The sequence below is a fragment of the Lepisosteus oculatus genome, chromosome 8 (genome assembly GCF_040954835.1).
Source record: "Lepisosteus oculatus isolate fLepOcu1 chromosome 8, fLepOcu1.hap2, whole genome shotgun sequence".
Lineage (NCBI taxonomy): Eukaryota > Metazoa > Chordata > Actinopteri > Semionotiformes > Lepisosteidae > Lepisosteus > Lepisosteus oculatus.
Genome location: NC_090703.1, coordinates 33,208,689 through 33,280,777, shown reverse-complemented (window position 1 = coordinate 33,280,777; position 72,089 = coordinate 33,208,689).

Genomic DNA, 72,089 nt, shown 5'->3' with positions numbered 1-72,089 from the left:
ACATTGTTACCATCCAGGATACAACGACGGATTGATATTACAGCCATATGATAACAAAATTGAACACATAGTAGGTAAAACCAATGTCACAGACCCATTGTCACATCTTCCTTTACCAGACGCAGAAGACAATGGTTATGTAAAAACCTATGTTGATAAAGTGCTTTCAATCATCACTTATGAACTGCATGCACTGAAACCTAAACAAGCAACCAACGAAGATGACACATTGAAATTATTGATGTCCATAGTGGAAAAAGGACAATGGCCTAATCCAATTCTAGATTAACTGCAGCAATACCACAGGTGTAGGTTGGAGTTATCTACATATGATGGACTGCTTTTAAGAGGACAGAGGATTGTGTTACTGAAAACAAAAATCAAGCAAGCACTGAAAATAGCATATGAAACACATCAGGGTGTGGTTCGTACAAAACAGTACCTGAGAAGCAAATTTAACTGGCCCAATATGGACATTGATGTTGAAAGACTAGTCAGGAATTGTTCCACTTGTGTGTTGAATCAAACATTGCAGGAGGATCAACCTCTCCAACCACTTGAATTACCACCAAGGTCTTAGACAAAATTGAACATTGACCTGGTAGGTCCCATTAAGAATGAGTACATATTGACTGTGATAGACTATTATACTTCATACCCTGAGGCTATTGTTCTATCAGACATATCTTCAGCCACAGTTATTAGAGAGCTGATGAACATCTTTGCACAATTTAGTTAGCAACTAGAGGTAGTAACAGATAATGGCAGACAATTCATAGGACAGCTGTTCAGAATCATTTCTGACTAATTGTGGAGTTAAACACATCCGTGCATCACCTTATTATCCGAGAAGTAATGGCAAAATTAAAGATTTCACAAATACCTGAAAAAGGCCTTAAGAGCAGTTGCGACAGAAGGAAAAAAAAATGGAGAGAGGAACTCCCTAAGATTCTTCTGGCATATAGATCAACACCTCACAGGGCATCTGGTGAAACCCCAGCTAATCTTATCTTTAAATGTGATATCCAGACTAAACTATCAAATGTGGAAAAGAAAAAAGAAGGGCCGATGGACGTTCAAACGACAAAAGATATCCATAGATATCATGAGGAGTACACACACAAAATGAAATGATATGCTGACCAGACACATCGAGCATGGGATCACAATTTCAAGGTCGGTGATGTAGTGTTTTTGGCTGGCCTAGACAATGCTAAATTGGATGCCAAGTTCAAAGACACTCGCTATGTGTTATTGAGGAACACCTCTTGTAGCTCTTTTGAGTTAGTGAATGTGGAAGATGGCTCAAAAATAATGAGAAGTGTGAAACATCTTCGACACGCTCCTCCATTGGATCTTGATTTTGAATCTGCAGAAACAGAAAATGCTGAGAATACTGGACTTTCTGACATGCAGAAAATGCAGAATCCTCAGACAGTGGAGAGTACATCCATAGGAGAGCCAGTTACAGTACCCAGAAGAGAAGTAACAACCATAAGTGGCAGGGTTCTCGGGAAACTGGCTCATTACAGAGACATTTAAAAATCTAGGGCTTACATAGCTCTCCAAATGTTAAATTGCCCTATTTTGTTTGTGTTATCCATGTAGACGTTGCTTAGACCACTAGAAATGAGGTGATATTTAGAAGTGACTTAAGTAGAAATTGAACTAAAATTTGAGTTGTTACACATAGAAATTGTTGTTAAAAAAAGTTGAATGTGTTGAATAGAAATGGAAGGTTTTACATACTATATATTTTGTTGTAATAGATAATAACAGTTTCCTGTGTGTTGATATAGAGTTGTTACAATTGTATGGTAAAGTTATGGACTTTAAAAATAACAAAGAAGGGGATGAAGTTTTGTGAGTAGACATCGCGAGACAACAGAACGAGAGAGTAGAAGGCGGAAATATATGGTGTAAGGGTGTGATTTGTGTTGTTAATAAAACAGTCAAAAGAATATAAGAAAGGCTCTTTATTAAGATACACAACACGTAACGTATATTATCAGGCTTAGAAAGATTACCTGTCTGAATATAAGGATATGATAGTCTGCTAGATCCACCTACGTCTCTCACATCATTGAAAATAACCATAACAACCCCAGGCGTCTTTCCTCCACCATCAACAGACTGCCCCACCACATTACCTGCCTCATCGCAACTTTGCAACACAGTCGTAGATTGCTTTGGCTCCGAGATCAACAATATTCGACATCACATTCTCACCACAGCGCATATCACTTCCACACCTCCTCCCTGCTTGCCCAACTTTTCTGGTTTACTTCAGCCTCTCTCTTCTTGACTCTGCATCCATCAGTAAACTGATTTCAAACATGAAACCCACCACCTGTATATTAGATCCCATCTCGATCAATATTTTTCAGTCCTGTTTCACTTCTCTTCACCCCGTTGTCCTCAATGTAACAAATGAATCCCTGAGCACTGGTGTTCTACCAGTGGTCCTCAAAACTTCTGCCTTTACCCCTGTGCCAAAGAAGCCTAACATGGCTCCGGACAATCTAATCAATTTTCGCACCATCTTCAACTTACCCTTTCTTGCAAAAATTCTAAAATGTGCTGTCACATTTCAGTTACATAACCACCTCATTGCATATAACCTTTGTGAATCCCTCTAATCCGGCTTCCGACAACTTCACAGCACAGAAACTGCCCTGGTCAAAGTCACTAACCATGTTCTAATAATTCATCTTTATCTCAGTGCAGCTTTCGACATTGTTAACCATGATTTCTTACTTTCTTGTCTTGAGACTGTTTGGAGTTTCTGATGCTGCTCTCAAATGATTCAAGCCTTACCTCGCTGATCACTGTCACTTTGTCTCTCTTGACGGTTTTAGGTCTGAAATTGGACTCGTTAAGTCTGGTGTTTCTCAGGGCTCAATACTGGGCTCCTTATTTTTCAGTATTTACGTTTCCACTTGGTCAGCTTTTTAGATCACATGACCTCAACTATCATTACTATGCTGATGATACTCAAATATACCAAATTTATACCAAACCTGACACTAATGTGACTGTCTCTAGTCTAACTAATTGCATCTCCGACATACAAACTTGGATAACTCAAAATTTCTTATTGGCACCCCCCATCAACTTTGTAAAGCCAATGCCGTGATCCTATCTGTGGATGGTACTGTAGCTTTAATCAAAATTGAAAAACCTTGGGATGATATTTGATTCAAGCTTGAGATTCAACCCACATGTGCAGCATAAGTTAAAACATCTTTCTTTCACCTCAGAAATATTGCTAGACTACGTCCTATGTTATCACTGTGGCTGAAACCCTGATCAACACATTTCTCTTCTTTCTAATTTACTGCTGTAACACTCTTCTCACTGGGGTTTCTAAATCCACTGAACTGAGTGGAACACAGGGAGGACTTTCATTACAGCCCAAACAGATGCTTGAAATTGGGGAAATTGGACTACGGGACATCCTTCTTCTTTGTATGGCTATGTACCATCATGTACTTTTGAAGACTAATTAGGACTTCCTAGTGCCATTCCCTCATTACCTAAATGGACTGCTGACCTTCTGGAATCTAGTGTAACCTTTGGAGTTACCTTTTGTTTCTACAGAAGCTGTTTTTTTTCTTCTTGGGGTAATAGTAAATGTTGATGTGCATGGAAAATATAAAAAGAGCACTCAAACAATATTACTGTTTGTTCCTGGTTTATGTGTGCATTTGTGATTCTGGGAGACAAACAGACCTTGTGGCAAAGTAGAGGGGCCCTAGCACCCGTTTGTATTTACTGGGTTGCGTAATCATACAAGGGGCAGGAATAATTCTTGTTTAAGGGGTCATTTTATTGTAACACAAGCTTTTGTGAAAAAGGAGAACTATCTGGCAAATTATTACAAGTTTACTGGTAATGCAACTTTAAAATAAATCGATGGATATATAGAGATGCAGCCATTCAAAGTGCACAGTACACACACGTACCGGAGGTAATTGGCTACGGCGTCGCGCATTGGGACGCACGATAACGCGCGTCACGTGCAAAGTGCTGAAAAAGCACTACAGAAACATTATCAACAGACAATTTGCAGCATGTACTATTCTTGTGTTGCTGCACATGAATATAATTATATCGTTATTAATTTCTTTAGATACGCGATTCCATATTATATTCCCTTTTAATCAAATTCTAAAAGTATGCTTGTTGACTACGGTATCATGTTAGTTAAAGACTTCGATGCTTAAAATGTTTAGGGAGAAATGGAATACTGGTGTGTATGTTTTCTTTAAAGTACCAAGACCAGCCATATACTGTATGTTTACGTTCCAAAATTAATATAGTTTATGGCCTTCACACGTGTTACAATGTGCTCCTATTCTTTTTATGCTCAGGTACTAAGATTTTCCTTCGGTGGTAAAATTCCATATAAATATTCAATACTTAAACGGGCACAGTAAAGACATTAAATAAACATATACATACTGTATACAATACAGTTTGCATATGGTAATATGTTTATGTTCCTAAATCAATCTCTTTTATGAGCATGTGAAATGCATGGTGAATCGATTCTCAAAAATTACTGTACTTTGCATGATTGGAAACAAATGCGTGATTGCGAAATGCTGTGGTGTTACTTTTACAAAGACGGTCAATGAAAAAAAGAATGTGGACCAGGGCAATACTTTGAGTTTACAGCTTGTCCAAGGTCATTCATTATGAATACTATTAGTAATATCTTCGTTAAAGGCTTTGATGGCGACAGCTCAAACATGAGAGGTTGAGCTTTATTAGCTCCACCTTGTAGATACTATTATTTTGCTTGCGGTATTATAGGAGAATTTACGGTAACTAGCGGTATTTATCGGTAACTCGTGGTAGACTGCGTAAAGCGCACCGGAAAATAATGCGGTATCGCCCACACATTTTGAATGGCTGCGTCTATGTAAAAGGTTGTTTATCTTATGAATATAAAATGTATATATCTTTGTACAATAAATGCAGTAAACATATTTCTGCTAATTTCTGGTCAGTATATAACACTGAACATTTTGCAGTATGTTGTTTATATATGCATAGTTTCACAAATAAATTTGACTTCTACATATTTGGCTAGATTGGTTTATGCAAAAACAGAAAATTTCTTCCATTCAAATTATTTTTTTTGCAATTGTTACAGACATTGAGACGGCCTGTTGCCAAAAGGTTGAAGATCTTTATAATAATTATGGAATGTCTGGTTTCACATTTGTAAATAAAAAGAGAAATAGAATGATTGTTTTTAACAAGTAGGCAGCATGAGGAATTGAAACTTGAATTTATCCACAAAATGTTTCCTTGTCATTTTATGATGCATAACTTTTTTAACTCCTTTACTTTTACCTTTGTTTTTTATGCTTCTTAATAAACTAATTTACTCTGCTATTTAGTATTTGTTTACACAACGTGGACTAAGTCACTGGTACATGGAAAATTTTAACTGAGGTTAATGGATTAGGTCAAAATTCTCTATGTCTAATTTTTCTAATCAACATCTGATCGGGTGTCATCATTCCTAATAAAATAAATATTACTTTTTCAGTAGTGTATGCACTTCTAGAAAATAATTGAGCAAATGAAAAAGCCTAAATATACAACTGAATGTTTACAATGAGAACAGACATGTTTTGTGAAACAGCTTTTAATATTTATGAAAAATAATCTATAAAATTTGCAATATTTGTATTATTCTTGTAAAAAGAAAATGATCAATAAAATATGACTGTGATTTTTTTTTTACTTAATTAGAAGTTAAACTAAATCTGTTTTGGCTTCCTTAAAATATTTCACTGTGTTATGAACATTTCCCTGAGCTGTTTAACATACCAGATGTAAGTGCTAATTACTACAACATTTCATATAAAGACCTTGAGTACTGAGAAGCCAATTTAAAGCCTCAGAAGTGTAATAACCCCCCAAATGCTGGTCCAGAAAGTTGTTGGAGAAATGCCTGATTTGGCATCAGAGGAATGAAGAAACTTGCCAACATGTCATCTCCAGCAGTGGGGGGAAAGCTTTTTCAACATTCTCTGATGAGACTTAATGTGCATTCATATTTCTTTTCTAAATGTGTCTTAATATATTCTTTAGAGTCAGACAAATATTATTTAATGTAGTAGATTCTGTACATCACAGTTAAAGTATTAATGTATTTTAAATATAGTGATTAATAAAATTTGCTAGCTTCCAATAATTGTGCAAATGTTACTATCCTAATTTCTTCATATGTTTAAATGAAGCCAAATGGTATTTAGCTGCTAGAAATTTCAGAAATAAAAGCTACTTATTTAAAGTAATGTTGTTCTATTGTTCAGCTTAGTTATAAGTACTCAGAAGAAAACATATGTTGTAGTGATAGTTTGTAGTACACAATCAAATTTAGCTAGTAATCATTTTTTCAAGTAAATGCTAAATTTTCAAAAAATCATAACATTATATAAAATAAATGAATGCCAAACTACATGCTTATTGTGGGTCATTGTATTATTGGCATACTATATATGTTAAAAGATACAACTGCAGCATACGTTGTTAAAAACATGTATTATTTTTAAACATACACAGTTTATTATTCTTAATTAAAGTAAATATACATATTTATTTATTATTATTGATATACAGGTACATTTTATATTAATCACATAGTTCAATTAAATGTAATTATCCCATTGAAATCAAACTTAGCAAGTTATGGTCACAGAACATGTGGACAACCAGAGATTTATCTTTAACTATTAGTTAACATTAAAGACAAAATTGACACATATTCTATAAGTCCAATGTATTGTTTCTTTGGTTTACTGAGGTCTTTGGAACCAATTGAAAATGTATACCGTTGGGCCACAAGTGCTTTATGCAGTCCAAACTGCTGGTCAACAACTTCTGACTGAGTCTGTCAGCAATTGCTCTATACACACTGAACTGAGAAGAGACATGTTACATGTTTACATGTTTTGATTTCTCTTGGCTTCTGATAAATGTAGCATTCCAGTGACAGCTAAACATTGGATTTTCTTTATTCATTATTTTATTCATTATAACAAGTCTATGTTCTTACTTTCACATCTTATGTGTCGCTAAATCAAAGAGGAATATTTAACCTCAAAGCTGCAGTCACAAAATGAAAGGTGAAGAATGAAGGGTGAGTAAATTCCATGTGTATGTGTTGTGTTGAGTGATTTATTATTATTAGAAAATAATTTTACATATTTACTGATACAGAACAAGTAAAGGTTAAGTCCATGCTGAAAAATAGAAAGGAGAAACACAAGCACAGCTTTGGTGAAAGGAGTAACAATTCAGGTACATTGGGTTAAACATATTTATTAACAATGACACACACTATGCACAACATAAATATACGATACACAAGTTATTGTATTTACAGGTTTCCAGACTAGGCGTTTCAGAGACCTACGTCTCTAAGTATTTGAGACCTAAGATCTACAGATGCAACCATTCAAACCAAGCGGGGTATGCTGCGGTACAACGCTGTGAACGTGTCACAGTAAAGGGTAACCTCTCCTGTACAGCATTTGAGCTGTCACCAGAAAACATCTGGTTTCAAATCCTGATCACTGCTGAGGGACAATCTTATTCAATTATGAATTTAAGTTGTATACTCTTTAGACTTAAAATTAAACTGTGTATTACAGCATGTTAATAATTATACATTAAAAGGTTGGTATATTTTATGAAAGCAAGGTTGCTCAGTTTGACAAAAGTACAAAACCTACCACCTTTATCATAAATATTTTAATTACGCAGAAATATTTTATGCATCAAAGTCTTTACCGAAGATATTACTAAAAGTATTAATAATGAATGACCTTGGACAAGCGGTAAACTCAAAGAATTATCCCCTGGTCCACATTCTTTGTAACCATCATTGTAAATGAAAAGACTTTATTTTGTCATTGTCAAAAAGTAACACCACAACACTTTGTTGATCCAATCATGCATTTGTTTCCAATCATACAAACTATGCCTTTCATATGCTCATAAAAGATATTAATTAAGGAACATAAACACATTACTGTATGTAAATTGTACTGTATATGGCTGGTCTTGGTGGTTTAAAGAATATACACACCAGTGTTCCATTTCTCCCTAAAAATTTAAACATCAAAGTCTTACATGTGGTTATTTTGGAAACATTTTAAGTGCTCCTTCTGGCCATATTACTGTACGTTTATATACTTTGTGAAAAGCTAGCCAATATGATAAAGGAATAAATGACTTATTTTTTGTTTATTTCTTTAGCACATTTATTTGAACATTTATTTGATTGTACAAGCACTGAAAAACTGTCCAGTCCCTAGTTCGCCAGGCATTTTCTTTTTCGCTGCAGGAGCGCTCCTACTGGTCCTGGTCTTGGTGCCTTCTAGGATATAACGTCAGCAATTTGTTGTTAAAATTGGGTTTCCTATAACACCACAGCGAACTCTCGTTTTTATGTCCACTATAACAGACATAATCTCCCTTGCTTTTAATCGAGCGTTTTATAATTCTAAGAATGAAAATGATTTAAACTATGCTACACTTATCATTCAATGAGAGATCAAACAAGGATCCTCAATTTCTAAAGAAATTAATAATGATATTAATTTAAGGATCATCTAAATATCTAAATATATTTATCTATATAGCAGGTAGAATTACTGTATTCCACTTTCTTTGTAAACACAGAAAAACAGATTCACAATGCGAAGCTGTGTCACTCTTCTGTGTAAAAAAACGGTTTGAACACCATGGCTGCTGTTTTTAATAAGCTGCTGAGTAAAGAATAGGAATGTTCTGGCTGTCAGCAGTATTGTGTATATAGTTTTATGTACAGGCTGCAAAAACTTTCATAAGTAGAGGTCTTTAAAATTAGTTTTTATTTCAATTCTTAAAAAATAAAGCAAAAACAAGATATAATGATGTGTTCCTGCTTAGACATGGCACAACTTAAAAATCTATAAAAACAGGTTTCGATAGTAATAACCACTTTTTATGCACGAAAAATTGGTAATTTTTCTTCCTCCTGATCCTCATTAGAATCTCTGTGTATGCTGTAAGGCTTTTACTTCTTAATTAAACATTTAATTAAACAAATATATATTTCGAATAGAAAAAATAATATTCTGTTGTCTTCCTGGTATGTAGAAAAGATCAGCAGGTCTTTTTTCCTCAATCACAGGCTCTGAAAACAGCGTGCTGCCAACTGCACTGCGTCAGAGGGGAGGCGGCACCGAGAGAGGGAGGAAGCGCTGAGCTCAGTATTGCACAATGGCCGTAAAGCACTAATTGCATCTGAATTCATTCAAATCAAACAACGTAGATCATTTTCTTTGACTTCTAAGTCCCTGATTATCATTAAGCACAGGTTTCTCAGCACTCAGACTACTTTTTGACACCATTGTTAGACAAAGCAGGAACTTATTGTACTTTCTAATGACATTACAGGTGGAAAGATTACAGATTTTAATCATCTTTAATTTTGTTATACATTTTAGAAAAGTTTCATCTATACATATACCATGAAACTATTCTCGATTGTATTTCTGAATCCTATGTTACACTAAGTTCATTGTTTTAAATACATCTTATTAAGAAAGTTAGGTGTTAGCATAAACTATCAGTAATCAATAATATTAAATTAAGCACTGTAATAAATTGTGCTAATAAAAAATTCTATTCTACTCTGAGAATGTAGGGGGGAGGAAAAATGCCCCTGGTCTTTTCACTGATAAACATGTGTTAACAAATACTACAGTATTCTCAAGAGTTGTTAAACTGGTTTTTATTTATTTTTTCAGCCTGCTAGAGCACCACAATACACACTCAACCACATCAGAGGTCACAAATCAGTCCCAGTGTGTGAAATCTTGCTGTTTGACCTCAGTTTGATCTTTGATCTGAGTTTTAATAGATTATAGATTAAGATTATCTCTATTAATATATTAATATCGAGTGGTATTGAATTCAATTTTTTTTGTATAGATGACACTTTTCTAAAATGTATTTAAAAATAAAAACGATTACAATTAGCACACCTGTAGCTTTTTTACAAAACCTCCAATAGAGTTACAAAAACACTTGCTGTGTGTACAAAGTACATGTGGCTCTTTTCACAACCATTACTACAGATGCAGCCATTCAAAATGCACGGGCGATACCGCATTATTTTGCAGTGCGCTTTACGCAGTCTACCCCGAGTTACCGGTAAATACTGCGAGTTACCGGAAATTCTCCTATAATACCTCAAGCAAAATAATAGTATCTGGAATTTCAGCAAGGTGGAGCTAATAAAGCTCAATGTCTCATGTTTGAGCTGTCGCCATCAAAGTCTTTAACGAAGATATTACTAATAGTATTAATAATGAATGACCTTGGACAAGCTGTAAACTAAAAGTATTGCCCTGGTCCACATTGTTTTTTGTTATTGACCGTCTTTCTAAAAGTAACATCACAGCATTTTGCAATCATGCATTTGTTTCCAATCATGCAAAGTACAGTAATTTTTGAGAATCGATTCACCATGCCTTTCACATGCTCATAAAAGAGATTGATTTAGGAACATAAACATATTACTGTATGCAAACTGTAATGTATACAGTATGTATATGTATATTTAGTGTCTTAACTGTGCCCGTTTAAGTATTGAATATTTATATGGAATTTTACCACTGAAAGGAAATCTTAACGCGTGTGAAGGCCATAAACGATATTAATTTTGGAACTTATACAGTATATGGCTGGTCTCGGTAATTTAAAGAAAACATACACACCAGTATTCCATTTCTCCTTAAACATTTTAAGTATCGGAGTCTTAAACTAACGTGATACCGGAGTCAACAAGCATACTTTTAGAATTTGATTAAAAGGGAATATAATATGGAATCGCGTATCTAAAGAAATTCATAACAATATAATTATATTCATGTTGCAAAAAAACTGCAACGGACATAAAAACTCCCTTGCTTTTAACAGAGCATTCCATAATTTCTAACTACGAAAATTATTTAAACTGCGACACTTATCATTCAACCAGAGCTCGAAATATCACAAGAATCCCCAAGAGCACAGCAAAGACTCTATTAAAAGAATCGCGTATCTAAAGAAATTAATAAGATATAATTATATTCGTGTACTGCGACAGGGCAGTGTAGGGCTGTTTCACCTCTCTCTTCATGTGACTCTATTCAAAAGCCATTTAGCAAAGAGGGGATGAGAAGAGTGACAAACTAGTATACTTTAGATCTTTTTTTCTGAACCGGGGAAAATCTGATCATGTTTCTCTATAACAATAATAAAAAACATTGCCACACCCGGACTGTTAAACCAACGCATTAGCACGTGTAGGGAAAACCGGTTCAGGGACGCCAAATATGTAATCATAGTGGCTCTCTGAAGGCACCAGTTCTGTAGGGTTTGGGCATTTACTGAGACAATTATTAATTGTAGCAGTAAATCACAAAGTTGATTCTTTTGATGGCTTTAGAATCCAACCATGCGACATAACTCAGACAACGCACACACACACACAGGTACTAATACACGAGGATACATTTATTAATACATAGAATATGCATGTAAACCTAACAGATCTTATCGAGAGGGTTATCAGAATACAAAAGATATATATTCAGTCAGTTACGAAGTGTTACATATATCAAGAGGACATACGTTCAGTATATCATTCATTTAGACCGTTTCGTAAAGTGAACTTGGTTACAACTTCTACATTAGATACTCAAACAAGTACATAACTCTTAGGAATTAAATTGATATCAACTGGTTGGGATAACAATTGAATTCTCGAGCTGTAATGCATTGAAGTTGAATACTCATCCAATCTTTGGGGATTCAGATCTCCTGCGGGCACAAAGAAACAGTTGCAGGCTGTTGCTGTCCAATCCGCGCTCTCTGGCTCCGTGCCAGGCTGTGCTGTGCGGCTTGCGACGGTGCGCTGCTGATGCTCATTGTTGGCTTTAACTAGCAAAGTTTGTGCACAGGAGAAAAGATGACTGTGGGTCCCAGCAAGTCAGGAGGAGGACCGGTTCGTTCCTGATGAAGAGCTAGTTCTGAATAGTAATTCAGCTGTCCACAGTTCCGACCTGTTCACGAGGCCTGCTGCTGGTTACTCTCTGCCAACCTCCACTCTAGACTCTTAGAACAAAGGAAAGTTCTGGCACTCGGACACACTGGCCGTTCCGTGGTTGTCCGGGCTGAGTCTCAGGATGGTCAGGAGGCGCGCTGCGAGAATGTCCTGCCCTTGGGAGCCTTCTGCTCCTGGGCCGTCCTGCCCTGGAATTCTCCTTTGAATTCCCTTTAGAATTGTTGAATCTGAATCTGAAACTAAATCTTACAGGCTCTCTGTGTTGCCTGTTTTTACCTGGAGGAACTTCAGCTCATTGATTGGCTGAAAATTCCATGGGCATCAGAGTCCCACGTGGGTTACTCGGCCCTACCAGTTCCTGATTGGTTGATCAAGGTGAGATATGAGTCACTTAGTCCTGACACTTAGTAATGCAGTCCAGATGTCCAACTGGCACTCCCTAGACAGATAGGTGCCAATGGATGACCATTGATCATGATAGCCAGGCTTAGCTAAGTGCAGCCCCCTTTGGGAGCTGTCCTTATCAAAAGAAAACATCTTGCATGAATGGTTTCTCTGTGGCTGCACCACAGAGATGAACAGAGAAATGGGGCCTCATTTGGGAAGGCTCAGAACACTTAATTCTGCCTTATTATTAAGCCTCGCCGCTACATATCCCCCCTTTTTGAAGGTCACGAGGTCCTGAGGCGTTGTTCCCTTCAAAACAAAACAGAGTTAAGTGATGTCCCTTGTCATTAGAACATTAATCTTAAATGTCTACATTACTCCTCGAGAATTCATACCGGAACCAGCATTGGGAACAAACAGGATGAATAACATCTGGAGTATGTATAAACACGGTAAGAGACATTATCTCAGTCTAGGAATTACCCATCAGGAAGTTCACTGTCAATATCTGATACCTCTGTAGTAGATATTTGGGGAGAAGTCACTTCCTTTCTTTTGACATGCTACCTTTGACTCATTCATGCTACCCAGAGTACATGTTGATGCAAGAGTACAGCATTCAGAGTACACTGTCAGTCATGATCCAGCTTCCCAGCAGCAGTGTTACAATAACAACAGTTCCTATTCCCAGCCCCCCCGATAAACCACAACACCTGTGTTGGGTATCTGCTAGGGTGGTTTGGAGGTTTGTTCCATTAAAGCAAACTCAACTACCTGTACCTCTTCAGGGCTTACTGTTTCTTGGATTTCTATCCAAATCCTTAGTGTGGCATCTGAAGGCATCCACGACCTCAAGTTTGGTCTTATGTTGTCTGGTTCCAGACCGTACAGTGTTAAGTTACCATGCTGTACTATGGCCTCCTCGGAAACTTACAGGAAAACTATTGGTTAGGTAGCTGCATTGTGGTAGCTGTATCATACTTGTCACAAGTCACAGTGTCTGTTAAATGTGGTGTGCTGACTAGCCATTTACTTCCCACCTGCTCTTCGTGGGGTTCATTAACCTCCCTCTGCTCGTTAGTAGCTTTACACCCTTCATTGGTGAATCGTTTAGACACAGCCAATGGATAGCTTTGGTAGCCATACCCATCTCAAGATTTGGAACCAAATTCAATCTTGGATTGCCTTCTGGGTGAGCTATGAGCGATGGGGTTAATGTCACATACTCCTCTACTGAAAAGAGTGGAATCAGGTGGGTTGGGATTTGTGCCTTGGTTAGACTGGCTACAGTGGCACTAAACTCCCTTAACAGGTCTTGTGTCAACATTCTGGCCTGTTGCACACAAGCATAAACCCACTGTATAACACCGACAATCATGTCCACTGGTTGGGGAATAAGGTTTAAACCTGTTGCATAGGAATTTGCCTTTAGGGTTTTCCCTAAGCTTTCCAACTTTTGCTGCTGTTGATACAGTCTGTCACTACCCTCTGCCATCTCTGACACCTGCCTTCTTGGGGCAGTCAGGGGGAGAGTGCCAGTAGCACACAAACCTACCAGAAATAGCAAACGCACAACAGTGGTGGCAGCAATCAGTCCTCCCAAAAGTCTTTTCGGGTGGCTGATCCCAGTCATCTCCTTCTGAGTGACTGTTGCCTTTCTAAGCTGGCGCAGCGTGTACATGGTGTCTTTCTCAGTATGCCCTGTGGCATCTTGGGCACCAACATCCTGGAAATCTGGGGAGATCTGACGCAGCGGCTGATGCTGCTCCTCCGTTTCCAGGGCATCTGTTTTTTCGATTTGTTCATGCCTGTGCTCTAGGAACCCTGCAGGGAGCGGTGCAGCGGTGGAGCATGCCTGAGCCTCGGCTGAGTGGTCATCTGGAGCACCTCAGTGATCTGGGATTGTTACCCTATTCTCACTGTTCAGGTCCACCCTGCACACTTCCTGATTGAGGAATCCCTCTATCGGCATGTTTACAATCTTTCGCTGGGGGTAGGTGTAGGACACCTGCTCGCTCCCCCCTTCCCTCGCTAGGGGTTCAGGGAGCTGCCCCAGCAGTGGGATAGCTAGTTCACTATCTTTGAACTCACTATCACTCACCAGGCCCATGTCAGTGCAGGCGGGGATTCTGACACCTCTCTTTGCGATGTCCTACACTGGCAGGCGGGTGACTTGACCATCCAGCTCCAGTCTGGCTGAACCACTGTTGGTCAGACTCAGACTGACAGACTGAGCTGGTGGCTGTAAGAAAACCGTCTCGGCTTTCATTCCCTGTCCCTTCTGGGGGACTGGGTGTGTTGGCAACCCTGCCGTTGAGGCAGGAACAATCAGGTCAGTCTCACTCACTACCTGGTAGTTGTGAGAAATAATGTTACCTGACTGCAGGTTCCCTGGGTCAAAGCAGAGGGAATCGGCATCTGGGATCAGGTGTGTCCACAGCGCAGTAGTCTCAGCGTCCAGCTGGACCTCCTGTCTAACCTGTGAATGTTGCACTAGGGGCACCTGGCGGTGGCCCTGTGACAGCGCTCAAGCAGATCCTCACTAATAGAGGACCTCTCAGGGCTAAGGGTGAGGGCTACATCACCAACCTGCTCTCCTGCCATCTGGATCCCTTCCACCACTGCGGGGTGGTGGTCCTGACCCCTCTTGGGTGCCAGGGTGCACAGGGAAAGCTCCTTTTCATCGCCAGGTGGGGAGATCTGCTCCTCTTTAGGGATGTAAAAGGTGTGTGCTTTACCTGTTGGATCAGGCGGCTGCTTGGAGCACCGCTCCTGTGGCATGGAGGCTTTTGGGACCTCAGCCGGGACACGACTTCCCTGTATATCCGGGGAACAAGGAAATATTTTTATTTCTTGTCCAGATGGAACAGAAGGAATCTCCGCATAGGCTTCTGTGTTCGGTGGGCACTGTGTGAGCACAGTCTGCCTCTTGTCCCCCTTTCCTTCTGTACAGAAGGCTTAGGAGCCTTGACCTGTTTCCACACCTTGCCTTTCTGGTGATCCACCAAAGGTTCCTTTCTGAGTCGCATGCCCTTTTCTTTTTCTACCCGTTTGAGCTTGCCGTGTGACATCAAACACCTTTCAACCTCAGTGTCTTTCAGTGTCTCACTGTGTAAGAGTGCAGCGCACCGTCGCAAGCCGCACAGCACAGCCTGGCACCGAGCCAGAGAGCGCGGAGTGGACAGCAACAGCCTGCAACTGCTTCTTTGTGCCCGCAGGAGATCTGAATCCCCAGAGATTGGATGAGTATTCAACTTCAATGCATTACAGCTCAAGAATTCAATTGTTATCCCAACCAGTTGATATCAATTTAATTCCTAAGAGTTATGTACTTGTTTGAGTATCTAATGTAGAAGTTGTAACCAAGTTCATTTATGAAACGGTCTTAATGAATGATATACTGAACGTATGTCCTCTTGATATGTGTAACTCTTTGTAACTGACCGAATATACCTTTTGTATTCTGATAACCCTCTCGATAAGATCTGTTAGTTTTACATGCATATTCTATGTATTAATAAATGTATCCTCGTGTATTAGTACCTGTGTGTGCGCGTTGTTTGAGTTATGTCACATGGTTGGATTCTAAAGCCATCAAAAGAATCAACTTTGTGATTTACTGCTACAATTAATAATTGTCTCAGTAAATGCCCAAACCCTACAGAACTGGTGCCTTCAGAGAGCCACTATGATTACATATTTGGCGTCCCTGAACCGGTTTAATCTACATTATTTGGCGTCCCTGGGTGGGCGTGGCAAGACTGAAATGAGTCAACCAAGCGGAATAATTCAATATAAAACGCAGCGGGTTTCATACACGACAATACAGGGTGCTGAAAGCCGAAAGAAAAAAGTTCCCCTTGCTCTTTAAGCAGTGCTTGATTGTTTTGTGATCTTTTGCGATCTACCGGGTTGATTGCATACTTGATCTTGTGGTTTTCTGTGGTAAAACTGTGATTTCGTACTTAAAAGTAATACTCTTTAAGTTTAACGATGGTTGCTAAAAGGTCTGAATTCGAGTCGCTATTAAGCACTCTCTCTCGCAGCGACAGGTCTGACCACGATCTCTTCCATATCTCCGTCAGCGGAGAAGCTAGGAGAATAAATCTCCATTCTCTGAGAGAGCTAGCGAAGGACATTGAGAGATTTAACCCCGCAGTGTCAGAGAATAATATCGAGAGTTATATTCAGGACCTCAGGTATAACCTGCAGTACCTGCCAAACGCCACAGAAGAGGAGAAAGTGTTTCTGGTTAGAAAAACTACCAGCAGAGCTGTACATGAGTGGATGGCTAGGCAGATGAAAGAAGTCTGTAATGACTTTGAGCAGCTTTGTCAAGCACTTATCGAAGAATACAGTGCGTTTATTGACCCGACTGCTGCGATAGTAGCTGCTCTTAACATTAAGCACGAGAGAGCAGAGTCCCCCCGCGAATATTACGAGAGACTTAGACAAACTTATTTTGCAGGGCGAAATGATGAGGGTTGCGAAGAGAACACACATTTCAAGGGTTTATTCATTGTGAATCTCCACCCGTCAGTCAGAAAGATGATCTTAATGCATACAGATACACAGACCATGAAAATGACTGATATCAAGAGATTCGTGCAGAAAGCCTGGGAGTATGATGTCCAAAGTCGCTCTGAGCAAAAAGTTTCTAAAGTGACTGCGTTCGCCGTCAGAGCCAGCAGGGTTAATTCCCCCCTGCTCGAAGGAGCACAGGCTCCTGAGCTGGCTAAGCCCCGTTCCAAAGCACTCACACAGGACCGCACCCAGCGTCCTAAGTGCCATGAGAACACCGGGGGAGGGAAAGGGCTAGAAAAGGCTGAACAAAAGGATTCAGTAGCCGCCCGCCTGGCCACCCTTGAACAAGCTTTATTAGGACAGGGACAACCGCTCCCCAAGGCTGCCGGAAGCGTGAATGAGCTGATACTCTCCACTGGAGGAGGCGGAGACCTGCCCCCTCTCCCTCCCTCAGTCTATCTGATTGAGCGGAAGGGATCCTGCCAGGATGAGGTCAGCCACTCCCAAGTGAGTGCTGACTCCACCCCTGAAGTCACAGAGCAGGCAGTAAAACACAGAGGAAAAGCAGAAAGCTTTTACCTCAAGGCTGCCATGGGAGATGTCTTACACAGTGAGACACTGATTGACACTGAGGTTGAAAGGTGTTTGATGTCACACGGCAAGCTCAAACGGGTAGAAAAAGAAAAGGGTATGCGACTCAGAGAGGAACCTTTGGTGGATCACCAGAAAGGCAAGGTGTGGAAACAGGTCAAGGCTCCTAAGCCTTCTGTACAGAAGGAAAGGGGGACAAGAGGCAGACTGTGCTCACACAGTGCCCACCGAACACAGAAGCCTATGTGGAGATTCCTTCTGTTCCCTCTGGACAAGAAATAAAAATATTTCCTTGTTCCCTGGATATACAGGGAAGTCGTGTCCCGGCTGAGGTCACAACAGCCTCCATGCCACAGGAGTGGTGCTCCAAGCAGCCGCCTGATGCACCAGGTAAAGCACACACCTTTTACATCCCTAAAGAGGAGCAGATCTCCCCACCTGGCGATGAAAAGGAGCTTTCCCTGGCACCCTGGCACCCAAGAGGGGTCAGGACCACCACCCTGCAGTGGTGGAAGGGATCCAGATGGCAGGAGAGCAGGTTGGTGATGTAGCCCTCACCCTTAGCCCTGAGAGTTCCTCTATTAGTGATGATCTGCTTGAGCAGCTGTCACAGGGCCACCGCCAGGTGCCCCTGGTGCAACATTCACAGGTTAGACAGGAGTACCAGCTGGACGCTGAGACTACTGCGCTGTGGACAGACCTGATCCCAGATGCCGATTCCCTCTGCTTTGACCCAGGGAACCTGCAGTCAGGTAACATTATTTCTCACAACTACCAGGTAGTGAGTGAGACTGACCTGATTGTTCCTGCCTCAACGGCAGGGTTGCCAACACACCCAGTCCCCCAGAAGGGACAGGGAATGAAAGCCGAGACGGTTTTCTTACAGCCACCAGCTCAGTCTGTCAGTCTGAGTCTGGCCAACAGTGGTTCACCCAGACTGGAGCTGGATGGTCAAGTCACCCGCCTGCCAGTGTAGGACATCGCAAAGAGGGGTGTCAGAATCCCCGCCTGCACTGACATGGGCCTGGTGGGTGATAGTAAGTTCAAAGACAGTGAACTAGCTATCCCAGTGCTGGGGCAGCTCCCTGAACCCCTAGCGAGGGAGGGGGGGGGGGCGAGCAGGTGTCCTACACCTACCCCCAGCGAAAGATTGTAAACATGCCGATAGAGGGATTCCTCAATCAGGAAGTGTGCAGGGTCGACCTGAACAGTGAGAATAGGATAACAATCCCAGATCACTGAGGTGCTCCAGATGACCACTCAGCCGAGGGTCAGGCATGCTCCACCGCTGCACCGCCCCCTGCAGGGTTCCTAGAGCACAGGCATGAACAAATCGAAAAAGCAGATGCCCTGGAAAAGGAGGAGCAGCATCAGCAGCTGTGTCAGATCTCCCCAGGTTTCCAGGATGTTGGTGCCCAAGATGCCACAGGGCATACTGAGAAAGACACCATGTACACGCTGCGCCAGCTTAGAAAGGCAACAGTCACTCAGAAGGAGATGACTGGGATCAGCCACCCGAAAAGACTTTTGGGAGGACTGATTGCTGCCACCACTGTTGTGCATTTGCTATTTCTGGTAGGTTTGTGTGCTACTGGCACACTCACCCTGACTGCCCCAAGAAGGCAGGGGTCAGAGATGGCAGAGGGTAGTGACAGACTGTATCAACAGCAGCAAAAGTTGGAAAGCTTAGGGAAAACCCTAAAGGCAACTTCCTATGCAACAGGGTTAAACCTTATTCCCCAACCAGTGGACATGATTGTTGGTGTTATACAGTGGGTTTATGCTTGTGTGCAACAGGCCAGAATGTTGACACAAGACCTCTTAAGGGAGTTTAGTGCCACTGTAGCCAGTCTAACCAAGGCACAAATCCCAACCCACCTGATTCCACTCTTTTCAGTAGAGGAGTATGTGACATTAACCCCATCACTCATAGCTCACCCAGAAGGCAATCCAAGATTGAATTTGGTTCCAAATCTTGAGATGGGTATGGCTACCAAAGCTATCCATTGGCTGTGTCTAAACGATTCACCAATGAAGGGTGTAAAGCTACTAACGAGCAGAGGGAGGTTAATGAACCCCACGAAGAGCAGGTGGGAAGTAAATGGCTAGTCAGCACACCACATTTAACAGACACTGTGACTTGTGACAAGTATGATACAGCTACCACAATGCAGCTACCTAACCAATAGTTTTCCTGTAAGTTTCCGAGGAGGCCATAGTACAGCATGGTAACTTAACACTGTACGGTCTGGAACCAGACAACATAAGACCAAACTTGAGGTCGTGGATGCCTTCAGATGCCACACTAAGGATTTGGATAGAAATCCAAGAAACAGTAAGCCCTGAAAAGGTACAGGTAGTTGAGTTTGCTTTAATGGAACAAACCTCCAAACCACCCTAGCAGATACCCAACACAGGTGTTGTGGTTTATCGGGGGGGCTGGGAATAGGAACTGTTGTTATTGTAACACTGCTGCTGGGAAGCTGGATCATGACTGACAGTGTACTCTGAATGCTGTACTCTTGCATCAAGATGTACTCTGGGTAGCATGAATGAGTCAAAGGTAGCATGTCAAAGGAAAGGAAGTGACTTCTCCCCAAATATCTACTACAGAGGTATCAGATATTGACAGTGAACTTCCTGATGGGTAATTCCTAGACTGAGATAATGTCTCCTACCGTGTTTATACATACTCCAGATGTTATTCATCCTGTTTGTTCCCAATGCTGGTTCCGGTATGAATTCTCGAAGAGTAATGTAGACATTTAAGATTAATGTTCTAATGACAAGGGACATCACTTAACTCTGTTTTGTTTTGAAGGGAACAATGCCTCAGGACCTCGTGACCTTCAAAAAGGGGGGATATGTAGCGGCGAGGCTTAATAATAAGGCAGAATTAAGTGTTCTGAGCCTTCCCAAATGAGGCCCCATTTCTCTGTTCATCTCTGTGGTGCAGCCACAGAGAAACCATTCATGCAAGATGTTTTCTTTTGATAAGGACAGCTCCCAAAGGGGGCTGCACTTAGCTAAGCCTGGCTATCATGATCAATGGTCATCCATTGGCGCCTATCTGTCTAGGGAGTGCCAGTTGGACATCTGGACTGCATTACTAAGTGTCAGGACTAAGTGACTCATATCTCACCTTGATCAACCAATCAGGAACTGGTAGGGCCGAGTAACCCACGTGGGACTCTGATGCCCATGGAATTTTCAGCCAATCAATGAGCTGAAGTTCCTCCAGGTAAAAACAGGCAACACAGAGAGCCTGTAAGATTTAGTTTCAGATTCAGATTCAACAATTCTAAAGGGAATTCAAAGGAGAATTCCAGGGCAGGACGGCCCAGGAGCAGAAGGCTCCCAAGGGCAGGACATTCTCGCAGCGCGCCTCCTGACCATCCTGAGACTCAGCCCGGACAACCACGGAACGGCCAGTGTGTCCGAGTGCCAGAACTTTCCTTTGTTCTAAGAGTCTAGAGTGGAGGTTGCCAGAGAGTAACCAGCAGCAGGCCTCGTGAACCGGTCGGAACTGTGGACAGCTGAATTACTATTCAGAACTAGCTCTTCATCAGGAACGAACCGGTCCTCTTCCTGACTTGCTGGGACCCACAGTCATCTTTTCTCCTGTGCACAAACTTTGCTAGTTAAAGCCAACAATGAGCATCAGCAGCGCACCGTCGCAAGCCGCACAGCACAGCCTGGCACCGAGCCAGAGAGCGCGGATTGGACAGCAACAGCCTGCAACTGTTTCTTTGTGCCCGCAGGAGATCTGAATCCCCAGAGATTGGATGAGTATTCAACTTCAATGCATTACAGCTCGAGAATTCAATTGTTATCCCAACCAGTTGATATCAATTTAATTCCTAAGAGTTATGTACTTGTTTGAGTATCTAATGTAGAAGTTGTAACCAAGTTCATTTATGAAACGGTCTTAATGAATGATATACTGAACGTATGTCCTCTTGATATGTGTAACTCTTTGTAACTGACCGAATATACCTTTTGTATTCTGATAATCCTCTCGATAAGATCTGTTAGTTTTACATGCATATTCTATGTATTAATAAATGTATCCTCATGTATTAGTACCTGTGTGTGCGCGTTGTTTGAGTTATGTCGCATGGTTGGATTCTAAAGCCATCAAAAGAATCAACTTTGTGATTTACTGCTACAATTAATAATTTTCTCAGTAAAAGCCCAAACCCGAGCCACTATGATTACATATTTGGCGTCCCTGAACCGGTTTAATCTACAATATGATAGTTAGATTTAATGTATATTTGAACAATGAAAATATATGTTTACAAGATGTAGGGGAAAGTGCAACAACTTATTACAGTGCTAAATTCAATATTATTGATTACTAATAGTTTTTGCTTACACCTAACTTTCTTAATTAGATGTATTTAAAACAGTGAACTACTGTAAGTGTAACATAACATTCAGAAATACAATCGAGAATAGTTTTGTGGTGTTTGTATAGATGAAACGTTCCTAAAATTTTTAACGTAACAAAATTAAAGACGATTAAAATCTGTAATCTTTCCACTTGTATGTCATCGGAAAATACAAGAAGTTTCTGCTTTATCTAAGGACGGTATCAAAAAGTAATCTAAGTGGTGAGAAAGCTGTGCTTAATGATAATTAAGGGACTTAAAAGTTAAAAGAGATGCTTCATATTGCTTGACTAATTTTAAAAGCTAAGTTATAAATGCAGACGCTCTCTCGGTGCCACACCGGGTTTAAATATCTAAATATACATTCGCCCCGGGCAGAGGCTGAAGAGCGCCCGGCTGGGGTGCGCGGTGAGGGGCAGGACAGGAGTGAAAGTGGTCAGGGCGGGGTTTAGGAAGGCCGCTGACCAGTGCGGCTATCCCACAGTGAAGCGGGTATACAGTCTGGGGAGGTATCCATTTTCCTTGTAAATAGTTCCCTGCTTCTGCACCCCTGGGTCTTACTCTCTCTCTCTTTTCTCTCTCTCTCTCTCAGGCGCGCTAGCGGTGTGTTGACTCACGCTGTTGGCGGGCGGGGGCGCGGGAGAGCCGGGCTGGCAGGTGGTGACGGAGAAGAAAAATAAAGGCTTTCACTTCCTTTAACTCCGCAAGTCTGAGTTCTTGTGTCAATCCTATCCAAACCTGAGAGTATTACAATATGTACAGTGCCTTGCGAAAGTATTCGGCCCCCTTGAACTTTTCAACCTTTTGCCACATTTCAGGCTTCAAACATAAAGATATAATTTTTTTATTTTATGTGAAGAATCACCAACAAGTGGGACACAATTGTGAAGTGGAACGAAATCTATTGGATTTTTGAAACTTTTTTAACTAATAAAAAAATGAAAAGTGGGGCGTGCAAAATTATTCGGCCCCTTTACTTTCAGTGCAGCAAACTCACTCCAGAAGTTCAGCGAGGATCTCTGAATGATCCAATGTTGTCCTAAATGACTGATGGTGATAAATAGAATCCACCTGTGTGTAATCAAGTCTCTGTATAAATGCACCTGCTCTGTGATAGTCTCAAGGTTCTGTTGAAAGCGCAGAGAGCATCATGAAGACCAAGGAACACACCAGGCAGGTCCGTAATACTGTTGTGGAGAAGTTTAAAGCCGGATTTGGATACAAAAAGATTTCCCAAGCTTCAAACATCCCAAGGAGCACTGTGCAAGCGATCATCTTGAAATGGAAGGAGTATCAGACCACTGCAAATCTACCAAGACCTGGCCGTCCCTCTAAACTTTCAGCTCAGACAAGGAGAAGACTGATCAGAGATGCAGCCAAGAGGCCCATGATCACTCTGGATGAACTGCAGAGAACTACAGCTGAGGTGGGAGAGTCTGTCCATAGGACAACAATCAGTCTTACACTGCACAAATCTGGCCTTTATGGAAGAGTGGCAAGAAGAAAGCCATTTCTCAAAGATATCCATAAAAAGTCTCGTCTAAAGTTTGCCACAAGCCACCTGGGAGACACCCCAAACATGTGGAAGAAGGTGCTCTGGTCAGATGAAACCAAAATCGAACTTTTTGGCCACAATGCAAAACGATATGTTTGGCGTAAAAGCAACACAGCTCATCACCCTCAACACACCATCCCCACTGTCAAACATGGTGGTGGCAGCATCATGGTTTGGGCCTGCTTTTCTTCAGCAGGGACAGGGAAGGTGGTTAAAATTGAGGGGAAGATGGATGCAGCCAAATACAGGACCATTCTGGATGAAAACCTGTCGGAGTCTGCAAAAGACCTGAAACTGGGACAGAGATTTATCTTCCAACAAGACAATGATCCCAAACATACAGCAAAATCTACAAAGGAATGGTTCACAAATAAACTTATCCAGGTGTTTGAATGGCCAAGTCAAAGTCCAGACCTGAATCCAATCGAGAATCTGTGGAAAGAGCTGAAAACTGCGGTTCACAAACGCTCTCCATCCAACCTCACTGAGCTCGAGCTGTTTTGCAAGGAAGAATAGGCAAGAATTTCAGTCTCTCGATGTGCAAAACTGATAGAGACATACCCCAAGCGACTTGCAGCTGTAATCGCAGCAAAAGGTGGCTCTACAAAGTATTAACGCAAGGGGGCCGAATAATTTTGCACGCCCCACTTTTCATTTTTTTATTAGTTAAAAAAGTTTCAAAAATCCAATAGATTTCGTTCCACTTCACAATTGTGTCCCACTTGTTGGTGATTCTTCACATAAAATAAAAAAATTATATCTTTATGTTTGAAGCCTGAAATGTGGCAAAAGGTTGAAAAGTTCAAGGGGGCCGAATACTTTCGCAAGGCACTGTATCTATATAGCAGGTGGTGTACAGCTTTTTAGTATAGCTTACACTTTTCTAAAACGTATTTAAAAAATAAAAATGATTACAATCTAATCTTTCCACGTTTGATCCCAAATTCCCAAGAAAAATAAATCTAAATGGGGAGAAAGCTATGCTGAAAGTTTATTAAAATACTGTATCAATTTATATTGCATTTGTCTGATTATGATTAAAAAAACACATATAATTAAACACGTATTTGCGATTTAAATCAATATAAATGTTTACTGTACGCATACTGTACAGCCTCCATTTCTCTATAAAAAATTAAAAGATCGTCTGCGCAGCCTAGGAGGGGGGGTCTACTGTCAGTGACAGCTGACAATCCTCCATACACCCATGTGAAAAATTAATAATGCCAATGTAAACGTCGTATTTACAATTTGTTGATAATAGAAGTGTTAAGTTCTCTAAAGCTTTGTGATAGCTGACCCAGGCAGCAAAAGATCAGCTGCACTGCTAAGATGCAACACTGAAGATATGATTAATAACCTTTTAAATCTGAAGGGAGATCTAAAGGGATCCCCCCCCACACACACACAATAGAAGCAGGAAGCAGAAGCAGGGACCGTTGTCAGAAGGGAAGAAGTTGACTATTTATTGTTATTAAAAATGACTTAAATTCGATCATGTTGTGATATTTAGAAATATAAAAGTCAATTAATTATCCATAATCTTGCTATTCTATTTTTTCAAAGAAATGTTTGTTAAAAGAAAAGTCACAGCACCAGCTGGATTTGAACACACAACCTGTAGGTTAGCAATCAGGCACGTAGACCAGGGGGCTACTGGGGAAGTCACATGAAGGGAGAGGTGAAACAGCCCTACACAGCCCTGTCGCAGTACACAAATATAATTATATCGTTATTGTATCTTAAGATACGTGATTCCATATTATATTAGCAGAAAAGCTTAAAGCTACCACTTTTTTACACGCTATTTCACGTTAGTTAAAGACTTCGATGCTTAAAATGTTTAGGGAGAAATGGAATACCAGTGTGTATTTTTTGTTTAAAGTACCGATTCCTGGAATCTGACTGGCTGACGCCTTTCTGAAGTGGTTCCATAATATCTGATATATGGAAATGAAAGCGTAGATAAAAAAGCCTGGATTCTCATGTATCTGATACAAGTATCTTTTAATACAGTCTTTGATGTGCTCTTGAGGATCCTTGTGATATTTTGAGCTCTGTTAGAATGATAAGTGTCGCAGTTTACATAATTTTCATAGAAATTATGAAATACTCTGTTAAAAACAAGGGAGTTTTTATGTCCGTTGCAGTAAAAGAAAATGCCTGACAAAGTAGGGCTTGTACAGATTCCAAGTGCTTGTATAAATGTGCTAAAGAAATAAGTAAAAAAAGTAATTCCTTTATTTTATTAGCTAGCTAATGTCCTGTCCTCGTTAGTTAGATCAACGAAATGCTGTGGTGTTTGTCAAAGAAAAAACTAAAAGTATTTTCGTTTAAAATGACAGTTAGAAAGAATGTGGACCAGCGTAATACTTTGAGTTTGCTGCTTGTCCAAATTCATTCATTATTAATACTATTAGTAATATTTTCGGTAAAGGCTTTGATGCATAAAATATTTCTGCATATTTAAAATATTTCTGATAAAGGTAGGTTGTGTACTTTTGTCCAACTGAGCAATCTTGCTTTCATAAAATTTACCAACTTTTTAATGACTGATGATTAACATGCTGTAATACACAGTTTAAATTTAAAAGCTCAAATGCTGTACATGAAAGGTTAAGCTTTATTGGCTCCTCCTGGCGGTTTTACAAGGTGTTTCTGCATACTTTTTGGCATGACGTCAAATGACGCGATATACCGCGTGATACTGCGTTTTCATGCGACATGCCCACCGTAGTGTACCGCGAAATACCCCACGCGTTTTGAATGGCTGTATCTGTAGGAAGCAGAACAGCGCAGCCTGAAACAGCCGAAATGTTGTGTTGTCTTTCTTCTCTTTTCAGCATGGAATAAACCTATCACTTGCTCCTTTGCAGCCTACGCATGCTGTATACGGCTGCCCACCTGTATTAAACCTATTTCACTCAGTAGTTTAAACTAAGTGTAAAGTGCTATGAGGAAAAAAAGTATCCGCAGGAGCACATCTGCAATAGAAAGCAACCGGTTCCACGTGTACAGTAAAATGTGAGATCTCTGGAGCATCGTGTATATATCCAACAGTGTGAGCTCATTTGCAAGCCTATTAAAGTTGATTCAGTTACTGTAACAGTCTGGGTGTGGCGAGTTTCTAATGTCCCCTGTCTGTCTTGGCCGAAAGCAACCTGTCTTTCATTGGAAGACAAAGAACCTATTCTACTCGTACATGAGAATATAATATAAATAGACCAAGGGATTGGGCTGAGTTCACATTACAAAAAACTCAGTGAGCCTGGACTACAGTGGCCATAGAATGGAAGCAAAGACTTTTTACAGGAAGAGATGTGGTGCTTCAGCTGCCTGTGTGTGTTAAACAAGAGAGTGTGGCGTAAGTTTTTGTCAATGAAAAAGTGTGTGTGTGTCTCTCTTTACTCAGCTGTACTGAAAAATAAAGCCTGAGTCACTGTGTCCGTCCTATATTATAATGCTACAATATTATAAATGCCCTTTAGGCTGGGCAATCGATTTTTTTAATTTGAAAAAAAATAAAAAATTAGATGTAATGATGTGTTCCTGCTTAACTTAGAAATCGCATGACTTTAATAGCGATAAAAACAGGTGATTTTTTTTCCTCGTCATCAGATTGTAGCGGTGAGGCTTAATAATAAGGCAGAATTAAGTGTTTCTGAGCTTCCCAAATGAGGCCTCATTTCTCTGTTCATCTCTGTGGTGCAGCCACAGAGAAACCATTCATGCAAGGTGATTTAAGGTCCAAGGACAGCTCCCAAAGGGGGATGCACTTAGCTAAGCCTGGCTATCATGATCAATGGTCACCCATTGGCGCCTATCTGTCTAGGGAGTGCCAGTTGGACATCTGGACTGCATTACTAAGTGTCAGGACTAAGTGACTCATATCTCACCTTGATCAGCCAATCAGGGACTGGTAGGGCCGAGTAACCCACGTGGGACTCTGATGCCCATGGAACTTTCAGCCAATCAATGAGCTGAAGTTCCTCCAGGTAAAAACAGGCAACACAGAGAGCCTGGGAGATTCAACAAGATTCAGACAAGATTCAGATTCAGATTCAACAATTCTAAAGGGAATTCAAAGGAGAATTCCAGGGCAGGACGGCCCAAGAGCAGAAGGCTCCCAAGGGCAGGACATTCTCGCAGTGCGCCTCCTGACCATCCTGAGACTCAGCCCGGACAACCACGGAACGGCCAGTGTGTCCGAGTGCCAGAACTTTCCTTTGTTCTAAGAGTCTAGAGTGGAGGTTGCCAGAGAGTAACCAGCAGCAGGCCTCGTGAACAGGTCGGAACTGTGGACAGCTGAATCACTATTCAGAACTAGCTCTTCATCATAAACGAACTGGTCCTCTTCCTGACTTGCTGGGACCCACAGTCATCTTTTCTCCTGTGCACAAACTTTGCTAGTTAAAGCCAACAGTGAGCATCAGCAGCACACCGTCGCAAGCTGCACATCACAGCCTGGCACGGAGCCAGAGAGCGCGGATTGGACAGCAACAGCCTGCAACTGTTTCTTTGTGCCCGCAGGAGATCTGAATCCCCAGAGATTGGATGAGTATTCAACTTCAATGCATTACAGCTCAAGAATTCAATTGTTATCCCAACCAGTTGATATCAATTTAATTCCTAAGAGTTATGTACTTGTTTGAGTATCTAATGTAGAAGTTGTAACCAAGTCCACTTTACGAAACGGTCTTAATGAATGATATACTGAACGTATGTCCTCTTGATATGTGTAACTCTTTGTAACTGATTGAATATATATCTTTTGTATTCTGATAACCCTCTCGATAAGATCTGTTAGGTTTATATGCATATTCTATGTATTAATAAATGTATCCTCGTGTATTAGTACCTGTGTGTGCGTTGTGAGTTATGTCGCATGGTTGGATTCTAAAGCCATCAAAAGAATCAACTTTGTGATTTACTGCTACAATTAATAATTGTCTCAGTAAATGCCCAAACCCTACAGAACTGGTGCCTTCAGAGAGCCACTATGATTACATTATTTGGCGTCCCTGAACCGGCATAATCTACAAGATCTTTCTTGGAAAAATGTCTTACCCGCTGTGAGTCGGGCACAGAAGGGTTAAAAAGAAAGTCAGACAGGCAGGGGGAAGGGTGAGTTGTGAAACTGTTACGTGTCCTGGATAAAGCACTTAGGTGGATTTACACCTGTGAAAAGCTTTCCGATTTTAATGCGATACGGAAGACATTATTAATAAAAATTGATCTTGTATGGTATGTAAACTGAAAATGTAAGAAGGAGACATGTTGAGAATCACCTCTTTTAACACTTGGAAGAACATTCCAATGTTAATGCGACACTGAAGATATTCTTAATAACCTTTTAAATCTAAAGGGAGATCTAAAGGGATCTACACAGTACAGGTTCCTGCTACTGAAGTGATTCAGAGGGAAATACAGTGCCATCACAGCCCAGGCGAGCAGACACACCCTCTAATGTCAGGCGTATGCATTAAATATATTTAGATCTTTGAATTAATATTGTTATTGATTTCTTTAGCCTCACAACATTGTCCAATAATACTCTTCTTGTGTCTAATTTTTAGTTAAGCAGGATTTGAGCTACAGACCATAAAAAAACAGGATTAACTTTTTTCACATATTGATGATAATGATATCAGTAGCAGTTTGAAACTATTCGTTGTTATTAATACATTACTTAGATTCGAACATGTTGTGATATTTAGAAATATAAAAAGTCAAAAGAGTGTCCATAATATTGCTGTTTTGGTATTGCTATTTTAGTTTTTCAAATAAATGTTTATTTGTTAAAAGAAAACTCATGGCAATAGCTCATTTGAACACCCAACCTCAAGCTTATAAGTCAGTCCCTTAAGCCATAACGCCACTGATGCAGTTTACATAATATGTTTATGTTCCTAAGTTAATATTGTTCATGACCTTCAGCTGCGTTGCTACTAAAATGTCCCTTTAGTGGTAAAATTCCATATAAATATTCAATACTAAGCGGATTAAGATGTGCACAGTAAAGAGATTAAATTATTAAATCTTTTCACTACTGACCAATACACCATGAGTGCCCCTGTCGGTCATTTTGGCCAGTCAATCACATACCGCGGTATATACATACATATGGGTTTGTACCGCGAACTTTGAATGGCTGCATCTGTAAGTATTTGACTCTAAATAATGCCTACAGAGGCCAAATAAGAGATAAGCTTCCTTCTAGAGTAAATAGAATAAAACATATGATCAAATATCTTTCTCTCTAACCCGATGCCATAAAATAAATGGGAGCCTACCTCCCTATTCTAAAATGCAACCAAGGCAATTTTAATCTAGGGCAGTGTTCCTCACTATTTTTACCGCATTGGTGGGACACCATCAAGAGGAGAGCTACTACCTATGCATTTCCTTCCATGCCACTTAGTGTTTGACAGATATACAGATGCAGCTTTTCAAAATGCACGAAGTACACTGTGGTAAAACGCGTTAGGCATGGCAGATCACAACATGTCATACCGCAGTTATGCTAAAAGTATCCAGAATCACAATGTAAAACTGCCAAGCAGATCTAATAAAGCCTAACCTCCCATGTACAGCATTTGAGCTGTTGCCAGAAAACGCCTGGTTTCAAATTCTGGTCGCTGCTGAAAGACAATCTTTTTACAATTTTTCCATTAATTTAAGATCTATACTCTTTAGACTTAATAATTTTAAAATGTGTATTACAGCATGTTAATCATTTAACATTAAAAAGGCAGTATATTTTATAAAAGCAAGATTCCTCAGTTAGACAAAAGTACACAACCTACCACCTTGTAAACAAAGTTATAATGTTTTAACCTTTACTGCGAATACGCTTGATATCGCAGTAAACAAAAACACACTTTTTAGAATTTGATTAATAGGGAATATAATATGGAATAATGTATCTTAAGAAATTAATAACAATATAATTATATTAATATACTGTAGCTCAAATTATCACAGTAGTACTCTTTCTTTGGAAATGCCTACTTCAGTTTCACTCTCTCCCACAGGGTTATGTCTGTGGTGTAATAGGATAGTTGTGTGCCTTCTGAGTAGTAAGTTGGATGTTCAAACCCAGCTATCACTATGAGTTTTCTTTTAACAAATAACAATTTCTTTGAAAGACTAAAATAGCAAATATTATGGACACTATATTAACATTTTTAGAATTTGATTATAACGGAACCTAATATGGAATCACGTATCTAAAGAAATTAATAACAATATAACTATATTCATATACTGTAGCTGAAATCCTGCTAAACTAAGAATTAGACACAAGAAGAGTATTATTGGACAATATTGTGTGGATCTGTCAGAATTTCTCTATAAACTGAAGATTTATAGAGGAGACACATTGTGTATTTTTACACTTATAAAAAAGAACATTCCAAGGAAGATATTATTAATAATGTAGCACTTCCATGGGTATGTACCCTACCAGCTGGAGTATTGAACTAGCCAGTCGAGCTACAGTGAGATCTGCCCTGAGATCAGGTCCCTGCTATTCACATGAAAGGCAGTGACATCACTGCAGTGGCAAGTTGGCTCGCACAATACCAGTAATGTCGGCCATACAACGTACGCGTTACTGAAGCTGAAAGTTTAGCCTTTGTCACTAATGACACCACTAAATAAAGACATAAATATAGAAATTACGAACTCTAACCGTTTCATTTTGTCTATTGCTACAATATCGACAGCAGTGTAGTTACAAGGAACGCGTGTTTAATTAAATGCCTTTATTGATTCACAATCAGACAATGCAACGTAAATTGTTAATTGATAAGTCCCTTAATTAACTTAAGCATAGCTTTCTCACCATTTAGATTTATTTTTCATACCATCATTAAACAAAGCAGCAGCGTATTATACTTCCTCATGGGCTCACACAAGGAAAGATAAGATTGTAATTGTTTTTATTTAATACATTTTAGAAAAGTGTCATCTATACAATAAAGTTGTATTTATTTAAAACCACTTGATAGACATATTAATAGAGATAAGAATTCAAGTTGCATACTGTTTAGACTTTTAATCATTTTAAACTGTATTACAGCATGTTAAACATTGAACATGAAAAAGTCTGAATATTTTATAAAAGCAAGATAACCTTACATAACCTTCCACCTTCATCATAAATATTTTAATTATGCATGAATACTGAGAAAGATAGTGTAGACATTCTCTCACAAGGCACTAGTAAATGTAGGGGTTCTGTGCTTAACTGGGACAATTATTAATTGTAGCAGCAAGTCACAAAATTATTCTTCTGACTGTAATTAGAAGCCAACCTTGCGAGATAACTCAAACAACGCACACACATGGGTACTAATATAGGAGATACATTTATTAATACATAAAATGTGCATATAAACATAACAGATCTTATCGTGAGGGTTAGCAGAATACAAAAGGCTTATATTCAATCACAACGAGTTACAAATACCAAGAGGGACATAAATTCAGTATGTTGTAACAGAAAGAATAAGGTTCTGGATCCCGAGATGAAGTTAAACAAATGAGTTTATTGCATGCAAGGAACAATAAAGCTGAAGTCTTGTTTACCGCAAGAAACAACAAAACCGAAATATTCTTCCATGTGCCGGTACAAACTTTTAGTTTATATAGTCCTTCCTTGCTGCTTCGTACGTCATTCGGTGTTATGGTAAGGGGGGGTCATGGTATTTGGCCAGTTAAGAGACCCTGGCCAAATGATCAGTTCCTAGCTCGCATCTGGAATCCTTATTAGTTAACCTTTCCTGCCATAAACCCTGTTGCTTAGAAGTCTAATTCAGGCAGAACTGAGTTAAGTTAACCCTTTTTACATCTTGTGTCTTACTTATAAAATATGGCATATGTCAGGACTGCCTATTTTTACACATACAATGTCAGGGCAGATCATTCCTTTTTAGATGTACAGGCATGCATTACCATGACATTGTGTGTTCCAGGGTTACAACAAGATGTGATTGATGTTTTTGTACAAGTGATAGTAACTATTATACATATAAAACAATCCTAATCCTACAAATACATAAAGTCCTACCCCAGGACCCAAACGCAGACCTCAGCCATGTGGAGATCTATCGTCAGGATCTTGGAATAGCAATATTGACCCAACTCCGATTATCATGTTTTGGCTGATAGATATGCCAACACCCGGAATGTATTGATACCATATCCCCAGTAATACTCTTCAGGCCTAACAAGCACACTGTTGGTCTTAGGAAGCATCAGACACAGAAACGGTAACAACATCCTTTTTTCTGTTCATTCAGTCTCTGGTGCTGTGGGTCAGTGAAAGTGCGATGCGTGGATCCAGCGATCTCATCCTGTCACTTAGATGGCACAGTCAGTAGTTAGTGGCACTTGGTATGGTCCCTCCCAGCAGGATTGCAACGTCTGACAGGGTATCTCTTCTTCAGCTACACCCACTTGTCAGGTATCCGGTCATGTCTCCCCTCTACTGGAGGTCCCCAATTGTCCAGCACCTGTTCACGAGCCCTGTGCACCACTTCAGTTAACAAACCTACAATACTGTAGTAGAGAGTTAGTAAATTCAACAGTCCGTTAGCAAAACTTGGCCTCCAGGGAGTTTCTTTGGCTGCCTGTGATGATCTCAAATGGGATCAGTCTCACAGTTCCGTTTGCTCCAGCCCGCAAACTGCACAGGACCGGAGGTAGAGCATCTACCCACGGTGTTCCTTCAGTTGATTATTCCTTAGTTGGTCTTTCCGACTGTGGGTGATGGGGGCAATGTGATTTCCAACTTACCCCTAGTAAAGCAATTACAGCCTGGCACACCTTCCCAGTGTAGTATGCCCCTAGATCAGTATCCAAGGGGCAGGGCAGTCCGTACCACGGGATCATCTTTGTCATACACTTGGGTATGCGCCAGCCCATATCCCATCATCATACAACCCCACATTCTTTACACATTTTTTCTAACCAGTATTAAACATCTATTAAAGGCCTCAACCTGAATTCTCCCCTTTTCCCAATAGAGGATTCACAGGGGTCTCAGACTCCCGCTCTCCCAGTGCCGCTCATCTGGCATCTTCATCTGCATGGTTGTTACCTTGAGTTACTGGAATTCTTTAGTTATTGTGTTATTTACACCTTACTCCAGCTGCTTCCGTCAGCAGCTGTAAAACTACAAATCAGTTCAGAGACAAGCCCAGTATTCTTAACTGGAGTCCCTGCCGTTGTGAGAGAATCCTATTTCTCCACAGCCACCAGAATTGTGGCCTGCATGCAACAAATACATACATTATATACATATACAGTAACCCTTTAACATCTTTCTTTTTACAATCTTCCATCAGTGCTCTTAACTGGCTTGCTGCGCTGAGGCAGTAGAGGGGCATTTTTTTTATTGTAAGCATCTTGAATTCTGTTGTAATGGCTCGGCCTGTTCTCTGTTCTCCCTCATGCATCAGAGAGGACCCATCAGTAAACAGTATTACATTTTCTTAAATTTTCACAGTCCCAAACCTTTTGGCTACAGCATCTAATGGTATAATAGTGCCTACCTCCATGCTCCTGCATCAGCACAGCTGCCCAGAACGCTTTGTCCACACTTACTTACAAAGGAATGGTTGATCCATCTGAGGAAACCCCAGTCTCAATACCTGCAAGAGAGCTTGTTTCAAATTATTACGGGCGGCTTTTGCTGCTGGAACCAAACTACCCACATTCGCTTGATAAGTGCATGTGAATGTTAAAATCTGGTACTCAGCAAGTAAAACTTGCTGCCCCAATACTCCTGTGGCCTCCTGCCGTCTTCCCATATACATTACTCTATAGCACACTGTTGAAAAGAGGAGTGAAACAAGCATGACAGTAGTGCTCCAGTATCCCCTAACAGAGAAACCAACACCCCATTAACAGTACATTTTAGGTTTAACTCCTTTTTATGCACTGGACTGGGACAGACATAGGGAGGCTACAAGGAATTTACAGGATCTAATCGTTAGGTAAACAGATCTTCTCACAAGACAGTTTATTCTCCCCAGTCTCGATTCTATACCTACAGCGTTTCAGCATGTCTAGTTTTGAGACATTCGCATAAATCCAACTTGTTTCCACTATCACAACTAATTGTATATACATACAAAAACTGTTTATCTAACTCCTTTTATGTCCACCTGTACAGTACTTATACGTTTCAGACGCTCTTATATTTTCCAATCTCCTCAAGTTGATTTTCGTCAAGTCTCTTTAGTTACGTCTCTAGCCAGTCCCGCTGGCAAAACACACTCGCACCGTCATTTAGTATACCAAAACTCACAGTTACACACATACATGCTGGCACACAAATTGATAAAACACACATACACATCGAGAATATATTTTTCTCTTTGTACTACAATGTGCTGTATTCTTGATTCACTTCTACATGAATCCTTTTAATTCCTGAAGCGCACTCCAGATTTGCTGCATTACTAATTTCGGATGTGGTACTTTAGCCCACTGGTCAATATCTTCCGGTTTTGAATTTGATCGTATGGGGGAGTCAGGGAAGTTAGGTGCGAGTGCGGACCCCCTCGACGGGGTGCGAGACAGTTAGAGTGACGCTGTCATCAACAGCGCCAGCCCCCGCTACATCAAGTCCTTTCCCACTTCCGGTGAGAGTACAGGTCTGCGGGCGACCTCTGTTTAAGAAGGGAGTTCCTGTTCTGTCTCTATCACACTCGTACCAGGTGTCATCCCACTCAGACCCCCCGTCTCCATATGGTCACTGTGGGAATTGATCCCAATTATTTTCATTTCCTGCCTGTCTGTTCCCCTATGGGAGAGCAGGATATAATTTAGTTGACGGTTGTAACACATTAACTAGTGCAGTGCGACCAGGAACTAATTCTTCCTTTAGTTTCTGATTCTCCTGCACTGCCTCTTTACGCTTTTGTTCATACTCTTTCGTAGCGAGTAAAGTATCTTTTCTTTCAGGTTTTTGTTTTTTTCATAAACACACTTTTAAGATGTCACATCCCAATTTCTTTTTTTTTTCCTCATGTATCTGCCACCACTGGTGCCGGCCGTGCACCAGGGTGGCAGCTACATGCTTGTGCTTTTGCCAATCAATACTCATGCTTTCTTTACAGGCATCTTCGCCCCAAACTCCCTCTGACAAACTCAGCTTTTCCCATATTTTTCTCCTTCTTTTCCGTCAATTCACACTTTTCAGATATATAAACGGACCCTTCCACCACTTTCTCAAACCATCAGTTAGCACTGATGTTTGGTCTTAGAGTTTACTTTTGTCGTGTGTGAGGTAACAGCTCATACAGTAGGGGGATGCTTTTCCTTGAAAATCCTGTGCATTCCTGCACTCATTCAGCTAAGGGCGTCTGTTACCTCCAGATCTAAATGCCTCTTAGAGCCTTTAGAGAGGACTTACAGATGCAGCCATTCAAAGTGAGCAGTACAGACACGTACTGGAGGTAATTGGCTGCGGCATCACGCATCATGACGCAATATGATCCGGGGTACCGCGGTATGTGATTGGTTGACCGACAGGGGCACTCGTGGTCCGTTGGTCTGTCGTAGAAAGATTTACTGTACAGTACAGTAAACGTCTTTACTGTGCCCGTTGTAGATATTGAATTTTACCACTGAAGGGAAATCTTAGTAGCTGAGCATAAAAAGAATAGGAGCATACTATAACGAGTGTGAAGGCCATAAACGATATTAATTTTGGAAAATAAACATACAGTACTGTATATGGCTGGTCTTGGTACTTTAAAGTAAAAAATACACACCAGTATTCCATTTCTCCCTAAACATTTTAAGCATCGAAGTCTTTAACTAAAGAGATACCGGAGTCAACAAGCATACTTCTAGAAATTGATTAATAGGGAATATAATATGGAATCGTGTATCTAAAGAATTTAATAACGATATGATTATATTCGTGTACTGCGACAGGGCTGTGTAGGGCTGTTTCGCCTCCCTCTTCATGCAACTTCCCCTGTAGCCTACTGGTCTACGTGCCTGACTAACAACTCACAGGTTGTGTGTTCAAATCCAGCTGGTGCTGGTCTTGTTCCCTGCCTGTGAACAGTGCGGTGTACAAATGCAGCCATTCAAAATGGGTGGGGTATTTCGCAGCATACCCCGGAGGGCGTGTCGTGGAATCACGCGGTTAATCGCGCGTCATTTGACGTCATGCCGGAAACCATCCGGCGTCACCTTGTAAAACCGCCAGGGGGAGCTTAACCTCTCATGTACAGCATTTGAGCTTTTAATTTTGAACTGTGTATTACAGCATGTTAATCATCAGTCATTAAAATGTTGGTATATTTTATGAAAGCAAGATTGCTCAGCTGGACAAAAGTACACAACCTACCTTTATCAGAAATATTTATGCATCAAAGCCTTTACCGAAGATATTACTAATAGTATTAATAATGGATGACTTTGGACAAGCTGTATACTCAAAGTATAATTTCTTTGGCACATTTGTACAAGCACTTGGAATCTGTCCAAGCCATACTTTGTCAGGCATTTTGTTTTACTTCAACGGGCATAAAAACTTCCTTGCTTTTAACAGGGCGTTTCATAATTTCTAACTACGAAAATGATTTAAAATGCGACACTTTTCATTCAACTAGAGCTCAAAATATCACAAGGATCCTCAAGAGCACAGCAAAGACTGTATTAAAAGATACTTGTATCAGACACATGAGAATCCAGGCTTTTTTATCAATGCTTTCTTTTCCGTATACCAGATATTATGGAACCAGCAGGGACCGTTGTCAGAAGGGAAGAAGGTGACTATTCATTGTTATCAAAAATGACTTAGAATCGATCATGTTGTGATATTTTGAAATATAAAAGTCAATTGATTGTCCATAATATCGCTATTCTATTTTTTCGAAGAAATGTTTGTTAAAAGAAAAGTCCAGCACCAGCTGGATTTGAACACACAACCCGTGAGTTGGTAATCAGGCACGTAGACCAGTAGGCTACAGGGGAAATTGCACGAAGAGGGAGGCGAAACCGCCCTTCACAGCACACGAATATAATCATATCGTTATTAAATTCTTTAGATACGCGATTCCATATTATATTAGCAGAAAAGCTTAAAACTACCACTTTTTCACACGCTATTTCACATGCTAGTTAAATACTTCGATGCTTAAAATCGTTAGGGAGAAATGGAATACCGGTGTGTATTTTTCCTTTAAAGTACCGATTCCAGGAATCTGACTGGCTGACACCCTTCTGAAGTGGTTCCAAAAAATCTGGTATACGGAAAAGAAAGCGTTGATACATACAAGTATCTTTTAATACAGTCTTTGCTGTGCTCTTGAGGATCCTTGTGATATTTTGAGCTCTAGTTGAATGATAAGTGTCACATTTTAAATCATTTTCGTAGTTAGAAATTATGAAACGCCCTGTTAAAAGCAAGGAAGTTTTTATGCCCGTTGAAGTAAAACAAAATGCCTGACAAATTATGGCTTGGACAGATTCCAAATGCTTGTACAAATGTGCTAAAGAAATTATACTTTGAGTATACAGCTTGTCCAAAGTCATCCATTATTAATACTATTAGTAATATCTTCGGTAAAGGCTTTGATGCATAAATATTTCTGATAAAGGTAGGTTGTGTACTTTTGTCCAGCTGAGCAATCTTGCTTTCATAAAATATACCAACATTTTAATGACTGATGATTAACATGCTGTAATACACAGTTCAAAATTAAAAGCTCAAATGCTGTACATGAGAGGTTAAGCTCCCCCTGGCGGTTTTACAAGGTGACGCCGGATGGTTTCGTCAAATGACGCGAGATTAACCGCGTGATTCCGCGACACGCCCTCCGGGGTATGCCGCGAAATACCCCACCAATTTTGAATGGCTGCATCTGTACACCGCACTGTTCACAGGCAGGGAACGAGAACTCGAAAACCCCCTTCCTTGATCAGTAATTCACCATCCCCAGAAAGCCAGCCTCGCTGCTTTTGCCCCGGGGTGGACTGAGCTCAATCAGGGCGATTCTCAGATCTCAGCGTCCTTTAGATCCTGCTACTTAGTGCTTTGCTCTTTTATTATGAGGTGTGTTTATGTTAGTGTCGTGCGTGTGTATATGTATTCACAAACAAGGAAAAAACCAAAAACATACATTTATATCTTCTACTTCTCTCCTGTTCCCTTTAAAACAAAAAGCCACGCCATGCCAATCAGTGCACGATCAAGGCGTAGCTAATCTCAGGACCCCTGGCGCAATTAAGGCCCACACCAGCCCTGAATTACGTGCATTTACTGCACCACTCAGCTTCAGAACCCAGGGTACAATTAAAACCCACACCGATCCTGAGCCTCAGAACTCTGGGCGCAATTAAGGCCCACACCAGTCCTGAACTTCGTGATAAAGGTCCAAAACCCATTCAAAAACTCCACGTGCAATTAAGGCATACAACAGTTTCGAATGCATGTACACAATACCGCGAATTATTGCATGCCAGACCAAATTCTGGGCTTACAGCAAACTACCCATTACATACACCATTGTCTTCCCCGGGCCAGAGGAATTCAGGAACTTACGTTTACTCCGTCATCTCGGGCGATTCTCGCAGGGAGCAGAGATTTCCCAATCGGTCAGTTTTTTTTTAAAAAAGAGGAGTCCTTACCTCTTAGTAATGTGAGCGCTGATCGTCACTCCTGCCGATGGGAAGTTCTGCACCTTCTGGAGCATCCGCCTACTACGCCAAATTTTATGTAACAGAAAGAATAAGGTTCTGGATCCCGAGATGATGTAAAACAGATTAGTTTATTGCATGCAAGGAACAATAAAGCCGAAGTCTTGTTTCCTGCAAGAAACAACAAAACCGAAGTATTGTTCCATGTGCTGGTACAAACTTTTAGGTTATATAGTCCTTCCTTGCTGCTTCGTACGTCATTCGGTGTTATGGTAAGGGGGGTGGGTCATGGTATTTGGCCGGTTAAGAGACCCTGGCCAAATGGTCAGTTTAAGATTACGCCCCAGGGGGTTCCTAGCTCGCATCTGGAATCCTTATCAGTTAACCCCCTTTCCTGCCATAAACCCCTGTTGCTTAGAAGTCTAATTTTCAGGCAAAATCTGAAAGGGTTAAGTTAACCCTTTTTACATCTTAAAGTAAAACTTCAAGTATATCATTCATTTAGATCGTTTCGTAAATGAACTTGTTACAGCTTCTACACTAGATACTCAAAAGTACATCACTCATAGGAATTACATTGATATTGTAGCGTTTACAGGTTCTTTTCAGGACAAAGGACCAGTGGAGACGCGATAAACGAACCAAGCAAAAGCTTTATTCTTTATCAACCACACAAAACCAAACACAAGATATACAAACATGAGGAGACTGATGGAACACATACAGATGCAGCCATTCAAAATGCACGGTACAAACCTGGGTAAGGTAAACTACCCACAAGCCACGACAGGGCACCGCGGTAAGTGATTGGCTGGCCAAAATGACCGACAGGGGCACTTGTGGTGCATTGGTTGGTAGTGAAAAGATTTAATAATTTAATATCTTTACTGTGCACATTTTAATCCGCTTAGTTTTGAATATTTATATGGAATTTTACCACTAAAGGGAAATTTTAGTAGCTGAGCATAAAAAAAGAGGAGCATAACGCATCTGAAGGTCATAAACGATATTAATTTAGGAACATAAACATTACTGTATGTACGTAAACTGTACTGTGTATGGCTGGTCTTGGTAGTTTAAAGAAAAAATACACACCAGTCTTCCATTTCTCCCTAAACATTTTAAGCATGAAAGTTTTATGAAACGGTACCCAAATAGGCAATTGCTGTATAGAATGAACAGTCACCCGTTGCTACCAAACGCAGAAACACAGCCACTAACTAGCAAAGAGAGGACATTAGCTAGCCAATATGATAAAGAAATAAATGATTATTTTGTTTATTTCTTTTGCACATTTATTTGAACATTTCCATCGATTGTACAAGCACTTGGAAACTGTCCAATCCCTAGTTCATCAGGCATTTTCATTTACGCTGCGGGCATTCTCCCGGTCTGGCGCCGGTCTGTGTCTTCTAGGATATAATGCCAGCAAACTCTTGTTTTTATGTCCACTATAACAGACAATCTCCTTTGCTTTTAACCGAGCGTTTAATAATTTCCTAAAATGAAAATGATTTACTTTATTTCCCTCTCGGGATCAATAAAAGTATCTATCATCTATCTACATAAACTATCGGACAGAATTCTGGGGTCTCCCCATACCAGAGATTATGGTAGGGCTTCAGAATGGTGATTGGCTGACACCATCTGACACCCCTCTGATTGGAGAAAAAAGATGTGCTGGTTTGCTATACATACTGTACCAGGAAGAGGATTTCTTTCTATTCGAAACGTGTATTTTAAAAGTTTAATTAAGAAGTAAAGACCTTACAGTGTACACAGATTTCTAAACTGATCAGGATCGTTATGTTTGTCTTATGCATAATAATGTTCACCACTCTGTCCAGCAAATTAATAATAAACTTTATTTTATATAGCGTTTTAAACGAACAAGTAATTAGATTGCTCATAAACCTAATCACTTATTCTACATTAACACAGCGTAATTGCTCTCTGAAAATGCCTTTTCTTTTTATTTAGGCTCCGATTTCAACTATAGATCGTATTATTAATAACCATAATAACGACCAACCAACAAAAACAACCATATAAACATAATACCAACCAAAACATAGATAACAGCCGCAATACAAAATCAAACCATTAAACTCTCTCAAATTCCTCCAATTATCATAATCCTGCCCCTTATGCAAAACCAAACCCTCCTCCCATCCCAGTTTATCCTCTTTATTATAAACAAAATCCACCTCAATTTTCAACATAAAGCATTACACAAAATCAATACCTCAACACTCCATACTCAACAACGATAATTCACAAACAGCCAGAACATGTAACTCCACATTTCCAAATATACCTCATTTCCATAACCCCACCCCTTATGCAAAACCAACATCCCTCCCCTGTTCTCTCTCTCCGCTGGCATTTGTAATCATTTTTATATTTAAATAAATTTTAGCAAAGTCATGTATTTTAAAAATCTTACGATTTCTATATTTATGTCTTTATTTAGTGGTTTCATTAGTAACAAAGGCTAAACTTTCTTGGAAAAATGTATTTTATGTAAGCCATGTTTGTTATTAATTCATTTAGGGCTAGAATATGTTCATTGTCTTCCAATGAAAGAAGGGTTCCTTTCGCCGTAGTGGAGTTGACATTAGAAGCTTGCCACGCCCTGACTGTTACACCAACGCATTAGCATGTTAAAGCGATTTCATTGAGGAGCCTAGCTTTCTTAATTAGTAAGTATTGTACTTACTGGGTTTTGGAGGGGGGGAGGTGTCTTTTGCTGGAAATCTCACCTCCTTCTACTTTGAAAATACCTGTGAAACCGGCTTAATTTTTCACAGCCAGCACTCCCGCAGAGAGGGGGGTTGTATTTGCAGTGCATCGGTATACAGTAGATTGGAAAACCAGAGCCTGCCCACGTGTTATGCTCTTCGTTAATGTCTAAGCCGGAACACATCATTATATCTCATTTTGTATTTCTTAAAAAAAATCGTTTGCCCAGCCTAACAGTATTGTTGTTATTGTTTTTAACCTGTAAAGCGCTTTGAGGAGCCACCTTTAAAGGCGCCATACACAATTAAGTTATCTATTATTACTATTGTTAATTTGCTGGACAGAGAGGTGAACATTATTACACAGAAGACAAAGATAGCGATTTACATTGCATTGTGCATTGTGCTGCTTTAATACAGTTTTAAATAATTAAAAGTCTAAACAGTATCAGCTTTATTTATGGGTTTTAAATAAAGGCGATTTAAACGCGATTAAAATCAATATAAATGTTTATATTGTAACACACAGGTGACTATTCATTGTTATTAAAATGACTTAAATTCAATCATGTTGTGATATTTAGAAATATACATTTGTTTGGTGCGAGTAAAGTTTTAATTAATCTCTGAGCCATACTGATTCTTATGGAAACCAGTTTCCGCCAGGGTGTAAAAAAAAACACACTATGGTATTCTCTCCAATGCAGTGCAGTTAAAAACATATCTCTGATACTGTTCTTAAATGAATATCGCTTATGACCATCAGACGCTTTATGCCCCTTTTCTTTTTTCCAGTGGATTGAACAGGGAGAGGCATTTCATGATGTACTTTTCACTGATGAAACAACAGTGGCTCTGGAACAGTTTTCAATCATGTCGTTTTATTAAAAGGGGAGATATGTAAACCAGCAAAATACAAAACAAACATGTATGCCATATGGCTTACGCGTTACTAAAGCTAAAAGTTTAGCCTTTGTCATTAATGTAACCACTAAATAAAGACATATAGAAATCCCTACATTACAGACTGTGTATGGCTGGTATTGGTAATTTAAAGAAAAAATACACACCAGTATTCCACTTTCTCCCTAAACATTTTAAACATCAGAGTCTTACATGTGGTTACTTCGGAAACGTTTGTACGTGCTTCTTCTGACCATGTTACTGTTTACTGTTACTGATATATTAACTTACGTATTAAGTTTAAGTGCCTGTGGGCAATTTTCCTGTCCGTGGGGGGAGGTGGACCGTCTTTCATTAGAAGGTTAGTCTGTTCTACTCTGAGAATGTAGAGGGGGTGGAAAGTGCCCACGGTCATTTGATTAGTATTAAAATTCGCACTGATTCCCTTGCGAAGATACGGACATAGGAATATTCGTGCGTGGTAAAAGAAATGGCATAAAAACGACAAAGTGAAGGCTGTGAAAACATTCACAATGAACTTTATACACAAAGCAAGTGTTCTCACAACTCTAGGAGGTTTCGTGAAAATGCTACAGGCATGCCAAAATCCTTTTTTTTAATTCAAGGTGACTTTACTGCGGTTTTCATTTTCAGATTGTGAATCAAAAAAGGCATTTAATTAAACACGCGATTGCGATTTTAATCAATTACTGTTTTGATTGAAACACACATTCTGTACAGATACAGTACAGTCATATTCTCCTGTCGTCCAGTGGTGTAAAACGAATTAGCATGTGATTGAGATAACAATTCACCGCCCACTGAGTGGAATGTTCTCATTTGTTCTCAAGTGTAAAAAGAGGTGATAATTCTTAATAATTCCGTGTCGCATTAACTAACCTCTTCAGTTTATTCCGCCAGACAGTACATGAATATAATTTTATCAGTATTAATTTGTTTAGATACGCATCTCCATATTATATTCCCTGTTAATCAAATTCTAAAAGTATGAATTTGTTAGATAACAAGCGAATTCACAGAAAAGGTTAGAAGACTATCACTTTTCACAAAGTATATAATCCTAATATGGTCTGAAGGAGCACGTAAAAATGTTTCCCAAATAACAACATGTAAGACTTTGATGCTTAAAATGTTTAGGGAAAATGGAATACTGGTGTGTATTTTTTCTTTAAACTACCAAGACCAGCAATATACAGTACAGTTTACATACAGTAATATGTTGATGTTCCTAAATTAATATCGTTTATGAGCATGTGAAAGGGATGGTGAATCGGAGATTCTCAATAATTACTTTGTATGATTTGAAACGAATGCGTGATCGGACCAACTAAATGCTGTGGTGTTACTTTTTGTCAATGAAAAATTAAACTCTTTTCGCCTACAAAGGTGGTTACAAAGAATGTGGACCAGGGTAATACTTTGAGCTTACAGCTTGTCCAAGGTCATTCATTATTAATACTATTAGTAATATCTTCGGTAAAGACTTTGATGCATAAAATATTCCTGCATAATTAAAATATTTATGATAATGGTGGTAGGTTGTGTACTTTTGTCCAACAGAACAATCTTGCTTTTATAAAATATACCGCCTTTTTAATGTTTAATGATTAACATGCTGTAATACACTGTTTAAATTTAAAAGTCTAAAGAGTATACAACTTAAATTCTTAATTGAATAAAAATTGTCCCTCAGCAGTGATCAGGATTCGAAACTGACGTTTTCTGGTGACAGCTCAAATGCTGTACAGGAGAGGTTAACCTTTATTAGCTCCATCTGGCGGTTTTACAAGGTGATTCCGGATACTATTAACATAATCTAATTTGCATACAGTATGATGCAGTGTACTGCAACATGCCCACCATGGTATACTGCAGCATACCCCGCTTGTTTTGAATGGCTGCATCTGTACACATCTTTAGGGCGGTAATTACTTAACAACAAGCTATACACTTATAAGACTACACAGGACACTAGATCTACTATGACATTATTTACACAGGTAGGGTCAGCCGCTGGTCATCATGCTGACCCTCAGACTCTCCCCGGCTACAACTCCCAGCCTGCCCAGCGGTACTATGAGAGCCTAGGGGCGCTTCCTCCTCACCACCAGGTGAGGGCGTTACAATATCAACTCAGGTTGAGGTAACAATTGAATTCTCGAGCGGTAATGCAGAATGTTGAATACTCATCCAATCTCTGGGGATTCAGATCTCCTGCAGGCACAAAGAAGAAGTGGCAAGCTTGTTGCTGTCCAATCGGCGCTCTCTGACTCGGTGCCAAGCAGTGCTGTTGTGGCATGCGACGTGGTGGAAGAGATTCCTGTTGCGATGCACTGCTGATGCTCTGTGAAAACCAGCTAGTGTTGGCTGAACCTAGCAAAGTTTGTGCCTAGGAGAAAAGTGACTGCGGGTCCCAGCAGGTCAGGAAGAAGACCGGTTCGTCCCTGATGAAGCGCTAGTTCTGAATACTGATTCAGCTGTCCACAGATCCGACCTGTTCACGAGGCTTGCTGCTGGCTAACCATGGGTGGATCCTTTGGTTACTCGCTGGCAACCTCCGTTCTCGACTCTTAAAACAAAGTAAAGTCCTACTACTCGGACACACTGGCCATTACGAGGTGGTCCGGGCTGAGTCTGAGGATGTTCAGGAGGAGCCCTGAGGCTGAATGTCCAGCAGGTGTGCTGCGAGAATGTCCTGCTCCTGGGAACTGTTCTACAGGGGCTCTGTGTTGCCTGTTTTACCTGGAGGAAATGCAGGTTGTTCATTGGTTGAAAGTTTCATGGGTATCAGAGACCCACGTGGGGTTAACATGCCCTACCAGCTCCTGATTGGCTGATGATGAGTAACCATGCACTCTGACCTTAGAGTTGTAAACCAACTTTGAATAAGACTCCCTTGGAATCTCCCAGACATTAAGGCGCCAGATAACTACTTGTTAGGGTGGTTGATGTGTCCCAGCTTTGGGGAGTTGTTCCTTATCAGGACACTCTATCAGCTAGAAAAACACCTCAATTGTGAACCAAATGGAATGGCCTCTCTGTATCAAGCACCACAGAGATGAAGGAGAGAGGGACTGGCAAAGGAGCAGAAAACTTAATTCCTGTACTTTAATAAGCCTCGCCGCTACAATAGTTTTAGTAAATGTTGACAAATATCTGAATTTTTGCAAGATAAAATTGTATCCGGCTGTGAATCAGCTACGTGACCTTGCCCTTTGTGAAACTGTGGAAAAGAGGTTTAATAGGCAGCATTACTCTAAGTGTAGTGACCATAGAGTGTTTTTAAATACTGTAAAGTATAACAGTATAAAGGAAGTATGATTTTTAATTTTTGTAATAGCTATTTTTGCAAGTACATTTTGTATTTCTGTATTAAAAAAATTAAAAAGGTTTCACAACCCAAAGCGAGGCTTTGTGGGTGTTATGTTTTAAATGTTATTGGGTCGTGAACAGCATCCCCCTTTCCCAGTGCATTGTGCCACATTAAATAAAACCAGGAGAAAAGAGATTCACAATGCAAATCTGTGTCAGTCTTCTGTGTAAAAAATACTGCTCAATACGAATTTGTGTGAAGGTTTCGCATTAACATTAGAATGTTCTTTTTTAAGTGTAAAAAGAGGCGATTCACAACATGTCTCATCTATAACTCTTCAGTTTACAGAGAAATTCCATCAGAGCCTCACAACATTGTCCAATAATACTCTTCTTGTGCCTAATTTTTAGTTTATCAGAATTTGAGCTACAGTATATGAATATAATCATATCATTATTATTTCTTTAGATAGGCTATTCCATATTATATTCCATATTAATCAAATCTACAAATGTCAATATAGTGTCACAAATCCATGGTTTTCCTTGGTAGAGCACACTGCTAACTATGAAACCCCACTAAACAAAGAGAAACGATATTTGCTCGCCACCATACGGTGTTTTGGAATTCGTAATATAGTTTTCATATGCTGCCACCTACTGAAAAAGACACATATTATGCCGAATATATTGGCTGCTTCAAAAAAACCTTTTTTGCAAAGTGCACTGTGTTTGATGCAATATTTGGTTATAGACTATTGATGGACAGGAGCCTCCAATTGGCTCATGAGCCATGCGATGCATAACACAGATCTAGGGGATTCTTTACTCAGGAAATACAAGTTACAGAATTGGATTACAGAAGCTCTCTTAGCAAGATTCAGATACTTAGCTGCAATTGGGTTTTTAGGATGATCGCCTGGCACAAACTTCAAGTTCCCTCTCTTCACTCTCTTGTGGTCTGTTCTTTTCTCCTTTTTTCCCGTTCTGATCTTATATTGTGTGTTTCTGGACTGTTGATTAACACCTAATCATTTACCCAGAATGAAATTAACTATGGTGAATTTTAGGGTTGTTTTGATCACAGACTCTGAACAGCCCACATCTCAGCAAACATCCTGTTTTGAAGCTGAAAATGCTTATACCACCAGGTGTTACACACTTTAGATTGTTAAACACTTTAGATTGGTGAATGATTGTTATTTTAGGAGAAATTGATTATCAGAAGCATCTATTTGCTTTACATATGAGAAAGCATGCCTATAGGTTTTTTAATCTAGAAACTGCAAAGTGATTTTGGAATAATTTGTAAGCAGAAAACCCTCAGGAATGAATATGTAAGCTCATTTTGTTTTTAGTAATAATGGAGAAAAACCTGCACAGCTTGGTTATGATTATCAGAACATTCAATCAAAAGACAAACAGTGTGTTTTTAGTATGACAAACATGGATTGTGGATCTGGGATTTACCAGGTGCTCCAATTTCCTCCCACTGTCCAAAGGCATCCTTCAATTGTGGTTAATTTGTGATTTTGTGTCCCATTCTGGGTGTATTTTATCTAAAACCAACTGTCTTCCAAGTTTTTCTCAGGCTCACTGACTCTGTAATAGAAGAAATTATTGAAAATGGATGGTTGGATTCAATAAATCAAATAAGTTTAGATTTATAACTCCTACTACTGGTCTGTTGTCTACAGCACATTTAACATGTCAACATGATTTAGAAACATGGTTTAAATATTCAAAAAAAGGATAGCAGACAGCATGTGATACACTTTCTGTACTTTCAATACGTAATTATAAAAACAACTGATGTGATGATTGTTGTACACAAATGTAATGTACATATAGCTTCTATGAAAATTGTGAATTTAGTTACTGTATATCCATCAGGGTACACACATTAGCATTAAAGTTTCAAATATAGTTGTATTGTAAAACTGCACATTTTGAGGAATGTTAAATAATTGTTCATTAACACTCCTTGAAACAAATGTTGAAAAGAATGAAAATGTTTTTCCAGTCTACAGGAATTTTGCTAGACGAGTTCTTGAATGATAGACATTTATTCCAAAAAAGCTAGAAATCATTGGTTGTGTTTTTCTTTATATAAAGTATGTAGTAAATGTAATTCAAATTGCAACAAATATAAATCTATATACTTTTGAGCCTTTGTTGTATATGGAACATTGTGTTGGGTTACAATGAGATGTTAACTAATACATTACATTACTGTTAACTTCCATACCAGATATACAGTATAAATTAAATTAACTTTATAAGGGTGTATTAAAGGTGTTTGTCCTTGTAAGCTACAAGGTGCTATAGGTTATTTCTTCAACCTGTTTTACATACAAGGTGTAATTATCCAAAGAAAAGAAAGATTTAAAACCTATATCCAGGCTATATATTAATTACTGAAACATCAAAGACTATGAAACATATTAAACACTGGCCAATGCATTAGTATATGGACAATTATTATTTACTCACCTACCTATGGAGATTTATTTTCTGACAAAATGTGGTTTCTTTTTTTTGCTGTTTGTACCAAGATACACACCATACTTCACAAATTGCGTATTAGTAAAAACCTTTTGATAAAGCAGACCACATGGGTATTTTCTGGATACAACTGTGTTACAGATATTTTAATTTGTAATTAAATTAATGGATTTTAATTCAGCAACTAAATTTTAAAAAATCAATTCAGTCCCCAGATTGCTTTATCGAACACAGTGTGGAAATAAAGGCTGATAGTTAACCAGTGGGGAAAAGTAAACCATTCAATCTTAAAGATGAACTGCTCCGACAAAGACATGGTGAATGACTCAAAATAAAACTTTTGTTGGATTTACAGATGTTCCTTATGAGAAGTAAAATCAGTTTAGCTTGACTATAATATACCTGTTGCTGCACCACAGAGATGAAGAGAGAGTTGGGGCCTTATATGGGAAAGCACAGCAACGCTTAATTCTGTCTTATTAACAAGCAATGCCGCTACATGAGGCGTTGTTGCCTTCAAAACAAAAACAGAGTTAAGTGATGTCCCTTGTCATTAGAACATTAACCTTAAATGTCCACATTACTCCTCGAGAATTCATACAGGAACCAGCATTGGAAACAAACATGATGAACAACATCTGGTGTATGTATAAACAAGGTAGGAGACATCATCTCAGTCTAGGCATTACGCATCAGGAAGTTCACAGTCAGTATCTGATACCTCTGAAGTAGGCAGATATTTGGGGAGAAGTCACTTCCTTTCTTTTGACATACTACCTTTGACTCATTCATGCTACCTGGAGTATATCTTGATGTTAGAGTACAGCATCCAGAGTACATCCAGTCATGATCCAGCTACCCAGCAGCAGTGTTACAATAACACCGGTCGGTTCCTGTTCCCAGCCCCCCTGATGAACCACAACACCTGTGTTGGGCACCTGCTAGGGTGGTTTGGAGGTTTGTTCCATTAAAAGCAAACCCAACTATCTGTCCCTCTTCAGGGCTTACTGTTTCTTGGATTTCTATCCAATTCAATAGTGTGGCCCATGAAGGCATCCACGACCTCAAGTTTGGTCTTATATTGTCTGGTTACAGTGTTAAGTCTACAGTGTTAAGTCCAAGATGTACTATGGCCTCCTTGGGAACTGGCAGGAAAACTGTTTGATTAGGCAGCTGCATTGTGGTAGCTGTATCATGCCTGTCATAAGTCATAGTGACGGTTAAATGTGGTTTGCTGACCAGCCATTTACTTCCCACCTGCTCTCTGTGGGGTTTATTAACCTCCCTCTGCTCATTAGTAGCTTTACACCCTTCATTGGTTGATCATTTAGACACAGCCAATGGATAGCCTTGGTAGCCATACCCATCTCAAGATTTGGAACCAAATTCAATGTTGGATCACCTTCTGGGTGAGCTACGAGCGATGGGGTGGTTAATGTCACATGCTCCTCTACTGAGAGGAGTGGAATCAAGTGGGTTGGGAATTGTGCAATGGCTAGAGTGACACTAAGCTCCCTTACCAGGTCTTGCGTCAACATTCTGGCTTGTTGCACACAAGCTTAAACCCATTGTATAACAACGACAATAATGTCCACTTGTTGGGGAATAAGATTTAACCCTGTTGCATAAAAAGTTGCCTGTAGGGTTTTCCCTAGGCTTTCCAGCTTTTGCTGCTGTTGATACAGTCTGTCACTGCCCTCTGCTATTTCTGACACCTGTCTTCTTGGGGCAGTCAGGATGAGAGTGTCAGTAGCAAACAAACCTACCAAAAATAGCAAATGCACAACAGTGGAGGCAGCAATCAGTCCTCCCAATAGTCTTTTAGGGTGGCTGATCTCAGTCATCTCCTACTGAGTGACTGTCGCCTTTCTAAGCTGGCGCAGCATGTACATGGTGTCTTTCTCACTATGCCATGTGGCATCTTGGGCACCAATATCCTGGAAATCTGGGGAGATCTGATGCAGCTGCTGATGCTGCTCCTCCATTTCCAGGGCATCTGCTTTTTCAATTACGTCATGCCTGTTCTCTAGGAACCCCGTTGGGGGTGGTGAAGCAGTGGAGCATGCCTGACCCTCGGCTGAGTGGTCGTCTGGAGCACCTGAGTGATCTGAGATTGTTACCCCATTCTCACTGTTCAGGTCCACCCTGCACACCTCCTGATTGAGGAATCCCTCTATCAGCATGTTTATAATCGTTTGCTGGGCGTGGGTGTAGGACACCTGCTCGCTCCCCCTTTCCCTTGCTAGGGGTTCAGGGAGCTTCCCCAGCACTGGGATAGCTAGTTCACAGTCTTTGAACTCGCTATCACTCACCAGGCCCATGTCAGTGCAGGCGGGGATTCTGACACCCCCCTTTTCCATGTTCTGCACTAACAGGTGGGTGGCTTGACCATCCAGCTCCAGTCTGGGTGTACCATTGTTAGTCAGACTCAAACTGATAAACTGAGCTGGTGGCTGTAAGAAAACCTGCTCGGCTTTCATTCCCTGTCCTTTCCTGGGGACTGGGTGTGTTGGAAACCCTGCCGTTGAGGCAGGAACAATCAGGTCAATCTCACTCACTACCTGGTAGTTGTAAGAAATAATGTTACCTGACTGCAGGTTCCCTGGGTCACAGCAGAGGGAATCGGCATCTGGGATCAGCTGTGTCCACAGCGCAGTAGTCCCAATGTCCAGCTGGGCCTCCTGTCTAACCTGTGAATGTTGCACCAGTGACACCTGGCGGTGACCCTGGGACAGCTGCTCAAGTAGATCCTCACTAATAGAGGCCCTCTCAGGGCTAAGGGTGAGGACTACATCACCAACCTGCTCTCCTGCCATCTTGATCCCTTCCACCACTTTGGGGTGGTGGTCCTGACCCCTCTTGGGTGTCAGGGTACACAGGGAAAGCTCCTTTTCATCACCAGGTGGGGAGATCTTCTCTTCTTTAGGGCTGTACAGGGTTGTGCTTTACCTGGTAGATCAGGCGGCTGCTTGGAGCACCACTCCTGTGGCAAGGAGGCTGTTGGGATCTTGGCCGGGACATGACTTCCCTGTATATCCGGGGAACAAGAAAATATTTTTACTTCTTGTCCAGAGGGAACAGAAGGAATCTCCACATGGGCTTCTCTGTTCAGTGGGCACTGTGTGAGCACAGTATGCCTCTTGGCCCCCCTTTCCTTCTGTACAGAAAGCTTAGGGGCCTTGACCTGATCCCACAATTTACCCTGCTGGTGATCCACTAATGGTTCCTCTCCGTTGCACGCCCTTTTCTTTTTCTACCCGTTTGAGCTTGCCATGTGACATCAAACACCTTTCAACCTCAGTGTCAATCAGTGTCTCACTGTGTAAGACTTCTCCCATTGCAGACTATAGGTAAAAGCTTCTTGCTTTCCCTCTGTATTGTGCTGCCTGCTTTGTGACTTCAGGGGTGGAGACAGCACTCGCTTGGAAGAGGCTGACCTCATCCAGGCAGGAACCCTTCCGCTCAATCAGATAGACTGAGGGAGGGAGAGGGGGCGGGTCTCCACTGCCTCCAGTGGAGAGGGGTGTGGCCTGCTCTCCTGGGGTGGATTCTAGCTCATTCACCTTTCCGGCAGCCTTGAGGAACAGTTGTCTCTGTCCTAATAAAGCTTGTTCAAGCCTGGCCAGGCGGGCGGCTACTGAGCCCTTTTGATCAGCCTTTTCTAGCCTTTTCCCTCCCCCGGTGTTCTCACAGCATTTAGGACACTGGGTGCGGTCCTGTGTGCCTGCTGTGTGCTGGGGCTTAGCCAGCTCAAACCTGTGCTCCTTCGAGCAGGAGGGAATTAACCCTGCTGGCTCTGATGGCGAACAAAGGCGCTTTAACAGCTTTTTGCTCTGAATAACTTTGGACATCATACTCCCAGGCTTCTGCACCAATCTCCTAATATCAGTCATTTTCATGGTCTGTGCATCTGTATGCACTAAGATCATCTTTCTGACTGACAGGTGGAGATTTGCAATGAATAAACCCTTGAAATTTATGTTCTCTTCGCATCATGTTCTCATCATTTCGCCCTGCAAAATAAGTTTGTCTAAGTCTCTCATAATATTCGCTAGGGGACTCGGCTCTCTCGTGCTTAACGTTATGGGCAGCAGCTATGGCAGCAGTCGGATCAATAAACGCACTGTATTATTGGATAAGTGCTTGACACAGCTCCTCAAAGTCATTACAGACTTCCTTCATCTGCCTAGCCATCCACTCATGTACAGCTCTGCTATTAGCTTTTCTGACCAGAAACCCTTTCTCCTGTTCTGTGGCTTTTGGCATGAACGGCAGTGTGTGCCTTAGGTCCCGAATATAACTCTCGATATTATTCTTTGGCACTGCGGGGTCAAATCTCTCTATGTCCTTTGTGAGCTCTCTCAGAGAATAGAGGTATATTTTTCTAACTTCTCCGCTGACGGAGATATGGTGGAGATCGTGGTCTGGGGGCTCACGCCTTAATCAACTCAGCTTTGTACCCCACAATGACCCAGTTACAGATCCCGTCCGGGAGAGCTCTCGCACAGGCGGAACCTTTTTCTCCCGGCTAACTGAGCGCTCCGGACTGCTTGGCGGTGAGGACCATGTGGTGCGGCTGCTGTCTAAGCGAGTTGTTACCCTCGCTGACACTCAACCCACGGCGCCCATGCAGGCAGCAGCCCAATGATCTCTCTTAAACTGATCTTTATCATTGTTTTCTTTTTCTTTGTTCTTTCATTTGTTACTGTCTTAGTCCTCAGTTTCCCTCTCCACAATGTTCATGTACATAACTTATGATCCACAAACAGGTTTAAACATCGGGACAAGATCTGCAGGACTATCACTTAGTCTGGAAGATCTGGACTGCATCAGCTCGCACGGACTTCTCCGACAAGGCCTGGAAACAACGGTATCACCTGAACAAGGTAACCAAGCCAGGAAGCATCACAAACGAAAACTGAAACGCGGTAAGCGAGCTGGGCTACAAACAAGACTAAATACCAAACAGAACAAACATCATTTACCAACCATTTTACTCGCCAATGTCCAATCCCTCGACAACAAACTTGATCTCAGACTGAGGCTCTCCCGACAATGAAAAATTAAAGAATGCTGCACTTTTATTTTTACTGAAACATGGCTAACAGACAGTATTACAGACTCGGCGATACACCTAGACGGATTTTCTGCCTTCCGCGTGTACAGAACTACAGTCAAACCAGGGGTGGGGGGGTGTGCATTTTTATTAACAACGCGTGCAACAATGTATCTACCATCACGAAACACTGCTCACCTGGTCTGGAATTATTAATGATCAAGTGCCGCCCCTTCTATCTGCCGAGGGAATTTACATCTGTTATTATCACCACCGTCTACATCCCCAATGACGCTAATGTCAAATAAGCGCTAGAGGTACTGCACACTGCAATAAACAAACAGGAATCTGCACACCCTGACGCAACCTTTATCGGGTGAGTTCAATCAAACAAATCTCAAATCCATTCTCCAAAAATATCATCAGCATGTCTCCTTCCCAACGAGAGGAGAAAACACTCTGGACCATGTTTACACCAAGATTCAGAACGCTTACAAGGCAGTACCCCTCCCCCACTGTGGAAACTCAGACCACATCACTCTGTTTCTCCTCCAGGCATACAGACAGCTGCACAGGCGAGTGAAACCAGTGGTCAGTACGTGTGGCCTGAAGGAGCTGAATCAACCCTGCAGGACTGTTTTGAATGCACTGACTGGAATGTGTTTAAAGAGGCAGCCACACAGGGATCATACACCGACATACAGGAATATGCATCGTCAGTCGCTAGCTACATCAGGAAATGTGCTGACGATGTCACACTCACAAAAGAAATAAGAACTTTTCCTAACCAGAAACCATGGATGAACAGTGAGGTTCTCATCCTAATCAAAGCAAAGGATGCAGCATTCAAATCGGGCAATAAATCAGAACTAAAGGCAGCCAGGATCAATCTTAACAATGGTATTAAACATGCAAAAAACATGCTCAAACAGGAATTAGAGGAACACTTCACCACTAATGACCCAAGGCGTATGTGTATACAGGCCCTCACAGACTACAAGAGGAAGAAGATCTGTGCACCTGCCCATGATGCCTCCCTGCCTAACAAGCTCAGCACCTTCTATGTTCGGTTTGAAGCCAACAACACAGAATTGCACCCTCCGCAGCTGACCAGCTGCTCTCACTGTCTGCAGATGAGGTGAGGAGATCTCTGCTAAAAGTGAACACATGCAAGGCTGCAGGACCCAACGGCATACCCAGTCGTGTCCTCAGAGCCTGCGCCAATCAACTGGCGGGTATATTCACAGACATTTTCAACATGTCTCTGGCCCAAGCCGTAGTCACCACCCACTTCAAGACAACCACCAGCATCCCGATACCAAAGAAAACCACAGTGGCATGTCTTAATGACTACCGACTGGTGGCACTAACAACTGTCATCATGAAGTGCTTCGAAAGCCTGGTCATGAAGCACATTAAGGACACCATTCCAAATACACTGGACCCGTACCAGTCTACCTACCGGTCCAACAGATTCACGAATGACGCAATCTCCAGTGCCATACACACTGCCCTATCCCATCTGGACATAAAGAACACATACGCAATACTACTATTCATCGACTTCAGCTCAGCTTTTAACACTATCATCCCAGAGAAACTAGTCAAGAAACTCAGTGCAGTGGGTCTCAATACCACCCTCTGCAACTGGATTCGGGACTTTCTGACAGGCAGACCTCAGGCTGTCAGGCTTGGAAACCATACTAACTCTGAACACTGGGGTCCCCCAGGGGTTTGTGCTTAGTCCATTGCTCTACTCCCTCTAAACCCACAACTGTTAGGCCAAACACAACACCAACTCCATCATCAAGTTTGGCGATGACACCACAGTTGTAGGTCTGATCAGAAACAATGATGAGAGGGCCTACAGGGAGGAGGTCAATCTCCTTACAACGTGGTGTGATGACAACAACCTTACCCTCAACATCAGCAAAACCAAGGAGCTGATCGTTGATTTTTGGAAACTGCAAACCGGACATGCCCCTATCCACATCAATGGGACTGAAGTGGAAAGGGTCAGTAACTTTAAATTCCTTGGTGTCCATATCACCAAGGACCTCACATGGTCTCTCAACGCCACCTGATCAAGAAAGCACAACAGTGCCTGTACTTCCTAAGACGGTTGAAGGAGGCTAAGATATGTCCCCAGATCCTCACTAACTTTTACAGATGCACTACAGAAAGCACACTGACAGGCTGCATCACAGTGTGGTATGGCAACCGCAGTACTGCTGACCGCAAAGCCCTACAGCGGGTGGTGAAAACTGCCCAGTCCATCACTGGGGTTGCCCTCCCATCTATACAGGACATTTATGATAGACGGTGCTTGAGGAAAGCTCTAAGTATCATCAAAGACCCCACATACCCCAGCTACAGACTGTATGATCCGCTACCATCTAGAAAACGGTACCGGAGCATTCGGGTCTAGACTACCAGACCCGGAAACAGTTTTTACCCCAGCACTATCAAACTATTAAACTCCCAGCCTCTCTCACTTTCACCTCACCTCTTACCTATGATCTGAACCTCACAGTGCCTTCTTCCTTACCAAAAACCCAAACACACATTGAAAATCTACCTCTACCAACAAAAGCTCACTCCCCATAATTTCTATCCCTTTATTTCATTCTGTTGATGCATGTTTTTGCACATAACCTACCTTTTTGTTGTTTTTGCACATTGCCTGTTGTTGTTTTTGCACATCGCTTGTTGTTGCTCTTTGCACACTTCCTGTTGTCTCTGTCTTTCTTTTGTTATACAATTATATTGTTGTTGTTGTTGTTGTTTTTTCTTTGCACTACTTATGTCCGAGAGCTAGCTAAATAGCTTTTCGTTATACCATATACTTGTATATGAGTATAATGACAATAAACTTGAACTTTAACTTGAACAAGTCCTTGCTCGTAATATGGTTACGTTCGTATAAAGTCTCCAATTCCCTTCCTTTTTCATGCAGGCTAGCTTCTAGTCCTCTCTGAATACCACGCCAGTAGTCAGACTTGTCGCTGCTAGAGAGAGTGCTTAATAGTGACTCGAATTCAGACCTTTTAACAACAATCGTTAAACAGTATTACTTTTAAGTACAAAATCACAGTTCTACCACAGAAAACCACAAGATCAAGCATGCAATCAACCCGGTAGATTGCAAAAGATCACAAAACAATCAAGCACTGCTTAAAGAGCAAGGGGAACTTTTTTCTTTCGGCTTTCAGCACACTGCATTGTCGTGCATGAAACCCGCTGGGTTTTCTTTTTGAATTATTCCGCTTGGTTGACTCATTTCAGTCTTACCATGCCTACTCAGGGATGCCAATTTACTCTGTGGCTGCACCACAGAGATGAAGAGAGAGATGGGGCCTCATTTGGGAAAGCACAGCAACACTTAATTCTATCGTATTAACAAACATTGCCTCTACATACCTAATATGTTTGGAATAATTTCAACAGAATGTTCAACACAATGGGCAAAATTATTTTGTACTGTAATAAACAGTAGGGTTTAATTTGTGTTTTTAAAAGTAAGTGTTATGTTCGTGTGTGAAATTAGATCAATGTGCTTGAATGCACGTATAGGTAATTGCAGTGATTAATGCTGTATGTGTATAAACTAAATTGTACTGATTCTGATTTTCTTGCCAACCACTGTTTGGGAAAGACTTAGAAGGATACTGAAGAAATGACTGGTTGAGATCACATCGCTGCACAGCAATAAACCAGAAAACTCAAATGACACCATTTCCATGATGGAGAGGACCCAATTTTTCCAGTGCGTGAATTTGTTGAGTCACAATCAAAATTAGTATGCCAGTTTTCACTTTTGATATCAGCCAGCAGGGGCTATGGCCTTTTTGAACGAGTTAGTAGATGCCCTGGTAGGTTGGAGCAAAGGGAAAATTTACCAGATACAAGCTTACTGTTCATCAGTAAATGTTGGCAGAGAGCAAACTGAAAATAAAGAGTGCTGATGGTTGTGTTTCTGCTTCTCCCAAGAAAGATTTCTGAAGATGGAAAGAAATGTTTAAAAAAGGAAATTAAATATCTATATTTCTAAGGTATCATGAACATTAACAACAATCATTTTTTTTTATTTTCAACAATGTGTAGAATGTCATTGCCAAAACTTAACACTTCTATACAGTTGTGAGAAAAAGTTTGTGAACCTTTTCGTGTTCTTGCATTAATTGTGTGGTCTGACTTTCTACGTCATAATAATAGACGAAAACACACTTTGATTAAACAAATAACACACACAATTGTACTTTTTCTTGTCTCTATTGAACATCTTGTTTAAACATTCACTGTCTATGCTGGAAAAGTATGTGAACCTCTAGGAATAATGACCTCAATTATAGGGGGTAATTGAAGTAAATGGAGACATGAAAAAGTACAATAGTCTGTGTGTTATTTATTAATCTGATTGTGTTTATCTGTTTTAATTACGGAGATGAAGATCAGATCATGCTTTAGGAGCAATTTATACAGATTTTGGAATCATCTGTATTTGGAATACACGTGACCTATAATTCAGCCTTACCTGTTAGACTGGGTAGAGTATACTCATCCCGCAGTTTGCAAAAAAAGGTAGGTAAAAAGAAAAGTCTTTCACATTAATGATAGTTTCCTCTTAAAAATTCTTTCCATATCAAACAATCTCATTTGAGCATCTTTTCATGTCCAATGAGCTATTTTACCCTTTTCTGTTTTTAAACTGTAGAAATAGACAAATAAGTACCAGAACCCGAGAAGAAGTTTGAACAACTGAGTTTATTGCATGCAAGGAACAATAAGACCAAAGTATTGTTCAAAATATAGGTACAAAACTTTCAGTTTATATAGCAAATTTCACTCGCTTCTGATGCAAATTGTTACCATAGTAATGGGGGACCACCTATGTTTGGACATTCCTAAGACCTTGAACACTTTTAATGGTCGTTTTTATCTTTCCTTAGTTAAGGGGGTCTTTATCTTGCACTTGGAATTTCATATCAATTAACTCCCATCCTTGCCATAACTCAAAGGCGCCTAAGCATGGAATGTCTTGTGTTACAAGAAGTCTTAGTGCAGAAAGAAATCAGTTTACCCCTTTTTCACATCTTATATCTTTCTTTAATGCTATATTAATGGAAAAAAGAAATGCAACATTTTCTGGACTGAGAATACTATATTCATAGCTTATGTATTTTCACAAAAAGTTGTCAATTTGTTTTAAGCCTTTTGACCAATATAGCTTGTGCAGTGAGGTATTGCAACTTGCCGATCACACAAAACATTGTTGGTCCACTGTTACCCAACGAGGTAAAACCAGGTGAAACCATGCCTGATCAGGTCACCTTTAAAACGTTCCTAAATTCAAAGCTTAGGTCACTGCAAGAAAAATGCCTCACTTAGTTTTCTGTGCATTGCATAATGCCTTGAATGTCTCCAGAAGCAAGGGAGAGGGCCACTGGCATGCTGCAGGCAGGTAAGTTATGTGCCAGCGCTGCCAGACATTATGGAGTAAGCCGCTCCACTGTGTCCCTACTGCAGAGAAGGTTTCAGCAGACTGGCAGAACAGATAACCATCCAAGATCCGATCGCACTCGAGTGACCACATCAGAGCCGATCCGACACAAGGCGACCTGTCATAAGCCCTCTGCTCACAACCTCCTAGATGTCACACCCAACTGATGGACTCGCCAGCAGTGGCATCAGGTCCTCTTCATGAATAAGGCACTCTTCAGGCTGTTCCATATAGACGGGAGGGCCAGAGTGTGGAGGAGGAGGTGTTGCATTTCTTTTTTCTGTTAGTATATTTTTAGGCATATGCCTTGCATGTCAAAACACTTAAATCCTTAGATTATTAGACTATTCTTAAATCCAACTTTATTTTATTTTTCTTGCTGTTCGAAAAAAAAAAGATGTTTGCTGTCTTTTTCTTCCCTTGACATAGTTCTCTATGTGGCAGGAACCCTGCCGTGTGGGAAAGTTCCATGCCAGTAGGTGTAATATCCATCCTCAATTTTAAAGACTAGTGATGTTTGTAATCAATTAAACAGGTTATTTGCTGTTGTTGCTGTTAATTTGAAATTCATTTTAAGTTATATCTAATGCTCAGCAGATCTCAAGTCCTAATATTACCTAATTAAACAACTTATTTGCTCACTTGACAATAACTTTCAAGTATTCTGAATCAGATGATTTAAGGTGGTTTAAAAAACTGGTTTAGGAACCTCAAGCAAAGACTATGTTTATATAATGTTAATATATATTTAACATTTCAGATGATTTGTGTAACTCAGTTTATTGTATTTTTTTAAGATCTGTAAATGAATTATATGATATTTCCACACTGGAGACTTTCTTAAAAGCACTTAATTTTCATTATTCAAATCTCATTGATTTGAATAAGAAAAAGAGAAAGAACCCACTTTTTTGTATACAGTATGCTGGTATGACCAAATTGAGCTAAGTTCCTAGACTCCTCCAGATGCTGTTCTGCATCATCAAAATCAAGATATGTTCTGGCAAGAAAAGGAGTTCAAGTTAGAACCTCCAGAAGCACAAGCAGTAATAAAAAATGGGAAAGAGGAAAAAAAAACATTTGTCTTCTGCTTCAATCACTTTTAAGTGAACATCAACAATCAGACAATGCACTCAACAATCTTTGGAAGCACTCCCCTCTATACCATTACCCACATTAGAAAAAGGCCTCTGGTGACTTCCTCACTAGCCTCAGGTTGGATTTCATAATATTCTGTGCTTCTTTTACTAGCGTAAATTATTGTTTTTTTTTTTCAAAACTCCAACTGCATCATCTTTTTTTGTCCATACTGGCAGACAGATCAACCTGGTACTGTTCCTATGTTTTCAATGTCTGCCTGATGTGTGGTGTGAGTATTGGCTAAACTTTTTCTATTTCTGGAGTTCTCAAAAATGTATTATAGTTTATCATATGAAAATGAGTAACTTACACGTATTTACTGTAGTTACTTGGAATACTTTCATAATCATATGGCCTGCATACAAATGCTTCTGGATTTCTTCATTTTTTACCATCAGAATACAGTCCGCTTCTTAGGCTTCTTATCTGGTACAGATTGCTGTAAACTACAAACAAAGGTTAATTGCATGCTGAAAAGTCTGAATGTGCTCTTCTGTGTCAAGAATGATATCTATGAATATCTGACATGAAGTTGTATGGCTTTTGCTGTACTTTAACTTAATACACAAAAAGGGAATACTCTGATCTAACATTGTTCTTCCTGACATTTTAAAAAAAAGTTGACAGTTCATAATACATGTTTTCTATGTTTTCTTCTACTATTCCCGTGCTTAAGATGACAGTACATATACATATATGTGAAGGGAACCTTCCTGGAGAATTAATAGTAGTTAAAGTTAAAATAGAATATAATAAGATGATCAAATATATATATATATATTATTTTTGTCAAAAAAACACTGAATTAAGGACATCGAAACTCAAATGATCTTTCTGCTTTCACCAAAAGCCAGTGTTTTCAGTATGTGCTTTATAGCATGCTAATAATTAAGTATGAAACATTATTTCCCTCAAACACTACAAGTAATTATTACAATATTTCAATGACAAGACATTGCAAATTGACGCAGTGTTAAGCATTGCTGCTTCCAAGTGCTGGAGCCCTTGGTTCAGTCCCAGACCTTGGAATCTGCATGGAGATAGTACAGATGCAGCCATTCAAAATGCAGGGTACAAACCCATACAACGCAACTACCCACAAGCCACCGCATTGTACCACAGTACGTGACTGGCTGACCAAAATGACCAACAGGGGCACTCATGGTGCATTGGTTGGTAGTGAAAAGATTTAATCATTTAATCTCTTTACTGTGCACATTTTAATCCGCTTAGTATTGGATATTTATATGGAATTTTACCACTAAAGGGAAATTTTAGTAGCTGAGCCTAAAAAGAAGAGGAGCATAACACATCTGAAGGTCAGAAAACGATATTAATTTAGGAACATAAAGATATTACTGTATGTAAACTGTATTGTATATGGCTGGTCTTGGTAGTTTAAAGAAACAAATACACACCAGTCTTCCATTTCTCCCTAAGCATTTTAAGCATCAAGGTTTTATGAAATGGTCCCCAAATATGCGATTGCTGTATAGATTGAATTTTAATTAACACAAAAATTAAGCTGTTTACGTTCCTCCGCCTGAGAATATAGTCACTAGTTGCTATGCAACACAGAAACACAGCCACAGGTAACTAGCAAAGAGAGGACATTAGCTAGCCAATATGATAAAGGAATACATTTTTTTTATTTCTTTTGCACATTTATTTGAACATTTCCATTGATTGTACAAGCACTTGGAAACTGTCCAATCCCTAGTTCATCTGCATTTTCTTTCTGTGTCTTCTAGGATATGCCGGCGATTTGTGTTAAAATTGGTAAAATTGCCGCAGCAAACTCTTTTATGTCCAATATAACGGACAATCTCCCTTGCTTTTAACCGAGCGTTTCATAATTTCCTAAAATGAAAATGCGACAGAATTCTAGGCTACCCCTATACCAGAGATTACGGTAGGCTTCAGAATGGTGATTGGCTGACACCATCTGACACCCCTCTGATTGGAGAAAAAAAAAAAACTTGCTGATCTGTTCTACATAGCAGGAAGACATGAGCATATGCTGCTTCTATTCGAAACGTGTATTTTAAAAGTTTAATTAGGAAGTAAAAACCTTACAGCTTACACAGATTTCTAAACTGATCAGGAGGAAGAAGAATCACCCGTGTTTCAAACATAAAAAGTGGTTATTAACTATCGAAACCTGTTTTATTTATTTTATTTTTATTTAGATTAATAGTTCCCGTCACCCCCATTTCCATTTAAATCGCAAACCCGTGATTAATTTATTATTTTTATTGATTCACAATCTGGCAATGCAATGTAAATCGTTATCTTTGTCTTCTGCATAATAATGTTCACCTCTCTGTCCAGCAAATTAATAATAAACTTTATTTTCGTCATCTCCGCTTTAAAGGTACCTCCGTAATATTGTATTTCATTGCACTTTGACAGATTGTCTTTAAATCAATTGTTGTCAGAATATCCCCACCTCCAAATTGCAACAATTTTATTAACTGGCTGTTTCAGTAACTTAAAGTATATATTTAAAGTAATAATTTAACAATATGTAACTGGGTGGTTACGGAGTGGATATTTGAAATCTGACAGTGAAATTGGTAGCTTTAAGACACACACTTATGAGTGACGCCAGTGCGCCAGTAATTCTGAAAGTGGACATTGTAAAGTTGAGCTTGGTGTGTGGCTCTGTGTGATGTGAATGCAGAAAGCGTGTAAAAAGAAGACTGATATTCTGTGCGTCTTGGATTAGACGAGATTAAAGGAAATTGCCACTACTTTATTTTTTCCTTTGTCTTTGTTATTTTAGTAGCACTTTGTGCATCCTGGTGTGTGTATATCTCCATGTATATCGATGTGAATCTTTTGGGTTAAAGGTTATACTGCATCCAATCTAAGTTCTGTAACAGAAAATAATACAACCACTCATTTTTATGATTTCATTCAGATCCAGAATAAAAAGAATCCCCATTTAAGTTCATTGTAGTGTGGTGTGTTCTTTCCCGGGCTACAAATATATGTAAATGTTTTAAGATATGTTTATGTTGTGAATGTCTGTAGATTGTGTCTTATTTTTAGTTTTTGTTTTGTTTCACGTTAGTTGTATAAGGGAATCTTGATTAAAATACTTTTATTTTTTCAGACAGAATTCACATTCGCTGCAGCCAAATGGCCTTGCAGATCAGATATCAAGGAACCAAAAAATTATCGCTCCCAGCTCCACAATGGTATCGCTTTAACATGCTAACGCGTTAGTGTAACACTCTGTGTCTACAGTACATTGCAAACAAACCAGTTTCACAGGTATTTTCAATCCCCAGCCCCTGTTGTTTCATTGGTTGTTATCCTGTAAAGCGCTTTGAGCAGCCACCTTTAAAGGCGCTATATAAAATAAAGTTTATTATTATGATTATTTGTATTATTATTAATATTGATCATGTTTTTCCTCCCAGAACTTGTAAATTGTTGTTGTTATTGTTGTTGTTACCCTGTAAAGGGCTTTGAGAAGCATACTGTCCAGCTTGTCAGGTGCATTCTCTTGTAAAATAATAAATAAAGTAGAGCTTTGGGCTTATTAGTGCTCCACTTACAGCAACCCAATGTAAATACATTTTGTCTCCAAATCCACCACCACTTGTATGAATCATAGCCCTGCCAAACAAAGCAAATTCTGCTGCAATGGTTGTGTGCAGGAATTATTCAGTATGGCATCTCCATGTTCAAGTAAACACTGCTCTGTGTGCAAATGCAAATGCATTTAAAAAAATATTTTTTTAAAAAGCCACCTTTAAAGGTGCTATATAAAATAAAGTTTATTATTATTTTTATTGATGATATTCTTCCTCCCAGGACTTGAAAAATTGTTGTTGTTATTGTTGTTATCCCGTAAAGCACTTTGAGAAGCATACTGTCCAGCATATTGTACTTCATTGCAATTTGACAGATTGTCTTATAATCACTTGTTGTAAGAATATCCCCCAAGAGGATATTCCCCCCAAGAGGATATAGAGGATATCCCCCAAGAGGTATCCTGGTATCCAGGTATCCGTTTTCCATGTAAATAGCTCCCTGGTTCCGCACTCCTTGGTGTCTCTCTCTCTGTCTTTCTCTCCCTCTGTCTCTCTCTGTCTCTCTCTCTCTGTCTCTCTCTCTCTCGGGCCCACGCTCTTGGCGGGTTTGTCTTGTGTCTGTTTCTCGTCTGGGTCCGGGAGTGCTGCTGGCGGGTGGTGACAGAGAAGAAATAAAGCGCAGTTTTTAATTCCACAAGTTTGGGTCTCTGTGTTCATCCTCAACGAACGCAAATTCATTACATTGGTGTTAGAAGCAGGAGGATGGACAGTGAACGGCCGATGATGTCGGACTCAGAGAAGCGCCGGTTCCCCCAGCAGCCAAGTGACCCCCTAAAGCTCCTTTTGGGGGCGAGCAGCACCCCTGCTCCAGCCTGCGCCGGTGAGACCAAGCCGTTATACGGGGAGATCCCATGGCAGATGTTTGAGGCCCAGTTTCAGATGGTGGACTGGGCAAACGGCTGGTCTCAGGTTTAGATGGTGGGCCATCTCACCGCCGTCCTGGAGGGGAAGGCCTGCCAGGCATTGCTAGATGTACCCAGGAACCAGCGGTACAACTACGCGGCGTTGGTGTCGGCCATCCGGAGGCGTTTTGGCAGGAGAGGGGAGGCGCTGGGACTGCTGTTGGCAAGGCTGGCCCAACGCTGCTGCCTAGCGGGAGAGCCACTGGGTCCAGTCGCTGCAGACGTGGCCTACTTCGCCCGCCAGGGTTACCTTACTCTTCAGGAGGAGGCCCATCAGGAGATAGTGCTCCAGGCGTTCCTCTGGGCCCTGGCGCTGACTGAGGTGCAGCGCCACGTGATGCTGGCCGCACCGGTCCTCTTGGAGCAGGCCCTGGCTCTGGCTGAGCAGGCTGATGCTGTATTCGAGGAGACCTGTGGGCACCAACGAAGGGGCGCACGGGGAATCAGATGGGGAGGAGGAGACGGCCAGCACTGCGACACCGGGGGAGCGACGATGGCTAGTCATCTGCCACCGCTGTGGGGAGAGGGGGCACATTGCCCGGGAGTGCCTGGTGCCCTTGGGACACTGGAGGCCATCGGGAAACGGGAGCGGGGCGGCCTAAAGGGGGGAAAGCCGCCCTTGAGCGACGCTACCCCCGCTCCGGAAAGCCAGAAAGAGCGCTTCACCCTGCCTGCTATGGGAAGGGTTGGTCATAGCCAGGGCTTATTTCTTCACTGCCTCATCAAGGGCAGACCCTGCTAGGCCCTCGTCGACACCGGTTCGACCATCACCCTGCTGCGGCCTGGAGTCCTGCCGGGCACCGAGGCAGCCAGACCCCCAGGGCGCTCACCGTGCACTTTTGGGCTGCGAGGGTGAAACACTCCTTCTACCCTGCCCCAGTCCACGAGGACTGTATCCTTGGGTTGTACTGTTTGCAGCTGGTGGGTGGTTGCGCTTTATTTATTTTCCGTCACCACCCGCCAGCAGCACTCCCGCACCCAGATGAGAGAGAGACACAAGACAAGCCCTCCCAGAGCGCGGGCCCGAGACAGAGAGAGAGAAGAGAGAGACACCAAGGGGTGCGGAACCAGGGAACTATTTACATGGAAAACGGGCGATCTCCCCAGACTGTACACCTGTTTCACTGTTACCTGGATACCTCTTGGGGGATATCCTCTATATCCTCTTGGGGGGAATATCCTCTTAGGGGATATTCTAACAACAAGTGATTATAAGATGATCTGTCAAAGTGCAATGAAATACAATATGCTGGACAGTATGCTTCTCAAAGCGTTTTACAGGATAACAACAATAACAACAACAATTTTACAAGTCCTGGGAGGAAGAATATCATCAATATTAATAATAACAAACTTTATTTTATATAGTGCCTTTAAAGGTGGCTTTTTAAAAAAAAACTTTTTTTAAATGCATTTGCATTTGCACACAGAGCAGTGTTTACTTGAACATGGAGATGCCATACTGAATAATTCCTGCACACAACCATTGCAGCAGAATTTGCTTTGTTTGGCAGGGCTATGATTCATACAAGTGGTGGTGGATTTGGAGACAAAATGTATTTACATTACACAGAGACTCAGTAGCAATAGCAATTAGCAATATCAAAATAGCAATAATATGGACACATAATTGACTTTAAAAAAAAAACTTGTTTTTGACAGCTGTTTTTTGTTGACAACTTGACACAAGTTTATCAATGAAAAGACCACGGGCATTCTTCCTCCCCCCTACATCCTCAGAGTAGAATAGAATTTATTATTAGAACAATTTATTACAGTGCTAAATGTAATATTATTGATTATTAATAGTTTATGCTAACACCTAGGTTTCTTAACGAAAGAAGTAATACCGTAAGTACTGTACAGTAAGTACTTACTGTACTGTACTTAAGAACTACTAGTGTAAGCAAAAAAAGGGGGGTTTTGGAGGGGGGGGGTGTCTTTCGCTGGAAGACTCATCGCCTTCTACTTTGAAAATACCTGTGAAACCGGTTTAATGCGTCACAGCCAGCACTCCCGCAGAGAGTGATGAAAACCCTGCAGCGAATGCACATTAATATGTTGGGCTTTTGGGTTCGGGTGGATTTGTGCCCTACAGTTCAACCTGCGGTACCGCTGTGTACTGTACATACAGTAAAGTACGAACGTGTTATTTTGAAATATAAAAAATGTCAATATACTGTAGGAGAAATTGAGTATTGGTGTGTATTTTTTCTTTAAAATACCAATAACAGCAACATACAGTTTACATAATATGTTTATGTTCCTAAATAAATATCGTTTATGACCTTTATGACCGTTATGCTCCTCTGCGTTTTATGCTTAACTACTAAAATTTCCCTTCAGTGGTAAAATTCCATATAAATATTCAATACTAAGCGGATTAAAAGGTGCACAGTAAAGAGATTAAATGATAAAATCTTTTCACTAACGACCAGTACACCACATTATCTTCCGTGTCGCATTAACATTGGAATGTTTTTTTACAAGTATCAAAAGAAGTGATACACAACCTGTCTCCTCTATAACTCTTCAGTTAACAGAGAAATTCCGCCAGAGCCTCACAACATTGTCCAATAATACTCTTCTTGTGTCTAATTTTTAGTTAAGCAGGATTTGAGCTACAGACCATAACAGACCAAAAAACAGAATCCACCTGCGATTCGGGTGTTAACAAAACGTGTTTACAAAGAAAGTGAAATAAAGTAATACTACCAGCTATATAGATACATATATTTAGATATTTAGAGTCTTAAATTAATATCATTATTAATTTCTTTAGATACGTGATTACATATTCTCGATTATAAAACAAATAATTCCGGTCCTGGAATCTGACTAGCTGACACCCTTCTGAAGCGGTACCATAATCTCTGGTAAACTGACGCCCCAGAAATTTGACTTTTTACTGTGTGATAAATTTTAGACTAATTCTTAGCGTAGATAAGAAAGCATAAATAAAAGAGCTTGGATTCTTATGTATCTGATACAAGTATCTTTTGTTGTCTCTTGAGGATCCTTGTGATGTTTTGAGCTCTGGTTGAATGATAAGTGTCGCACTTTAAATAATATTAGTTGTTAGAAATTATGAAATGCTCTGCTAAAAGCAAGGGAGTTATTAGCAACCTAATTAGTGCAACTACACAGCTGTGTCGGCTTGTCATTGCTCTAGCACCGTCTGTACAAACTCCGACACATTTTATCCAGTCGATGCCATTCTCTTCGATAAATTCATTCAGAAGCTGAAATACATGCTCTCCTGTAGTTCCTGTTGGTAGCGGCTTACAGAACAGAAAGTCCTCACAGGACGTACCCTGAAACTCGTATCTAACGTAAACGAGCACATTGGCCAAATCGACTACAGACTCATCTAATTGCAGTGAAAAACATCTGCTCATCTTAACGCGCTCTGTCAGCGTACTTTTGATATCATCCTTAATTTCAATAATTCTATGAATGACTGTGTCTTTCTGGGGAGGCAGCGGGTCGAGCTGTTCAGCAGCTTTTTCTCCACACATAATAGTGTGGGGCTTACCTGCTTTAGCAATCCGCAAGCTTGCATTTTTCCATGTTTCCGTTTTTATTTCAGTGTTCATTTTAAGTATTTCATGCGCATGGGAGAGAAACACAGAGACGCTCGGTGTATTTTTCTCAAATTAACTTAGAAGAGTTCTTAAATATTTTTCTGTTATTTTTCACGCTTACCTGTGCTCACAAGATTACCAGCGTTCATAGCACGCATTTCTGTGCATTCCTGTGTTTACAACGTTGGCATTATTCCAAAATCACGCACATTCTCCTTTCTCCCTATTTGCTGGAGATACAGTAGATTTTTTTAAATACAATTGGTCACTTGCGTCCGTAGCACGCATTCCTATAGAGTGGTATAGAATTACAGAGTATCTCTTGTGTCCACTGAAGTATTAGCGCGCACTGTATCGTAGTGCGTAGGCTGAGTATTCAACACGTATAAAAATACAAAATATGAAAACCCGTCCCGATTTTTTCAGCGCACACAACACAGTTCCAGGGTCATTTGGCGTACCACCTGGCGGCATGCCACGTACCACTACAGGTACGCGTACCACAGTTTGAGAACCACTGAGTTAGATCAACGAAATGCTGTGGTGTTACCTTTTGTCGATGAAAAAATAAAGTCTTTTCATTTAAAATGATGGTTACAAATAATGTAGAAAAGCGTAATGCTTGTCCAAGGTCATTCATTATTAATACTATTAGTAATATCTTCGGTAAAGGCTTTGATGCATAAAATGTTTCTGCATAATTAAAATATTTATGATAAAGGTAGGTTGTGCACTTTTGCCCAACTGAGCAATAATGGTTTCATAAAATATACCAACTTCTTAATGACTGATGATTAACATGCTGTAATACACAGTTTAAATTTAAAAGCTCAAATACTGTACATGAGAGGTTAAGCTTTATTGGCTCCTCCTGGCGGGTGATTCTGGATAAAATCTGATATGACGTCATATGACGCGTGATACCGCGTCATGCCGCGAGTTTTGAATGGCTGCATCTCCATGTTCTTTCCATATTAATGTGGATTTTTTCTGGGTGCTTCAGTTTTCTCCCACAGTCCAAAACATTATGGTCAGTTAGTTGACTTCTGGAAAAATTGGTCCAATACTTGAATGTATGTATGTGTCTGTGTGTCCGCTCTGTCATTGTGGACCTCTCAACTCAGCTAACAAAAGGGTGAAATTGATATAAGAAATGAATTGGTATAAGAAATGTGGGATACCTCCATCTTGCAACCTAGTAAATATCAAAGAATGACAGACATAAGAAGTATCTTTAGCTTTTTCAGGTTTATAAGCCATTCAGTAGTACGGGGTTTCTAATCCTGTAGAAATGTGAGATGTTAAGACTTAATTGAAACAAACAACCATTTATACAGTTGTGTTACTTTATTTTTTGTTTCTTGTCACATAATCAGTTATAAACTCACCACAAATTCCATACGTTTAATTCCGGACTGAGATGAAAATGAGGTAGTTTATTTTAAATAGCTTGCTAAATGAATTCACGTGAATTCTTAAATAAATGCTGATGTTTTGTTTCTACTGTGAACATATTATTACATCCTCCACATCCTTCATCTGCTTTTTTAAAAAAAATAATGTTAATTAAAACAGGGATATCCAAGTTCCTGAGAGCCCCAGTCTGATAGGTCACCCCGAATTACCTGTTTTTCAAAATATTAGGAACACTTGTAAGTCATTGATCAATTATGCAAATTATTTGTTTAATAAAAGGAGCTTTGGTCAGGACTGTTTTTTTCCAAATTATGTCTAAATCAGTTAATTAAAATAGTTTAACTGGTTACAGTTAAATTGTTCCATGAAATTGATTATGTATTGTTTAATTATAAAACCTTATAGATTTAGGCATTCCCAGAGCTGGGTTTAAAACACAAATAATGTATTGCACTGGGACAGTGTTTGAATAAGGAATTGAATCTTGGTCGTTGACTTGCAAGGTAGGCATACTATTTCACTGCCAAAAGATGTAGTGGGCAAGACAGAATATCCAAGCTTTAGCCCCTGCCAACCTTAAGGGCATATCTATTAAGGGCATACCTCTTGCTATGAGGTGTGCTGCAAGAACATGCCACTGTATGTCTAAAGGTACTGCCCAATACATTTTTTATTTTTTCAAACAATCCTTAAGGTACCATGCATGTCATTTTATTTTTTTTATTATGGAGATATTAAATATTAAATAATTAATAATAACAATTTCAAACTGTATTTTGTTCAGGGTCATTTGTCATTGTATTCACAACCTTTGTTTTCTTATTAAAATGCCTATTTTTTTGGCAGGATGCTTCAGATGTCAATAACTTTGCCAACAAATGACACAGAGCCTTCACAGGCATTATAAAGATCACAATTTGTGAAAAAGCTCTTAATAAACAACATCTAGTACCTGGTTCCATTTTCAAAAACCTTATTTTGAATAAAGTGGATCACAGGTCTAAGTGAGTTCATAATGCAATAATTATTATTCCTACATATGCGAAACACCTGACAATATAAAGCTATAAAGTGATTTATTTCTGTATATCCTATAAGGGGGAAGGTTTGGGCTGATATTGAAAATTAGACTAAAATTCACTCCAGAAACATTGTGTTTTTCTTCCCTTTTCAGCATGGAATAAACCTTTAGTTGTTACTTTGCAACCTACACATCGCATGCTGATGCAGCTCCCTACTTGAACTCTCGGTTCTTGAATGAGGTTTTGGAGAACTTTACAACTTTTTTTATTCTCTTTGTGATCCAAGTTTGAAGTGCGATGACAAATTAAAGCAATTGTAAATATGATGTTTACATTGACGTTGTATTAATTCTATATATCACATTATATTTACTTGACATTCACGATCACTTAAACGTACGGAGGAGTGTCAGATGTCAAGGAAACACTCCCCACCCCACCCCTCTATGGACAGACTGACAAAGCAATTTAAAAGGGTTAACTATCTAGCCAAGGTGCAACTGCAGCAGCCACCAATAAATAAAAAAATAAAAATAATTTTAAAAAATTCTCCTGATCATAAATATAACAAATTGTCAAGTTTCACTTCCTTGTGTAACAATCATTACAATATGAAGCTTCTTAATTTTTGAAGAATTTGCTTCCAACAAGTTTCTGTGCACCGTTGATGATTTTAATTTATTGATATAGATATATGTATTTCGCTGGTTGTATCATGGTATTCATTTTATATATCAAAGTATTTGAATGTTCAATTCACATTCATGTTCTCATAGTGGGGTAGAGGTGATAAAGGTGTTAAAAATTCAAAGGAGTACTGTGTGGCACAGTTCAGCCCATTTTAAGTTAATGAAAGGGTATGAACACCAGCAGCACCTGTGTCGATATTAGTGGTTTTATAATACATAATATAACACTAATTATTATTAACAATAATGGCAATTAACAAATATTATAATAAATTGAATTAAAAAAATATTAACTACAGAACGTATTCTTTTTCTGTTTCAGCTTGATGGGGCAAATATAAAGTCAAATCAGTCAGGATCTCTGAGTTTAACAAGTGTAAAAACATTTCACACAACAACATTGTGAAAGAAGCAGACCTTAAATTTAAAATGGGTACTTCCGCAGCTGT